This window comes from Coregonus lavaretus, assembly GCF_964263955.1.
Source record: "Coregonus lavaretus genome assembly, contig: HAP1_SCAFFOLD_281, whole genome shotgun sequence".
Classification (NCBI taxonomy): Eukaryota; Metazoa; Chordata; class Actinopteri; order Salmoniformes; family Salmonidae; genus Coregonus; species Coregonus lavaretus.
Genome location: NW_028167081.1, coordinates 494,184 through 566,272, shown reverse-complemented (window position 1 = coordinate 566,272; position 72,089 = coordinate 494,184). Strand labels below are relative to the sequence as shown.

At 42.8% G+C, this 72,089-nt stretch overlaps 1 protein-coding gene and 1 pseudogene across 2 annotated transcripts; both read right to left on the bottom strand.

Moving 5' to 3' along the window:
- Positions 1-35,859: 35,859 nt before the first annotated feature.
- On the bottom strand, positions 35,860-36,682 carry LOC311113900 (annotated as a pseudogene). The gene is made up of 2 exons: positions 36,667-36,682; positions 35,860-36,491 (listed from the first exon to the last, which is right to left on the bottom strand). The product of its transcript is annotated as an uncharacterized misc_RNA (transcript).
- A 3,088-nt stretch (positions 36,683-39,770) lies between these two features.
- LOC311113902 (uncharacterized protein) lies at positions 39,771-55,109 on the bottom strand (the record flags this gene model as incomplete). The annotated part of the gene is made up of 4 exons (XM_084189182.1): positions 39,771-40,777; positions 40,919-41,188; positions 49,310-49,496; positions 54,885-55,109. The coding sequence occupies 4 exons, from the start codon at positions 55,107-55,109 to the stop codon at positions 40,248-40,250; spliced, it is 1,212 nt and encodes a 403-aa protein (XP_084045308.1). The 3' UTR covers positions 39,771-40,247.
- Between the last annotated feature and the right edge of the window lie 16,980 nt (positions 55,110-72,089).

Genomic DNA, 72,089 nt, shown 5'->3' with positions numbered 1-72,089 from the left:
CTTTTGGCAAACTCCAAGCGGGCTGAGGAGTGGCTTTTACTGAGGAGGGGCTTCCGTCTGGCCACTCTACCATAAAGGCCTGATTGGTGGAGTGCTGCAGAGATGGGAGAACCTTCCAGAAGGACAACCAACTCCACAGAGTTTGGCCTGGAAGAGTCTCTAAGAAGAGTCTTGGTGGTTCCAAACACTCTCTATAACTCTATACGGTGTCTTCAGAAAGTATTCATACCCATTGACTTATTCCACATTTTGCTGTGTCACAGCCTGAATTCAAAATGGATTGAAAAAAATTATAATATTCACCCATCTACACACAAGGAAAGCCAAGTTAACAAACAGATCACCGACCATTTCGAATCACACCGTACCTTCTCCGCTATGCAATCCGGTTTGCGAGCTGGTCATGGGTGCACCTCAGCCACGCTCAAGGTCCTAAACGATATTATAACCGCGATCGATAATAGACAGTACTGTGCAGCCGTCTTCATCGACCTGGCCAAGGCTTTCGACTCTGTCAACCACCGCATTCTTATTGGCAGACTAAATAGCCTTGGTTTCTCAAATGACTGCCTTGCCTGGTTCACCAACTACTTCTCAGATAGAGTTCAATGTGTCAAATCGGAGGGCCTGTTGTCTGGACCTATGGCAGTCTCTATGGGGGTGCCACAGGGTTCAATTCTTGGGCCGACTCTTTTCTCTGTGTATATCAATGATGTCGCTCTTGCTGCTGGTGACTCTCAGATCCACCTCTACGCAGACGACACCATTTTGTATACATCTGGCCCTTCATTGGACACTGTGTTAACAAACCTCCAAACGAGCTTCAATGCCATACAACACTCCTTCTGTAGCCTCCAACTGCTCTTAAACACTCGTAAAACTAAATGCATGCTCTTCAACCGAACGCTGCTTGCACCCACCCACCCGACTAGAATCACTACTCTCGACGGGTCTGACCTAGAGTATGTGGACAACTACAAATACCTAGGTGTCTGGTTAGACTGTAAACTCTCCTTCCAGACTCACATTAAGAATCTCCAATCAAAAGTTAAATCAAGAATCGGTTTCCTAGTTCGCAAAAAAGCCTCCTTCACTCATGCTGCCAAACGTGCCCTCGTAAAACGGACTATCCTACCGATCCTTGAATTCGGCGATGTCATTTACAAAATAGCCTCCAACACTCTACTCAGCAAATTGGATGTAGTCTATCACAGTGCCATCCGTTTTGTCTCCAAAGCCCCATATACTACCCACCACTGTGACCTGTACGCTCTTGTTGGCTGGTCCTCACTACATATTCGTCGCCAAACCCACTGGCTCCAGGCCATCTATAAATCACTGCTAGGCAAATCCCCGCCTTATCTTAGCTCATTGGTCACAATAGCAGCACCCACCCGTAGTATGCGCTCCAGCAGGTATATCTCTCTGGTCATCCCCAAAGCCAACACCTCCTTTGGCCGCCATTCCTTCCAGTTCTCTGCTGCCAATGACTGGAATGAAATGCAAAAATCTCTGAAGCTGGAGACTCTTATCTCCCTCACTAACTTTAAGCATCAGTTGTCAGAGCACCTTACCGATCACTGCACCTGTACACAGCCCATCTGAAATTAGCCCGCCCAACTACCTCATCCCTATGTTGTTATTTATTTTGCTCATTTGTACCCCAGTATCTCTATTTGCACATCATCTCTTGCACATCTATCATTCCAGTGTTAATACTAATTGTAATTATTTTGCACTATAGCCTATTTATTGCCTTACCTCCATAACTTGCTACATTTGCACACACTGTATATATATTTTCTGTTGTATTTTTGACGTTATGTTTTGTTTTACCCATTACATTTACATTTACATTTTAGTCATTTAGCAGACGCTCTTATCCAGAGCGACTTACAGGAGTAATTAGGGTTAAGTGCCTTGCTCAAGGGCACATTAACGTCATTTAGCAGACGCTCTTAGCCAGAGCGACTCACAAATTGGTGCGTTCACCCTATAGCCAGTGGGATAACCACTTTACAATTGGGGGGGGGGGGGGGGGGGTAGAAGGATTCCTTTATCTTACCCCATATGTAACTCTGTGTTGTTGTTTTTATCGCACTGCTTTGCTTTATCTTGGCCAGGTCGCAGTTGTAAATGAGAACTTGTTCTCAACTGGTTTACCTGGTTAAATGAAGGTGAAATAAATAAATAAAAAATAAAATAAAAAAAGGACAAAGTGAAAACATGTTTTTAGACATTTTTGAAATATCTCATTTACAAATGTTAAGTATATATTAATATACTTAAATTAAATATTTACTTAGTATATTAGTTAATAATTTTTATTTAAGTATTCACACCACGCTGAGTCAATATATGGTAGAATCACCTTTGGCAGAGATTACAGCTGTGAGTCTCTTTGGGTGAGTCTCTAAAAGCTTTGCACACTTGGATTGTGCAACATTTACCCATTATTATTTTCAGAATTCTTCAAGTTCTATCAAATTGGATGTTGATCGTTGCTAGACAACCATTTTCAAGTCTTGCCATAGATTTACAAGCAGATTTAAGTCCAAACTGTAACTCTGCCACTCAGGAACATTCCCTGTCTTGTTGATAAGCAACTCCAGTGGAGATTTGTCCGTGTGTGTTTTAGATTATTGTCCTGCTGAAAGGTGAATTCAAATCAAATCAAATTGTATTGGTCACGTACACATATTTAGCAGATGCTATTGCGGGTGTAGCGAAACGCTTGCGTTCCTAGCTCCAACAGTGCAGTAGTATCTAACAATTCACAACAATACACACACATCTAAAAGTAAAAGAATGGAATTAAGAAATATATAAATATTAGGATGAGCAATGTAGGAGTGGCATTGACTAAAATACAGTAGAGGTGAAAAATCTGTTGATGTGCCCTTGAGCAAGACACTTAACCCTAATTGCTCCTGTAAGTCGCTCTGGATAAGAGCGTCTGCTAAATAACAATATATATACAGTGGGGAGAAATAACATAGCTAGTTGGCTAAATAGCTAACGTTAGCTGGCTGGCTAAGATAACTGCATATACAGTGGGGAGAACAAGTATTTGATACTATTTGGCTGGAGTAATGGAGAGGACAGTGTTTCGCTACTTACAGGTGGTAATCTATCACAGGTGGTAATCTATCACATATCACAGGTGGTAATCTATCACAGGTGGTAATCTATCACAGGTGGTAATCTATCACAGGTGGTCATCTATCACAGGTGGTAATCTTTCAACTTCACCGCATCAAAGGGACGATGGACGGGGCCATGTACCGTCAAATCTTGGGTGAGAACCTCCTTCCCTCAGCCAGGGCATTGAAAATGGGTCGTGGATGGGTATTCCAGCATGACAATGACCCAAAACACACAGCCAAGGCAACAAAGGAGTGGCTCAAGAAGAAGCACATTAAGGTCCTGGAGTGGCCTAGCCAGTCTCCAGACCTTAATCCCATAGAAAATCTGTGGTGGGAGCTGAAGGTTCGAGTTGCCAAACGTCAGCCTCGAAACCTTTAATGACTTGGAGAAGATCTGCAAAGAGGAGTGGGACAAAATCCCTCCTGAGATGTGTGCAAACCTGGTGGCCAACTACAAGAAACGTCTGACCTCTGTGATTGCCAACAAGGGTTTTGCCACCAAGTACTAAGTAATGTTTTGCAAAGGGGTCAAATACTTATTTCCCTCATTAAAAATGCAAATCAATTTACAACATTTTTCTCATTTTTCATCTCTGGATAAGAGCGTCTGCTAAATAACAATATATATGTCTCAATATAATAGTATTATATAATTATATACATTTAAAATAAACTTTGAAAATAAAATATTTTCCTCAACTGCGATACCCACTCCAGTCGGCAGATGGCGATGTGGGTCTTTCAGGCGATGCTGAAAGCGTGACGTATAATCTAGTGGACGGGAGGCAACAGTCAACCACCTCCGTAGCTGGTTAGACAACAGCCGAAAGATTCAAGCTCTAGACGCTTTCGGTGTATATTAGCTACTGTGTTTTACACACACTTCGGACGTATCTACTTGTTAACCTATTTAATTTAATATTAAGTTGTTTTTATTAGTCAGCTACAGTAGCTGGCTGGTTAAGTTAGCACTAGCCTAGCTAGCTAACATCCCCGACCATGAGCTCACTAAGCTACTCTCCTCCTGCTAAAGAAGAGGAGGTCTGCTGGACGGAGAAAGAAGCTCTAGTGAAAGAGGAGGAGGAAGAGGAGGATGTTACAATACAAAAACAAGTAGAGGGTGAGGCTGTTACCGTGAAAGAAGAAGAGAAAGACGTTACAGTGAAAGAAGAGGAAGACGCGTTCAGAGTGAAAGAGGATGAGGATGTTACAGTGAAAGAAGAGGAAGACGCGTTCAGAGTGAAAGGGGAGGAGGATGTTACAGTGAAAGAAGAGGAGGAAGAGATAGAGGAGGATGCCGTTTTTGGAGTGAAGAAGGAGGGAGAGATTACTGTCACGTTGGAAGATGAAGAGGAGGAGATAGGAGATCTGATTAACACCAGTAAGTACCGCCTTAAATGTGTTTTTCACTTTGGATATTTGGAGTTCGCTCGTCAATTCAATGGAGAGAGATGCTACTAGCATTATGTTATGAATTTCCAAAGCCATCTCCTATAGTGTTTTTTCTCTAAGTCATAGGAAGATATTGAGACCTAGGTGTCTTTTACACATGTATATACAGTGGGGAGAACAAGTATTTGCTACACTGCCGATTTTGCAGGTTTTCCTACTTACAAAGCATGTAGAGGTCTGTAATTTTTATCATATGTACACTTCAACTGTGAGAGACGGAATCTAAAACAAAAATCCAGAAAATCACATTGTATGATTTTTAAGTAATTCATTTGCATTTTATTGCATGACATAGGTATTTGATAGATCAGAAAAGCAGAACTTAATATTTGGTACAGAAACCTTTCTTTGCAATTACAGAGATCATACGTTTCCTGTAGGTCTTGACCAGGTTTGCACACACTGCAGCAGGGATTTTGGCCCATTCCTCCATACAGACCTTCTCCAGATCCTTCAGGTTTCGGGGTTGTCGCTGAGCAATACGGACTTTCAGCTCCCTCCAAAGATTTTCTATTGGGTTCAGGTCTGGAGACTGGCTAGGCCACTCCAGGACCTTGAGATGCTTCTTACGGAGCCACTCCTTAGTTGCCCTGGCTGTGTGTTTCGGGTCTTTCAACTGATCCATTGTGGAGGCCTGTCTGAGTGGACTGATCCATTGTGGAGGCCTGTCTGAGTGGACTGATCCATTGTGGAGGCCTGTCCGAGTGGACTGATCCATTGTGGAGGTCGTGGGGATGGCACAGTCCATCACTCTAAGACATTGTATATGGTTAGAACAATGGTGCAAAACTAATAAAAATTATATTATTTCATAACAAATGCGCTTTCTCCCTCGTTGGATAGCAGTCGCTGTCCACGGTTCTGAAACAGTCTTCAGTGCGACGTTGAACAGGCGCCTTTCCCTAGACCATGTTGCATGTGCATAATAGGGCATCCAATGGTGGAAAACCAACGTTTTGGAAATACATAACGCCATCTAACCAAAATATCATAGAACGTTATCTTTATGCAGTTATCTTAGCCAGCCAGCTAACGTTAGCTATTTAGCCAACTAGCTATGTTATCTATATGCAATTATCTTAGCCAGCCAGCTAACGTTAGCTATTTAGCCAACTAGCTATGTTATCTATATGCAGTTATCTTAGCCAGCCAGCTAACGTTAGCTATTTAGCCAACTAGCTATGTTATCTATATGCAGTTATCTTAGCCAGCCAGCTAACGTTAGCTATTTAGCCAACTAGCTATGGTCTGTATCAAATCATGTTATCTATATGCAGTTATCTTAGCCAGCCAGCTAACGTTAGCTATTTAGCCAACTAGCTATGGTCTACGAGCTGGATACCAACTTCCGGAGACCCAGTTAGAACCCAACTAACAAAACCCAACTGAAACATAACTGCAGATCAAAAGAGCAGAGACATACAGAATGATGGCAGGGGAAAATCCCCAACATCCAAAATAGATAGATTCCAGATGTCAGTCAGCTAGCGCGCTAGCAGTAAAGCCAAAAGTGGGAAAAAGTTACAAAAACTCCCGTAGTCTACTTCCCAGAGAACATGCTGAGAAGTAGTGATGAGGGGGGAAACGAAGCTTCCTGTAGCATCGACGCTTTCCAGCCAAATGGGTCAAAAATAGGTTCATTACTCAAGGCTTTGAGCAACACAGAATTTAGAACAGCCACATTTTTATAGATGACATCCCACACGCCCTACTGACTGTGCAGCGTAGCCTTTATGTCTTCTACTAAACCACTGGCTGTGTTGGAGAGCATCAAATCCATGCTGCATTGTGGGTAAATGTTGACTGATTTATAAATAATATAATGAGTAGTTATTTATGATGCAAGGTGATTTGTAGATCAGTCAATCGGCAGTCGCCTGCATTTTTTCGGCTGCATTGTCGAACAAGCCTATTACTAAACCAATCAGGTGGTTGTTTGACGAAATGAAGCTTCAGACGTTATTGATCACCTGCTGCTGATAAAGTGATACAGGAATCGGCACACTGCTTTGAAGTATACTGCTTAGGGATTTCAACGCATTCCTTGTAGCTCCGGTATCAAACCTAAGATCCCTACTGAAAAGTTAACAAAACAAAAAGGAACAAGCAGGTCTGATTTTCTCTTTTCTTTTGAGCCCACCGCAAGAAGGTACCAGAGCCGAACCGTGTTAACGGGTTCCCACTAGATAACACAACCACACAGTGCATGAAAAACATGAGGCGTGGCTAACGTTAGCCAGCTTGAGCTAGCTTCCGAGCTAGCATACAAACTCGGTAGCACAGAGTAGATCCCCCATATGACGTTGAGAAATAGTGCATTGTGGGTAGTTTAGAAGATATCCCGAAATAAGTTAATAAATATGTAATAAAGCAAAAACATAACTGTTTGAACTTAATAGATAACCAGATCGTGACTACAACTAAGTTCCTAAGTCTTTAACCACACTGTGTTGTTACATTGGTGAGTAAAAACTCATGCTTCCTACCCTTTAACCTTTTGTCTGAAAATTAAATCTACATTTTACTCAACTTCGTTACCCACTCCAGTCAGCAGATGGCGATGTGGGACTTTAAGGCTATGCTGCTAGTGTGACGTATAATCTAGTGGACGGGACGCTTCTTTCAACAGCAGCAACAGTTAGTCAGACACCTCGGTAGCTTGCTAGACAAAATAGCCGAACCAATAAAGCTCTTTAGACGCTTTCGTGTATATTAGCCACTGTGTTTTAAACCCACTCCTGTCGTCTAGTTAGTTATCCCATTTAATTTCATATTTACGGTGTTGTTGTTATTGGTCAGCTAGTTGGCTGGTTAAGTTAGCACTAGCCTAGCTAGCTAACATCCCCGACCATGAGGTCACTAAGCTACTCTCCTCCTGCTAAAGAAGAGGAGGTCTGCTGGACGGAGAAAGAAGCTCTAGTGAAAGAGGAGGAGGATGTTACAATACAAAAACAAGTAGAGGGTGAAGCTGTTACCGTGAAAGAAGAAGAGAAAGACGTTACAGTGAAAGAAGAGGAAGACGCGTTCAGAGTGAAAGAAGAGGAGGATGTTACAGTGAAAGAAGAGGAAGACGCGTTCAGAGTGAAAGAGGAGGAGGATGTTACAGTGAAAGAAGAGGAGGCTCCCGTGTTTGGAGTGAAAGAGGAGAAGGAGGAGATGACTGTCACATCGAAAAAGGAGGAGGAAGAAGAGGAGGAAACTGGATATCTGGTTCCGGTTTCCCAAAGGCATCTTAAGGCATCCAATGATTCTAATGATGAACTTAGCAGTAAGATGCTTTTGAGAAACCGGGCCCTGATTAACACTAGTAAGTACTGTCTTAAAAACAGAGGCACAAACTCTGCAGTTGTTGAACTGATGTGTGGTGTTAAAGGGGAAATCTGCAGTTGCTACATCCATATTTGGACTTTTAAATTATTTATATATAGCCATTGATTCTTGAAGAATACAACACATGCCTCATGAGCTTAGTTCAACTGTCGTACCCCATCAGATCCCAAAATAAGCTTTTTCTACTCCAATGTTTAGAAACAATGTAAATGTAAACCAACACTGTATCGCCTCAACATGGTTAAAACTATAATATTGATGTCATGGATGGTCAGTCCTTGCATCCATAGGTCTGTCTATGATTTTGAGAGTAGTTACATTTCTCCAGTCCCATCCTCATCTTATTACCAAAACAGTGGTGGAATGACAGCTTTGTTATTGTTTGAACTGCAGATTGGTTGATTGATTGATGTGTGGCTTTTTTTTAAAGGGGCAACCTAGGTTTTAAACAGCAGCAAAATTGGGGGCTGGAGAAATGTAACCACTCTCAAATTCATAGAGAAAGTTATTGTAGCAACCTTAACCCAAAACCTAGCGACCTCATCAAGAAGTTCAGACATCTTGGTATAACAGTTATAAGGTGTTGGCTTGACAGTCTCTGGACCCAGGTTTGAGTCCAGCTCAGGGCTACCCCTGGAATTCACTACACTATGAATACAAGGACTGGCCATCCATGAGGTCAAAATCATAGTTTTAACCTGTTTTTGAAGATATACAGTGTTTGTTTACAACCAGTGGCATAGGGCGGCGGGTAGCTTAGTGGGTAAGAGCGATGTGCCAGTAACCGAAAGCCGACTAGGTGAAAAATCTGTCGATGTGCCCTTGAGCAAGGCACTTAACCCTAATTGCTCCTGTAAGTCGCTCTGGATAAGAGCGTCTGCTAAATGACCAAAAATAAATAATAAAATAATACAGTGGGGAAAAAGTATTTAGTCAGCCACCAATTGTGCACGTTCTCCCACTTAAAAAGATGAGAAAGGCCTGTAATTTTCATCATAGGTACACGTCAACTATGACAGACAAAATGAGAGAGAAAAAATCCAGAAAATCACATTGTAGGATTTTTTATGAATTTATTTGCAAATTATTGTTGGAAAATAAGTATTTGGTCAATAACAAAAGTTTCTCAATACTTTGTTATATACACTTTGTTGGCAATGACACAGATCAAACGTTTTCTGTAAGTCTTCACAAGGTTTTCACACACTGTTGCTGGTATTTTGGCCCATTCCTCCATGCAGATCTCCTCTAGAGCAGTGATGTTTTGGGGCTGTCGCTGGGCAACACAGACTTTCAACTCCCTCCAAAGATTTTCTATGGGATTGAGATCTGGAGACTGGCTAGGCCACTCCAGGACCTTGAAATGCTTCTTACGAAGCCACTCCTTCGTTGCCCGGGCGGTGTGTTTGGGATCATTGTCATGCTGAAAGACCCAGCCACGTTTCATCTTCAATGCCCTTGCTGATGGAAGGAGGTTTTCACTCAAAATCTCACGATACATGGCCCCATTCATTCTTTCCTTTACACGGATCAGTCGTCCTGGTCCCTTTGCAGACAAACAGCCCCAAAGCATGATGTTTCCACCCCCATGCTTCACAGTAGGTATGGTGTTCTTTGGATGCAACTCAGCATTCTTTGTCCTCCAAAAACGACGAGTTGAGTTTTTACCAAAAAGTTATATTTTGGTTTCATCTGACCATATGACATTCTCCCAATCCTCTTCTGGATCATCCAAATGCACTCTAGCAAACTTCAGATGGGCCTGGACATGTACTGGCTTAAGCAGGGGGACACATCTTGCACTGCAGGATTTGAGTCCCTGGCGGCGTAGTGTGTTACTGATGGTAGGCTTTGTTACTTTGGTCCCAGCTCTCTGCAGGTTATTCACTAGGTCCCCCCGTGTGGTTCTGGGATTTTTGCTCACCATTCTTGTGATCATTTTGACCCCACGGGGTGAGATCTTGCGTGGAGCCCCAGATCGAGGGAGATTATCAGTGGTCTTGTATGTCTTCCATTTCCTAATAATTGCTCCCACAGTTGATTTCTTCAAACCAAGCTGCTTACCTATTGCAGATTCAGTCTTCCCAGCCTGGTGCAGGTCTACAATTTTGTTTCTGGTGTCCTTTGACAGCTCTTTGGGCTTGGCCATAGTGGAGTTTGGAGTGTGACTGTTTGAGGTTGTGGACAGGTGTCTTTTATACTGATAACAAGTTCAAACAGGTGCCATTAATACAGGTAACGAGTGGAGGACAGAGGAGCCTCTTAAAGAATAAGTTACAGGTCTGTGAGAGCCAGAAATCTTGCTTGTTTGTAGGTGACCAAATACTTATTTTCCACCATAATTTGCAAATAAATTCATAAAAAATCCTACAATGTGATTTTCTGGAATTTTTTTCCTCAATTAGTCTGTCATAGTTGACGTGTACCTATGATGAAAAGTACAGGCCTTTCTCATCTTTTTAAGTGGGAGAACTTGCACACTGTACAAGCTTATGTTTTGGTTTTTGATGGGGAAATACATTTGAGGCATTTATAAGTTATATTCTTCAAGAATCAATGGCTATACAGTATATGGGTCTTTCTATAACTGCCAGTGAGGATTTCCTTGCATTTATGGCAGTGTAGTTCCCTTAAGGGTCAGTCAACTTTGGTACAACATACTATGGGGAGTCACACTCTCGCGACTTCGAGGCTATATACAGGGGGTACCGGTACCGAGGTAATGTGCCGGGGTACAGGTTAGTCCAGGTAATAATGAGGCTATATACAGGGGGTACCGGTACCAAGGTAATGGGCTGGGGGCTATATACAGGGGGTACCGGTACCGAGGTAATGGGCTGGGGTACAGGTTAGTTCAGGTAATTTGTACATGTCGGTAGGGGTAAAGTGACTGTGCTTAGATGATAAACAGCGAGTAGCAGCAGTGTAAAAACAAAGGAGGGAGGGGATTAATTGTTCAGCAGTCTTATGGCTTGGGGGTAGAAGCTGTTAAGGAGCCTTTTGGTCCTAGACTTGGCGCTCCGGTACCGCTTGCTGTGCGGTAGCAGAGAGAACAGTCTATGACTTGGGTGACTGGAGTCTTTGACGATTTTCCTCTGACATGCCTAGTATCTAGGTCCTGGATGGCAGGAAGCTTGACCCCAGTGATGTAAAAAAACAAACAAAATATAACTATTGTAAAATAGATTGTGTCCATAAAATGTTGGAAATAGAAGCCTAAGTGTTGTTGTTCATTAGTTTGCTGCAATTAGGGGAGAGGTGGTAGGGTTAGTGGAAAATAATACATTTACATTTAAGTCATTTAGCAGACGCTCTTATCCAGAGCGACTTACATGAGCAATTAGGGTTAAGTGCCTTGCTCAAGGGCACATTGACAGATTTTTCACGTAGTCGGCTCGGGGATTAGAACCAGCGACCTTTCGGTTACTGGCACACCGCTCTTAACCACTAAGTTACCTGCCGCCATAATAAAGGAAAATATATTTTTAAAAGATATATATATATATATATATATATATATATATATTTACATTTGAGTCATTTAGCAGACGCTCTTATCCAGAGCGACTTACAGGAGCAATTAGGGTTAAGTGCCTTGCTTAAGGGCACATCGACAGATTTTTCACGTAGTCGGCTCGGGGATTAGAACCAGCGACCTTTCGGTTACTGGCACACCGCTCTTAACCACTATATGTCTGTGTATATTTACATTTGAGTCATTTAGCAGACGCGCTTATCCAGAGTGACTTACAGTTAGTGTACACTATGTACACTACCAGTCAAAAGTTTGGAAACACCTACTCATTCAAGGGTTTTTCTTTATTTTTTTACTATTTTCTACATTGTAGAATAATAGTGAAGACATCAAAACTATGAAATAACACATATGGAATCATGTAGTAACAAAAAAAGTGTTAAACAAAGAGATTATGTAAAGTAGCCACCCTTTGCCTTGATGGCAGCTTTGCACTCTTGGCATTCTCTCAACCAGCTTCATGAGGTAGTCACCTGGAATGCATTTCAATTAACAGGTGTGCCTTAAGTTAATTTGTGGAATTTATTTCCTTCTTAATGCATTTGAGCCAATCAGTTGTGTTGCTAAATGACGTTAATGTGCCCTTGAGCAAGGCACTTAACCCCAATTGCTCCTGTAAGTCGCTCTGGATAAGAGCGTCTGCTAAATGACTAAAATGTAATGTAAATGTTGTGACAAGGTAGGGTTGGTATACAGAAGATAGCCCTATTTGGTGAAAGACCAAGTCCATATTATGGCAAGAACAGCTCAAATAAGCAAAGAGAAACGACAGTCCATCATAACTTTAAGACATGAAGGTCAGTCAATCCGGAAAATTTCAAGAACTTTGAAAGTTTCTTTAAGTGCAGTCACAAAAACCATCAAGCGCTATGATGAAACTGGCTCTCATGAGGACCGCCACAGGAATGGAAGACCCAGAGCTACCTCTGCTGCAGAGGATAAGTTCATTAGAGTTACCAGCCTCAGAAATTGCAGCCCAAATAAAGACTTCACAAATTTCAAGTCACAGACGTATCTCAACATCAACTGTTCAGAGGGGACTGGGTAAATCAGGCCTTCATGGTTGAATTGCTACAAAGAAACCACTACTGAAGGACACCAATAAGAAGAAGAGATCTGCTAGGGCCAAGAAACACGAGCAATGGACATTAGACCGGTGGAAATTGAGATTTTTGGTTCCAACCGCCGTGTCTTTGTGCGACGCGATGTGGGTGAACGGATGATCTCCGCGTGTGTAGTTCCCACCGTGAAGCATGGAGGAGGAGGTGTGGTGATGTGGGGGTGCTTTGATGGTGACACTGTCTGTGATTTATTTAGAATTCAAGGCACACTTAACCAGCATGGCTACCACAGCATTCTGCAGTGATACGCCATCCCATCTGGTTTGGGCTTAGTGGGACTATCATTTTGCTTTTCAACAGGACAATGACCCAACACTCCTCCAGGCTGTGTAAGGGCTATTTTACCAAGAAGGAGAGTGATGGAGTGCTGCATCAGATGACCTGGCCTCCACAATCCCTCGACCTCACCCCAATTGAGATGGTTTGGGATGAGTTGAACCGCAGAGTGAAGGAAAAGCAGCCAACAAGTGCTCAGCATATGTGGGAACTCCTTCAAGACTGTTGGAAAAGCATTCCAGATGAAGCTGCTTGAGAGAATGCCAAGAGTGTGCAAAGTTGTCTTCAAGGCAAACGGTGGCTACTTTGAAGAATCTAAAATCTAAAATATTTTGATTAGTTTAACACTATTTTGGTTACTACATGATTCCATATGTGTTATTTCATAGTTTTGATGTCTTCACTATTGTTCTACAATGTAGAAAATAGTAAAAATAAAGAACAACCCTTGAATGAGTAGTTGTGTCCAAACTTTTGACTGGTACTGTATGTTATTGTTAGATGAAGTTATGGGCCAATTTGGCATACACTTAGTGTGTAAAGGTAGCCAAAGAGCATTTTGGTGAATTAGTGAATAGCGACACAGATCTTAATGTGAGTTTCCTTGAGTAACACTCCCGATCTTGCTCTGATAATATGTGGTAATGTTCAGAATACATTGTGAAATCTTCGCTCACCATTATTCCTCCATGCAGATATACTACATCCATAACTAGAGGTTATTAGCATGGAGGAGTTCAGATATACTACATCCATAACTAGAGGTTATTAGCATGGAGGAGTTCAGATATACTACATCCATAACTAGCGGTTATTAGCATGGAGGAGTTCAGATATACTACATCCATAACTAGCGGTTATTAGCATGGAGGAGTTCAGATATACTACATCCATAACTAGAGGTTATTAGCATGGAGGAGTTCAGATATACTACATCCATAACTAGAGGTTATTAGCATGGAGGAGTTCAGATATACTACATCCATAACTAGAGGTTATTAGCATGGAGGAGTTCAGATATACTACATCCATAACTAGAGGTTATTAGCATGGAGGAGTTCAGATATACTACATCCATAACTAGAGGTTATTAGCATGGAGGAGTTCAGATATACTACATCCATAACTAGAGGTTATTAGCATGGAGGAGTTCAGATATACTACATCCATAACTAGAGGTTATTAGCATGGAGGAGTTCAGATATACTACATCCATAACTAGAGGTTATTAGCATGGAGGAGTTTCTGCAGCCAAATTGTGTTGCATAGCAACAAACAGCAAACACAGAAAGGGTCCTATATTGGAGAGTAAAAGTCGTCTGGCACTCTGCTTAGGATTTCAACAACTTTAAACTTTAACTTATTTCTAGCCTACAGTCATCGATGTTACTACTAATGTGAAAACAAGACAAAATATGACTATTGTTGCTCACTTGACTATAAAAGACAATTGTCAAATAATTTAAGGCATCAATTGTTGTAAAATTTAATGGGTACGCTCTGGGTATCACCTTTTACCTCAAATAAACAGTGTATTTCTGCTGTTGTGGTTCTTTAACCATCTGTCTGACTGTCGTTCACACAGGAGAGAGACATGGCTATCGTGGATCCTCTGGGGAGCCTCAACAACATGATGCTGACGAGGCAGAAAGGTCTCTCTCCAGATCAGAACACCTTAAGAAAAACCATCTGATACCCACTGGGAAGAAATCTCACTGCTGCTCTGACTGTGGGAAACGTTGCAAGTTTTCATCAGAACTTAAAATACACCAGCGAGTACACACAGGAGAGAAACCTTATAGCTGTGATCAATGTGGGAAGAGTTTTACTCGGTCAAGCTAACTGATAGTACATCTGAGAAGACACACAGGAGAGAAACCTTACGACTGCTCTGACTGCGGAAAGACTTTTGTTAATTTAATAGATTTAAAATCACACCAGAGAACACACACAGGAGAGAAATCACCATATAGTTGTACTCAATGTGGGAAGAGTTTTACTCGGTCAAGCTACCTGATAGTACATCTGAGAAGACACACAGGAGAGAAACCTTACGACTGCTCTGACTGCGGAAAGACTTTTGTTAATTTAATAGATTTAAAATCACACCAGAGAACACACACAGGAGAGAAATCACCATATAGTTGTACTCAATGTGGGAAGAGTTTTACTCGGCCAAACGCCCTGATAGTGCACCAGAGAACACACACAGGAGAGAAATCTTATAGCTGTACTCAATGTGGGAGGAGTTTTACTCGGTCAAGCTCCCTGATATTGCACCAGAGAACACACACAGGAGAGAAACCTTACAACTGCTCTGACTGCGGAAAGACTTTTGTTAGTTTAAGAGATTTAAAATCACACCAGAGAACACACACAGGAGAGAAATCACCATATAGCTGTACTCAATGTGGGAAGAGTTTTACTCGGTCAAGCTCCCTGATAGTGCACCAGAGAACACACACAGGAGAGAAACTTTATAGCTGTGATCAATGTGGGAAGAGTTTTACTCAGTCAAGCTCCCTGATAGTGCACCAGAGAACACACACAGGAGAAAAACCTTATAGCGGTACTCAATGTGGGAAGAGTTTTGTTGCATCTTGCGATCTGACGATACACCAGAGAACACACACAGGAGAAAAACTTTATTGCTGTGATCAATGTGGGAAGATTTTTACTCGGTCAAGCACCCTGATAGTGCACCAGAGAACACACACAGGAGAAAAACCTTATAGCTGTACTCAATGTGGGAAGAGTTTTGTTGCATCTTGCTATCTGATGATACACCAGAGAACACACACAGGAGAGAAACCTTATAGCTGTGATCAATGTGGGAAGAGTTTTACTCAGTCAAACTCCCTGATAGTGCACCAGAGAACACACACAGGAGAGAAACCTTATAGCTGTACTCAATGTGGGAAGAGTTTTGTTAGATCTAGCCATCTGAGGAGACACCAGAGAACACACACAGGAGAGAAACTCTATAGCAGGAGATAAATAATAAAGCTGTGATCATGTGACAAGAGATACTTTGATAAAAGATCTCTGATCAAACATCAGAAAATACATACATGAGTTGTTTCATGATATCAATGAAATAATGTCACAATGTAGAATGTTTTAACATTGTAGGAGTACTTTAATTAATAATGTCACAATGTAGAACCCTAAACATTTCCCCCTGTTCAATTTATTTCAGCGTGATATGGATATTAGCCTCTGGGAAAAATCCAGGCTCTGAATTGAAAGAGTATTTATGTGATTTAACAAAAAGTAAAAAAAATAAAAAAAATAAGTTGTGTTACACCTTAATCAAAATGTATCTAGCTGTTTTCTACCAATTGTCCTCTGACCAGTGATGTACACATTATTCCCAGATTCCATGTGGTGTTTGAGCTATTCGTTTTAACAGGACGTGCAACCTCATCTCCCCCCTTCTTGCGCAATTGATTTCAACATGATATCGATGAAATAAGTGTTGCGTTCCTTTGTTTAGCGACCCATGTAAATACATCACTCCAAAATGTAGCTGACTGTCTTCTGCAGGTTGTCCTCTAACCAGTGAGGTAAAAGATATCTCCCATTTCCATGTGTTTTTTTAGTTGTGTTAGTTTCAACAGCAGGTACAACCTGATCTCCCCCATAATCGATATCAGTGACTTATTGTTGGTGCTTGTGCAGTTTATAAGGTGCTTGTTTTAATATGATTATTGTGGCACATTTGTGTAGATAGTACAGTTTCGGTTTCGGTTTTCAATATATCACAAACTGTTTTTGCATATTGGTTATTGATTTGGACATGTTAAAACTGTGTTTTGACATTGAGGTTTCCCACGTAGCAAAATGTCATTGAAAAGTCATTGAAAAGAAGACTATGCCTGATGTCCAATATAAACTCAGCAAAAAAAGAAACATCCATTTTTCAGGACCCTGTCTTTCAAAGATAATTTGTAAAAATCCAAAATCAATAACCCATGCCATCAAGTTTCCCATGCTTGTTCAATGAACCATAAATAATTAATGAACATGCACCTGTGGAACGGTCGTTAAGACTTACAGATGGTAGGCAATTAAGGTCACAGTTATGAAAACTTAGGACACAAAAGAGGCCTTTCTATTGACTCTGGAAAACACCAAAAGAAATATGCCCAGGATCCCTGCTCATCTGCGTGAACGTGCCTTATTCATGCTGCAAGGAGGCATCCTCCCTCATGTGGTACCCTTCCTGCAGGCTCATCCTGACATGACAATGCCACCAGCCATACTGCTCATTCTGTGCGTGATTTCCTGCAAGACAGGAATGTCAGTGTTCTGTCATGGCCAGTGAAGAACCCGGATCTCAATCCCATTGAGCACGTCTGGGACCTGTTGGATCGGAGGGTGAGGGCTAGGGCAATTCCCCCCAGAAATGTCCGGGAACTTGTATGTGCCTTGGTGGAAGAGTGGGGTAACATCTCACAGCAAGAACTGGCAAATCTGGTGCAGTCCATGAGGAGGAGATGCACTGCAGTACTTAATGCAGCTGGTGGCCACACCAGATACTGACTGTTACTTTTGATTTTGACCCCTCTTGTTCAGTTTATGTCTCAGTTGTTGAATCTTGTTATGTTCATACAAATATTTACACATGTTAAGTTTGCTGAAAATAAACGCAGTTGACAGTGAGAGGACTTTTTTTGTTGCTGAGTTTACATTCGGTTTTAGTTGAAAATATGTATTTTCAGGTCGTTTTTTCAACGACTTGAAAACAACTTAATTTCAACGTACTTGCAGCTTACACATGGACGCAGTATAATAAATTGGTCTATAATCAGTTTTATTAACAATCTTACATCACTCCAGTATTTCTTTACAACGTTCAAGTGCTACTTGTCTTTATTCCACTACTGAAGAAGCATGACTCAAATCACCTACTCATATTTCAAACATCCAGCCTGACAAAATATACATTTTTAATTATTCAATGCCTCACCTTTAAGTGAATTATTGCCAATACATATTAACAAAGGGGTGATCATTTGGTTTTGATATTTTATATTTACAATTCATGCAACATTTAGTAATCATAATTTATGCAACGAACTGACCATTTTGGGGTACAATTATATTGACATTGTTGCCTTGCTTGTAGAATATCAGGGTTCATTCTCAGATGTGCCAACCCAAATGTACTAGAGCATGACATTGGGGACTCGGCCCCGATCCAACAACATGCCTATCGAGTGAACCCTGAAAAGAGAGAGAAGCTCTGCAGTGAGGTGTAAAGTTACTGAGGATATTGCAGGAGTTTCCTCTTGAAATCAGACATGTCCGTGGTATGGACAACTTGGTTGCTGATTGTCTCAAGGGTGGACAGTCAAAAGGATTTGTGTTTTGCATTTAGCCAGTGAATTGTCATGGATCACAATTTATTTTGACTGCACGTTTTTCTGTATTGGAGATGAGTTTTGTTTGGGCTCGTTCCACGGAGACGAGAGTTCTAGAAGCTAATGAGTTTTAGGACGACCAGAGTTCTAGAAGCTAATGAGTTTTAGGAAGACCAGAGTTCTAGAAGCCAGTGAGTTTTAGGAAGACCAGAGTTCTAGAAGCTAATGAGTTTTAGGAAGACCAGAGTTCTAGAAGCTAGTGAGTTTTAGGAAGACCAGAGTTCTAGAAGCTAGTGAGTTTTAGGAAGACCAGAGTTCTAGAAGCTAGTGAGTTTTAGGAAGACCAGAGTTCTAGAAGCTAATGAGTTTTAGGAAGACCAGAGTTCTAGAAGCTAGTGAGTTTTAGGAAGACCAGAGTTCTAGAAGCTAGTGAGTTTTAGGAAGACCAGAGTTCTAGAAGCTAGTGAGTTTTAGGAAGACCAGAGTTCTAGAAGCTAGTGAGTTTTAGGAAGACCAGAGTTCTAGAAGCTAGTGAGTTTTAGCAAGACGAGAGTTATAGAAACTAGTGAGTTTTAGGTCAGTAACTTATAACCACGGAACCACCCCAGACCTTTCATGCATGACTTAAAGCACCTAAGTATTAGATTTACAGCCAGGGTCTAAAATGTCACTGCCAGGTCTGATTTTCTCTTTGGTTTTGAGCCCACGGCAAGAAGGCACCAGAGCCTATTGTGTTAACAGGTTCACACTAGATAACACAACCACACAGTGCATGAAAAACATGAGGTGTGGCTAACGTTTGCAAGCTTGAGCTAGCTACCGAACTAGCATACAAACTCGGTAGCACAGAGTAGATCCTCCATATGACGTTGAGAAATAGTGCATTGTGGGTAGTTTAGAAGATATCCGGAAATAAGTTAATAAATATGAAATAACGCAAAAACATAACTGTTTGAATTTAAAAGGTAACCAGATCGTGACTACAGCTAAGTTCCTAAGTCTTTAACCACACTATGTTGTTACATTGGTGAGTAAAAACACATGCTTCCTACCCTTTAACTTTTTGTCTAAAAATAAAATCTACATTTTACTCAACTTCGTTACCCACTCCAGTCAGCAGATGGCGATGTGGGACTTTAAGGCTATGCTGCTAGTGTGACGTATAATCTAGTGGACGGGACGCTTCTTTCAACAGCAGCAACAGTTAGTCAGACACCTCGGTAGCTTGCTAGACAAAATAGCCCAACCAATAAAGCTCTTTAGACGCTTTCGTGTATATTAGCCACTGTGTTTTCAAACCACTTCTGTCGTCTAGTTAGTTATCCCATTTAATTTCATATTTACGGTGTTGTTGTTATTGGTCAGCTAGCTGGCTGGTTAAGTTAGCACTAGCCTAGCTAGCTAACACCCCCGACCATGAGGTCACTAAGCTACTCTCCTCCTGCTAAAGAAGAGGAGGTCTGTTGGATGGAGAAAGAAGCTCTAGTGAAAGAGGAGGAGGAAGAGGAGGATGTTACAATACAAAAACAAGTAGAGGGTGAAGCTGTTACCGTGAAAGAAGAAGAGAAAGACGTGTTCAGAGTGAAAGAGGAGGAGGATGTTACAGTGAAAGAAGAGGAGGCTCCCGTTTTTGGAGTGAAAGAGGAGGAGGAGGAGGAGATGACTGTCACATCGAAAAAGGAGGAGGAAGAAGAGGAGGAAACTGGATATCTGGTTCCGGTTTCCCAAAGGCACCTTAAGGCATCCAATGGTTCTAATGATGAACTTAGCAGTAAGATGCTTTTGAGAAACCAGGCCCTGATTAACACTAGTAAGTACTGTCTTAAAAACAGAGGCACAAACTCTGCAGTTGTTGAACTGATGTGTGGTGTTAAAGGTGAAATCTGTAGTTGCTACATCCATATTTGGACTTTTATATTATTTATATATATCCATTGATTCTTGAAGAATATAACACATGCCTCATGAGCTTAGTTCAACTGTCTTACCCCATCAGATCCCAAAATAAGCTTTTTTTACTCCAATGTTTAGAAACAATGTAAATGTAAACCAACACTGTATAGCCTCAACATGGTTAAAACTATAATGTTGATATCATGGATGGTCAGTCCTTGGATCCATAGGTCTGTCTATGATTTTGAGAGTAGTTACATTTCTCCAGTCCCATCCTCATCTTATTACCAAAACAGTGGTGGAATGACAGCTTTGTAATTGTTTGAACTGCAGATTGGTTGATTGATTGATGTGGCTTTTTAAAGGAACAACCTAGGATTTAAACAGCAACAAAATGGCTGCCCTTAGACTTGGTTTGGTAAACAGCTGAGGGATGGGGGCTGGAGAAATGTAACCACTCTCAAATTCATAGAGAAAGCTATTGTAGCAACCTTAACCCAAAACCTAGCGATCTCATCAAGAAGTTCAGACATCTTGGTATAACAGTTCTATATCGTGGAGCTCCGCCCCATAGGGGAGCTCTGCTCCTAGTGGTTTACCCTCTGCCCTAAGGCAGCAGCAGCCTGAGACAAAATTATGCACACACCTACAGCCAATAGGAGTACAGGTGTCCCTATAAGAGGGGATGCCTCCCCTCAATCAGCCTCCCTTTTTCTTCAGCGACTGGACTAGACGGAAGAAGCCAAGAAGAGACGAAGAGAAGACTCAGGACGAAGAAAACGCCGTCGATTTTCCAGATCATCGACGTCGTCCTACAATGAGCACACCAAGCTTATCCATAGGGTAAGTATTTAACAAAAGCTATTTTCAGAGCTCAATGTCGCTGTTCCCCTTGGCGGCTGTCGACCCCCCCGACATATGTTTCGTGGGTTGAGGGACACAGCACGCCAGGGACAGCTTCATTAATCCCCCACTATGCGCCAGCTGCGCCCTCCTTTTTGAAGGAGTGGAAGCAGCGTTGGGCATTTTTAGGGAGGATATTCCTCTTGAGGACGTGCTATCAGTGTTAGTCTCAGCTTCTGAGGCATCATCTGAAGGCGCTGACTCAGGAAATGACAGGGCTATTGGGGAAGAAATGAATATTCTATTGGAACAATTCATTACACTGACCCAGATGTTTAACACCCCTTTTCCTTCGGGAAATTGTGAGGTCATTACATCCCTGGATGATGACGCCACAGCCTCTCTGTGCCTGAATTCTCAGGTCTCATTGAGTGGGCTGCTAAACAGCGGGAGATTAAGCTGCCCCCCATTCCCTCCAACCCGGAAGTGGATATGAGGAAGGGCGGCCGTTACTCTCGCTACAGCTTGGCGTCAGACGGCGGCCTCCAGCAGCAAGGGAGCGGGCCTCGCCCCCCCCCTGCAGCGCCAGAGGTGCCGGCGAGAGAGGTCATTAAAGCGTCATCCTGGCATCACCCGAAGGGCGGCCAGAAGAGACGCCGTTTATGACAGGCGAGGGGGAGAGAACGGAAGACGGCACAGCGCCTGCTGTGACCGAGCCCACTGTCCCCCCCCCCACTCTACCGTTGAGTGTATGGAGGAGAATGTTTTTTGTTGATGTGTGTAATAAAGAGTTGGCTCTACTTGACACTGTCAAAAAAGAGCCCCTTTTCCATAATACATCCGAGAGCGTTCGACCTTCCTCACTCTCGCTGTCTCTCTTACCACTATGAGTGCAGCTCAGCCCACCATGGTGCGTTGCTGAATGCACACATAAGGCAGGTATATAAAAGGTATTAAGTGTACCTTATAAAGACCTCACTTTACAGACTCCTAGGAGTGCTGTAGTGAGTGTCTCACATAGCAGGCTGCAGTCTCAGCTAGATAATGGCATGATGACGCGACCGCTATTCGGGGCGGCGCTCTGTCTCAGGCTAACGCCTCAGTCAGTGCAGTTCAGACCCGTGCTGCGTTCACGGAGGGCCTGATTACTACGGTTACGGGCGTAACCAACGTATCGGCGCCCCCGTTTCTCTCAGAACGTGCTGATAATAACCACATTGGGGATGGCGCACTATCACAGACTAAGGTCTCTGTTAGTACGACCCAGACCCGTGCTGCGTTCAAGAAGGGCCCGATTACCACGGTCACGAAGGTGCCCAGTGTATTGGCGCCCCCACCTTTTTCTGAACGCGCCCAGTCTCACCACACTCGCTTGCTGGGGATGGCGCCCTGCTAGCCCTAAGGAAGTGTCGTCCGAATCACACGGTGACGGCGCTGTCGATCATGTCACTTTTGGGTCTCATGTCGTCAGCCCACTCTGTGGTTCCGCTGGGACTCCTGCACATGCGCAGGACGCAGCGATGGATCGCCCAACTAAGACTAGACCCATTGCGTCAATGTCATCGGTTGGTGGTGGTTCCCCTCTCGCTCAGTGCAGACCTAAACTATTGGAGAAACTCGCGCGTTCTCACGAACGGAGTCCCGATGGGAAAGGTGTCCTCTCACATCCCATTATTCACCATTATTCATTCCCTGACGGGATGGAGAGGGACATGTCAGACACAAGCGATAGGAGGTGTGTGGCCTCAATCAGGTCGTCACATCAACCTCCTGGAGTTGGAAACGGTTCGACTGGTTCTGACCCACTTCGCGTCTACCCTTCGGGGTCGCGATGTGCTGGTCTGGTCAGACAACCGGACCACAGTAGCCCACATAAATCGCCAGGAAGGAGTCAGGTCTCCTGCTCTCCATCGGGCGGCAGAGGAATTGTGGCTATGGGCTCACGAGCACCTTCGCTCATTGAGAGCAGCACACATTCCGGGCTACTTGAACGTAGGAGCAGACCTCATGTCAAGAGGGGGTCCTCGAGACGACGAGTGGTGTCTGCATCCAGACATTGTTCTCCAGATTTGGGAACAATTCGGGAGAGCCGAGGTGGGCCTATTCGCGTCACGCGTGAACGCGCAATGTCCTCTGTGGTTCTCTCTGAGGGAACAGGACGAACCGCCACTGGGAAGGGACGCCTTTGCGCACCAACCGTGGCCGAGAGTTCTCCTGTATGCATTCCCTCCGCTGTCCTGCATTCTCCCACTGCTAGCCAGGGTGAGGTCAGGGGGGCTGTCAGTGATACTGATAGCGCCCGATCGCCCGGGGGCTCCGTGGTTTGCGGAGATGAGTCAGATGTTGACGGCGCCACCTTGGCCAATTCCACATCTACGGGACGCGTTGTCTCAGGCAGCTGGCACGATAGGGAAATTGCCCATAATCGGCCAACCACTGAAGGCCTGGCTGCTGAGAGGGACAGGCTAGAGCGCCGTGGGTTATCTGATGCAGTGATCAGGACCATACAGGTTTCACGTGCCAGTTCCACTTCTAAGATGTATGCCAGTAGATGGAACGTGTTTTCACGATGGTGTGTCACACAAGGTGTGGACCCCATGAGCTGTCAGGTGGAGAGTATTCTCTCTTTTCTACAGCTCATGTTTGATAAGCAAAAATCGCCTGCCACGATTAGAGTGTTTGCAGCAGCGATTTCAGCTTGTCATGAGGGGTTTGGCAGAGACAATGTCTTTAGCCACCCTCTAGTGAAACGCTTCCTATTAGGAACGCGGCGACTTAGGCCAACACCTAGAGTCACGCTTCCTCAGTGGGATTTGGCTTTGGTACTCGAAGCGCTATGTAAGTCGCCGTTCGAGCCATTGAATCAAATACCCCTCAAGATGCTGTCTATAAAGACAGCACTGTTGCTCGCTTTGACTACAGCTAAGCGGGTCAGTGATTTGTGTGCTCTTTCAACGGGACCTGACTGCTTGGCCATCAATGGTGACCTGAGCAGAGCAGTGTTACGTCCTAACCCGGTATTTATGCCGAAGGTTATTAAGAGTTCATATAGGTCACAGACTGTGGAGCTGTGGGATTTTTCTCCTCCTCCTCATAGAGAGAGGAGTGAGGAAAAGCTCCATCGCCTGTGCCCGGTACGCGCTTTGGCGTGTTACGTCGAGCGCACAGCAGCGATTAGGTCATCGCCTCAGTTGTTTGTGTGTCACGGTGCGGCTGCACTAGGTAGACCACTTTCAAAACAGAGGTTGTCTCACTGGCTTTGTGAAGGCATTGAGACAGCTTATGAGGTAGCAGGGCGGCAATTGCCTCAGGGTATCAGAGGTCACTCCACTCGTGGAGTAGCGGCTTCTACTGCCCTTTTCAGAGGAACAGGAGTAGAGGATATCTGTAGAGCAGCATCCTGGTCGACGCCGTCTCCATTTATCAGTTTCTATCTCTTAGATATGTCTTCTAATTCTCTGGCTCGATCTGTAAGCGTGGCTGAAGGGAGATTTTGAGCAAGAAAGAGAGGAGAAGCAGGACTGTGGACACAGGTTTCCATCAGGTCCGCTTTGGTTAGGAAGACGTGTTTTTGACAGATGTGTTTTCTAACTCTTTGGCTCGGTCTGTACTCAGCATAGCTGAAGGGAGATCTTGAGCTAGGAAGAGAGGGAAAAGCAGGACTATGGACAGGGTTTCCATCAGGTCCGCTTTGGATAAGAAAACATATTTTGTGGCATGAATCCTGACTGACAGGGTCAGTACAGTAGAGGCATGCGTTGATTACAGAATGTGAGGTCATCTATCTGCTTGTTCAGTTAGTATGACTCATGTTTTTGTTCCTGCCCACTAATCTCTGGGATTCCATTGAGTGAGTGGGGCGGTCTACCGTGTTCACAATGTAGAGTGACACTTGATGTCATTCCATTAGTGGTCGGTAGTGTTTTCACAGGATATTGAGGCACATCTATCTGCTAGTACAGATTAGTATGGCTTCTATTCTGGTGATCTGCCCACTAGTTATTGGCATTGCCATTGGACTAGGTGGGGCGGGTCTTTTAACCGATGACGCGGTATATTGTGACGCCTGTAGGTTTTTTTTAGTTGCAGTACTGCGGGACTCGGTTGCAGCCATTGCTGGGCCTGACATTCTCGTTTCGATGGGAAGTGTTAGGCTCGGCAGGGAGTACATTTTGGAGCGCTACGCTCCGCCTTAAACCACTAGGAGCAGAGCTCCCCTATGGGGCGGAGCTCCACGATATAGAACGATTAGTTACCGGAGTGTAACTCCAGTTCTATGAGTGGAGCGGAGCCCCATAGGACTTAAGGCTCTGCCGACCCTCTCTAGTCTCGCTGAAGAAAAATATATCGGGAGGCTGATTGAGGGGAGGCATCCCCTCTTATAGGGACACCTGTACTCCTATTGGCTGTAGGTGTGTGCATAATTTTGTCTCAGGCTGCTGCTGCCTTAGGGCAGAGGGTAAACCACTAGGAGCAGAGCTCCCCTATGGGGCTCCGCTCCACTCATAGAACTGGAGTTACACTCCGGTAACTAATCGTTATAAGGTGTTGGCTTGACAGTCTCTGGACCCAGGTTTGAGTCCAGCTCAGGGCTACCCCTGGAATTCACTACACTATGAATACAAGGACTGGCCATCCATAAGGTCAAAATCACAGTTTTAACCAAATTGAGACTAAACAGTGTTTGTTTACAAACAGTGGCGTTTTATGAGCTTATGTTTTGGTTTCTGATGGGGTAAGACAGTTGAAACATTTGAGGCATTTAAAAGTTATATTCTTCAGGAATCAATGGCTATCCAGTTTATGGGTCTTTCTATATCTGCCAGTGAGGCTTTCCTGTGGGGGTCAAATTGTTGGAGCTGTTGATAAGTCATTGTATAATATTCTGCAAATGTATTTTCATTATTATTAGGGCTGACCCTAGTCGACTGGTCGATTGTTTGGTCGATAGGCTGTTTTGTCGACAGAGATGCTAGGAGCAACAACGGCTGAAGCGCGAAGTGGTAGGCCACACAAGCTCACAGAACGGGCCCGCCGAGTGCTGAAGCGCGTTCCAAACTGCCTCTGGAAGCAACGTCAGCAGAATAACTGTTAGTCAGCCGTCCCATATAGAAATAACAAAATAGTTGGGAAGAGATCTTTGACGCACCGATCCCATGGCACGTCAGTGCCCGACCTAACTAAAGCTCTTGTGGCTGAATGGAAGCAAGTCCCCGCAGCAATGTTCCAACATCTAGTGGAAAGCCTTCCTAGAAGAGTGGAGGCTGTTATAGCAGCAAAGGGGGGGACCAACTCCATATTAATGCCTCTGCTTGAAACATGTAGGTATTACAGACACGGTCAGGGAGACGTTTTAAAATGTCAGTGAAGACTCTTGCCAGCTGGTCAGTGCATGCTCTGAGTACGCGTCCTGGTAATCTGTCTGTGAAGATTAACCTGTTTAACCCCTTGGAGTCAATTGACGCAAATTTGCTTCAATCTAAGTAATTTAAGTAATCCATAGTACGACCATCTTAAAACAATTCCATATGTCCGTTTAGCCCCCCTCCCCCAACGGCTTAGATTTACAGGGGTTAAAGGTCTTACTCACATCGGCTAAGGAGAGAGTGATCATACAGTCGTCCGGAACAGCTGGTGCACAAGACTTTGTGGAGGCCACGGAGATGGCACAGTCCATCGCTCTAAGACATGTGATACATAAATTGTATATGGTTATATTATGTACAAAAAAATTATGCAACACTAATAAATCTAATATTATTTTATAACAAATGTACTTTCTCCCGCTTTGGATACTGTCGCTGTCCGCGGTTCTGAATGTAATTATATGCACAAGCACAAAACACCACATCTGTAATTTTAGTCCCGTCTGAATCTGCCATGGCAGTCATTTTTACATGGCAGGAGAGTAACAATTCAAGCCAGAATAACCTACTGTTTTTTGGCGAACTCCAAGGTCCTCTGGTAATACTAGTCCCGTGGGAATCGACATCCCTGTGTTTTGAGAGAAATTAGTTTGACAGGTGTTGCTCACGGTTTGATCAAGAAAACAATAACTGATTTTATCAATTTAACGGTGCTGCTCATAGCCTACATATGAAGGGCCTGCAAGTATCAACTTTCACAGTGGATGATTTTGTTCATATGTTTTGTGTGTATTTATATTTCTAGCCTACAATCATCGATGTTACTACTAATGTGAAAACAAGACAAGATATTACTATTATTGCTCCCTTGACTGTCTTAAGACAATTGTCAAATAATTTAACAGATGTCAATTGTTGTACAGCTTCATGGGTACGCTCTGGGCATAACCTTTTATCTCAAATAAACAGTATTTCTGCTGTTGTGGCCCTTTAACCATCTGTCTGACTTTGTCGTTCACACAGAAGAGAGACGTGACTATCGTGGATCCTCTGGGGAGCCTCAACAACATCATGAAGCTAAGGAGGCAGAGAAGAGTCCCTCCAGATCAGAACACCTCAAGAAACACCAGCGGAAACCCACAGGGAAGAAATCTCACTGCTGCTCTGACTGTGGGAGGAGATTCACCTCTTCAGCAGACCTTAAAAGACATCAGAGAATCCATACAGGAGAGAAACCTTATATCTGTAGTCAATGTGGGAAGAGTTTTACTCACTCAAGCTGCCTAAAAGAACATTTGAAAACGCACACAGGAGAGAAACCTTATAGCTGTGATCAATGTGGGAAGAGTTTTAGTGCATCAAGCAACCTGATGGTACATATGAGAACGCACACTGGAGAGAAACCTTATAGCTGTGATCAATGTGGGAAGAATTTTAGTGCATCAAGCAACCTGATGGTACATATGAGAACGCACACTGGAGAGAAACCTTATAGCTGTGATCAATGTGGGAAGAGTTTTAGTGAATCAAGCAGCCTGAGAGTACATTTGAGAACGCACACTGGAGAGAGACCTTATAGCTGTAATCAATGTTTAAAGAGTTTTTTAAACGCTAGCCATCTTAAAATACATCAGAGAAGACACACCGGAGAGAAACCTTTCCACTGCTCTGACTGTGGAAAGAGTTTTGTTTCATCAGGGTGTTTAAAATCACACCAGAGAACACACACAGGAGAGAAATCTCACTGCTGCTCTGACTGTGGGAAGAGATTCACCTCTTCAGCAGAACTTAAAAGACATCAGAGAATCCATACAGGAGAAAAACCTTATAGCTGTGATCAATGTGGGAAGAGATACGCTGATAAAAGAACTCTGATTAAACATCAGAAAGTACATACATGAAGGAGTTGTTTCATGATATAAATTAAATAATGTCACAATGTTTTAACATTGTTGTATGAGTATTTTAATGAATTTCACAATGTAGAACCATTTACATTTTACATTTTTAGTCATTTAGCAGACGCTCTTATCCAGAGGATGAAAGATAGATACAGCTAGCCAGTTGATAGTAAAATAGGATGAATGATGCAGCTAGCCAGTTGATAGTAAAGTAGGATGAATGATACAGCTGGCCAGTTGATATTAAAGTAGGATGAATGATGCAGCTGGCCAGTTGATAGTAAAGTAGGATGAATGATAGATACAGCTGGCCAGTTGATAGTAAAGTAGGATGAATGATGCAGCTGGCCAGTTGATAGTAAAGTAGGATGAATGATAGATGCAGCTAGCCGGTTGATAGTAAAGTAGGATGAATGATGCAGCTGGACAGTTGATAGTAAAGTAGAATGAAAGATAGATACAGCTTGCCAGTTGATAGTAAAGTAGTATGAATGATGCAGATAGCCAGTTGATAGTAAAGTAGGATGAATGATGCAGCTGGCCAGTTGATAGTAAAGTAGGATGAATGATATATACATGCTGGCCGGTTGATAGTAAAGTAGGATGAATGATGCAGCTAGCCAGTTGATAGTAAAGTAGGATGAATGATGCAGCTGGCCAGTTGATAGTAAAGTAGGATGAATGATGCAGCTGGCCAGTTGATAGCGAAGTAGGATGAATGATAGATGCATCTAGCCAGTTGATAGTAAAGTAGGATGAATGATAGATACAGCTAGCCAGTTGATAGTAAAGTAGAATGAATGATGCAGCTAGCCAGTTGATAGTAAAGTAGGATGAATGATGCAGCTGGCCAGTTGATAGTAAAGTAGGATGAATGATACAGCTGGCCAGTTGATAGCGAAGTAGGATGAATGATAGATGCAGCTGGCCAGTTGATAGTGAAGTAGGATGAATGATAGATGCAGCTAGCCAGTTGATAGTAAAGTAGGATGAGTGATACAGCTGGCCAGTTGATAGTAAAGTAGAATGAATGATAGATACAGCTGGCCAGTTGATAGTAAAGTAGAATGAATGATACAGCTGGCCAGTTGATAGTAAAGTAGAATGAATGATACAGCTGGCCAGTTGATAGTAAAGTAGGATCAATGATGCAGCTAGCCAGTTGATAGTAAAGTAGAATGAATGATGCAGCTGGCTAGTTGATAGTAAAGTAGGATGAATGATAGATACAGCTGGCCAGTTGATAGTAAAGTAGGATGAATGATGCAGCTAGCCAGTTGATAGTAAAGTATGATGAAATGCAGCTGGCCAGTTGATAGTAAAGTAGGATGAATGATACAGCTGGCCAGTTGATAGTAAAGTAGGATGAATGATGCAGCTGGCCAGTTGATAGTAAAGTAGGATGAATGATAGATGCAGCTGGCCAGTTGATAGTAAAGTAGGATGAATGATGCAGCTAGCCAGTTGATAGTAAAGTATGATGAAATGCAGCTGGCCAGTTGATAGTAAAGTAGGATGAATGATACAGCTGGCCAGTTGATAGTAAAGTAGGATGAATGATGCAGCTGGCCAGTTGATAGTAAAGTAGGATGAATGATAGATGCAGCTGGCCAGTTGATAGTGAAGTAGGATGAATGATACAGCTAGCTAGCGGCAATAGCTAGCCAGGAGTTCATCTGAACATGTAGACTGAAATATAGACTAACCGGTGAACAACAGTGTGCACTTCGTCCACTGCCAGTCCAATCAACCGCTCGCTGAAAAAGGTTGCTTGAATAACTTTTCTACATACATCGCTTCATATATACGGTCCAGAGGAGCCTATGAGTTCTGGGAGAGGTACGGTACAGAGGAGCCTATGGGTTCTGGGAGAGGTACGGTCCAGAGGAGCCTTTGGGTTCTGGGAGAGGTACGGTACAGAGGAGCCTATGGGTTCTGGGAGAGGTACGGTACAGAGGAGCCTATGGGTTCTGGGAGAGATATGGTCCAGAGGAGCCTATGGGTTCTGGGAGAGGTACGGTCCAGAGGAGCCTATGGGTTCTGGGAGAGGTATGGTCCAGAGGAGCCTATGGGTTCTGGGAGAGGTACGGTCCAGAGGAGCCTATGGGTTCTGGGAGAGGTACGGTCCAGAGGAGCCTATGGGTTCTGGGAGAGGTACGGTCCAGTGGAGCCTATGGGTTCTGGGAGAGGTACGGTCCAGAGGAGCCTATGGGTTCTGGGAGAGGTACGGTCCAGAGGAGCCTATGGGTTCTGGGAGAGGTACGGTCCAGAGGAGCCTATGGGTTCTGGGAGAGGTACGATCCAGAGGAGCCTATGGGCTCTGGGAGAGGTACGGTCCAGAGGAGCCTATGGGTTCTGGGAGAGGTACAGTCCAGAGGAGCCTATGGGGTTCTTGGCACACAAATGCTCCTAGAGAGAAGGGAGAATACTGAAGCATGTTGATGACAGTTCTACAATCTCCATCAGAGGCCCAGGCTTTTGGCAGAGAAGGTAAAGCTCTCTTTTCTGGACTGCAACATTGTAATATTGTGCCCTCCACGGCACTTCATATACAGTGCAGTCGGAAAGTAGTCAGACCCCTTCACTTTTCCACATTGTTACGTTACAGCCTTGTTCTAAAATGGATTAAATTGTTTTTATCCCTCATCAATAAACACACACACACACACACACACACACACACACAATACCCCATAACGACAAAGCAAATACTGGTTTTTAGAATTTTTGGCAAATGTATAAAAAATACAAACTGAAATATGAAATGTACATAAGCATTCAGACCCTTTACTCAGTACTTTGTTGAAGCACCTTTGGCAGCGATTACAGCCTCAATTCTTCTTGGGTATGACGCTACATGCTTGGCACACCTGTATTTGGGGAGTTTCTCCCATTCTTCTCTGCAGATCCTCTCAAGCTCTGTCAGGTTGGATGGGGAGCGTCACTGCACAGCTATTTACAGGTCTCTCCAGAGATGTTTGATCGGATTCAAGTCCGGACTCTGGCTGGGCTACTCAAGGACATTCAGAGACTTGTCCCAAAGCCGCTCCTGCGTTGTCTTGGCTGTGTGCTTAGGGTCGTTGTCCGGTTGGAAGGTGAACCTTCGCCCCAGTCTGAGGTCCTGAGCGCTCTAGAGAAGGTTTTCATCAAGGATCTCTCTGTACTTTGCTCAGTTCATCTTTCCTTCGATCCTGACTAGTCTCCCAGTCCCTGTTGCTGAAAAATATCCCCACAGCATGATGCTGCCACCACCATGCATCACTGTAGGGATGATGCCTGGTTTCCCCCAGACGTGACATTTCGCATTCAGGCCAAAGAGTTAAATCTTGGTTTCATCAGACCAGATAATCTTGTTTCTCATGATCTGAGAGTCCTTTAGGTACCATTTGGCAAACTCCAAGTGGGCTGTCATGTGCATTTTACTGAGGATTGGCTTCCGTCTGGCCACTCTACCATAAAGGCCTGATTGGTGGAGTACTGCAGAGATGGTTGTCCTTCTGGAAGGTTCTCCCATCTCCACAGAGGAACTCTGGAGCTCTGTCAGAGTGACCATTGTTTTCTTGGTCACCTCCCTGACCAAGGCCCTTCTCCCCCGACTTCGTTTAACACTTTTTTGGTTACTACATGATTCCATATGTGTTATTTCATAGTTTTGACATCTTCACTATTATTCTACAATGTAAATAAAATAGTAAAAATAAAGGAAAACCCTTGAATGAATAGGTGTCCAAACTTTAGACTGGTACTGTACATTATGGAAAACATGTCTCACACTCAGTCATAGTTAGTAGAATAATGAATGCATTGGCAAGATTTTGGCACCGTCAACTTTTAGAAGGTTAGCAGGAAAGTTAATAATTTAAACCACCTAAATATACTCACATTCACTGTATCACGTTTCAGGAGAAGACCCAGATGTTGACATTGTCGAAGTAACAAAAGGTTATTACAAAATCAGGGGGCAGGTAAACAACAGGTCAAGGGCAGGCAGAGATCAGTAATCCAGATCAGAGTCCAAAAAGTACAGAACGGCAGGCTGTCTCAGGGCAGGCAGAGATCAGTAATCCAGATCAGAGTCCAAAAAGTACAGAACGGCAGGCAGTGTTAGGGCAGGCAGAGGTCAATAATCCAGATCAGAGTCCAAAAAGTACAGAAGGGCAGGCAATTCGCCCTTTTTTTTTTTTTTTTTTACAGTGGCAAAGGGTAAAGTCTACAAAACCTAGACCACTGTGTTTATTATAGATTCAAGTTTTGGAAACATAAAAAACTGTATTGAGATTACGGTAAATGTTTAATCGAGGAGAAAATGTGCAGAATGTCTCACTCGATCTCCATCTTCTCCCGCCACTGGGCTTCCTCTCATCACCATATTTGGTAGTGAGTGGAAACGTCAACCGGATGCTTCACATTTATACATCAGGTGAAATATCTGGCTCATTGTTCTATCTGTGGTGTGGTTGTGTTATTAAATGGTGGGCAGAAGCTGAAAAGAGTGAAGTTAATCGAGGAGGAGCAGATTTGTTTGTATTATTACAGCAAAATACTCTTATGATGACTATAACATTTGTTGGCACCTTCAATTCTTGCACATTTTCTCATAAAAAGTATACTGAACAAAAATATAAATGCAACATGCAACAATTTCAAAGATTTTACTGAGTTACAGTTAATATATATATAAGGAAATCAGTCAATGTAAATAAATGAATAAGGCCCTAATCTATGGATTTCACATGACTGGGGAGGGGTGCAGCTATGGGTGGGCCTGGGAGGGCATAGGTCCACCCACTGGGGAGGGGTGCAGCTATGGGTGGGCCTGGGAGGGCATAGGTCCACCCACTGGGGAGGGGTGCAGCTATGGGTGGGCCTGGGAGGGCATAGGTCCACCCACTGGGGAGGGGTGCAGCTATGGGTGGGCCTGGGAGGGCATAGGTCCACCCACTGGGGAGGGGTGCAGCTATGGGTGGGCCTGGGAGGGCATAGGTCCACCCACTGGGGAGGGGTGCAGCTATGGGTGGGCCTGGGAGGGCATAGGTCCACCCACTGGGGAGGGGTGCAGCTATGGGTGGGCCTGGGAGGGCATAGGTCCACCCACTGGGGAGGGGTGCAGCTATGGGTGGGCCTGGGAGGGCATAGGTCCACCCACTGGGGAGGGGTGCAGCTATGGGTGGGCCTGGGAGGGCATAGGTCCACCCACTGGGGAGGGGTGCAGCTATGGGTGGGCCTGGGAGGGCATAGGTCCACCCACTGGGGAGGGGTGCAGCTATGGGTGGGCCTGGGAGGGCATAGGTCCACCCACTGGGGAGGGGTGCAGCTATGGGTGGGCCTGGGAGGGCATAGGTCCACCCACTGGGGAGGGGTGCAGCTATGGGTGGGCCTGGGAGGGCATAGGTCCACCCACTGGGGAGGGGTGCAGCTATGGGTGGGCCTGGGAGGGCATAGGTCCACCCACTGGGGAGGGGTGCAGCTATGGGTGGGCCTGGGAGGGCATAGGTCCACCCACTGGGGAGGGGTGCAGCTATGGGTGGGCCTGGGAGGGCATAGGTCCACCCACTGGGGAGGGGTGCAGCTATGGGTGGGCCTGGGAGGGCATAGGTCCACCCACTGGGGAGGGGTGCAGCTATGGGTGGGCCTGGGAGGGCATAGGTCCACCCACTGGGGAGCCAGGTCCAGCCAATCAGAATGAGTTTTTTCCACACAAAAGGACTTTATTACAGACAGAAATACTCCTCAGTTTCATCAGCTGTTCGGGCGGCTGATCTCAGACGATCCCTTAAGTGAACAAGCCGGATGTGGATGTCCTGGGCTGGTGTGGTTACACGTGGTCTGTGGGATCGGCTTATGGTAGAGAAATTGACATTAAATTCTCTGGCAACAGCTCTGGTGGACATTCCTGCAGTCAGCATGCCAATTGCACACTCCCTCAAGTAAGTACTGTTTCCTTCTCCTCTTCCAACATGACAGTTATCTCCCCCTCCTCCTTCACTCCAAGAACGGCATCCTCCTCTCTCTCTTCTTCTTCTTCTTTCACTGTAACTTCCTCCTCTTCTTTTTTTACTGTGACATCCTCCTCTTCCTTCTCCTCTTTCACAACAATGTTCAGCCACAGACCCTCTTTCTCCATCCAGCAGACCTCCTCTTCTTTAGCAGGAGGAGAGTATCTTAGTGAGCTCATGGTCGGGGATGTTAGCTAACTAGTTAGCATTAGCCTAGTGTTACTTAGCCAGATAGGAGGATGTTCGCTAGCTAGTTAGCATTAGCCTAGTGTTACTTAGCCAGATAGGAGGATGTTAGCTAGCTTGTTAGCATTAGCCTAGTGTTACTTAGCCAGTTAGGAGGATGTTAGCTAGCTTGTTAGCATTAGCCTAGTGTTACTTAGCCAGATAGGAGGATGTTAGCTAGCTTGTTAGCATTAGCCTAGTGTTACTTAGCCAGATAGGAGGATGTTAGCTAGCTTGTTAGCATTAGCCTAGTGTTACTTAGCCAGATAGGAGGATGTTAGCTAGCTTGTTAGCATTAGCCTAGTGTTACTTAGCCAGATAGGAGGATGTTAGCTAGCTTGTTAGCATTAGCCTAGTGTTACTTAGCCAGATAGGAGGATGTTAGCTAGCTAGTTAGCATTAGCCTAGTGTTACTTAGCCAGATAGGAGGATGTTAGCTAGCTTGTTAGCATTAGCCTAGTGTTACTTAGCCAGATAGGAGGATGTTAGCTAGCTAGTTAGCATTAGCCTAGTGTTACTTAGCCAGATAGGAGGATGTTAGCTAGCTTGTTAGCATTAGCCTAGTGTTCCTTAGCCAGATAGGAGGATGTTAGCTAGCTTGTTAGCATTAGCCTAGTGTTACTTAGCCAGATAGGAGGATGTTAGCTAGCTTGTTAGCATTAGCCTAGTGTTACTTAGCCAGATAGGAGGATGTTAGCTAGCTTGTTAGCATTAGCCTAGTGTTACTTAGCCAGATAGGAGGATGTTAGCTAGCTTGTTAGCATTAGCCTAGTGTTACTTAGCCAGATAGGAGGATGTTAGCTAGCTTGTTAGCATTAGCCTAGTGTTACTTAGCCAGATAGGAGGATGTTAGCTATCTTGTTAGCATTAGCCTAGTGTTCCTTAGCCAGATAGGAGGATGTTAGCTAGCTAGTTAGCATTAGCCTAGTGTTACTTAGCCAGATAGGAGGATGTTAGCTAGCTTGTTAGCATTAGCCTAGTGTTCCTTAGCCAGATAGGAGGATGTTAGCTAGCTTGTTAGCATTAGCCTAGTGTTCCTTAGCCAGATAGGAGGATGTTAGCTAGCTTGTTAGCATTAGCCTAGTGTTCCTTAGCCAGATAGGAGGATGTTAGCTAGCTTGTTAGCATTAGCCTAGTGTTCCTTAGCCAGATAGGAGGATGTTAGCTAGTTAAGATGAGCTACTAGCCTAGTGGTAGGCTATTCTAGCTATTCAGCCAGCTGATTAGTAACTTACATATGAAATAAATGGGGTAACTATCTATACAACATATCTTTTCTTAAACACAGTGACTAATATACACCGAAATAATCTCAAGAGCTATAATGTTTCGGCTATGTTGTCGAGCAAGCTACCAAAGTGGCTGACTAGCTGTTGTTGTTGTTGACGAAACTAGCTAGCAATTTTTTATCAAAAACATAAGTCAGAACACAGCCTCTCTATTCTCTCATGGGATTTCAGGTCCTCTGACTGGGAAAATGTCTTTCCACAATGAGAGCAGTGGTATGTCTTGTCCTCCTGTGTTTTAGTATGTTGGTAAGGCTTTTCTCCTGTGTGTGTTCTCTCATGCTTTTTCAGGTCCCATGATCTGGTAAAACTCTTTTCACACTGGGAACATTGGTAGGGCTTTTCTCCTGTGTGTATTCTTTCATGCACTTTCAGGCTCCCTTGATGGGTAAAACTATTTTAACACTGGGAACATTGGTAGGGCTTTTCTCCTGTGTGTATTCTTTCATGCACCTTCAGGCTCCCTAAATGAGTAAAACTCTTTCCACAGTGGGAACAGTGATAAGGCTTCTCTCCTGTGTGTGTTCTCTCATGCCCAACCAGGGCCCCTAACTGAGTAATACTATTTCCACAGTGGGAGCAGTGGTAAGGCCTTTCTCCTGTATGTATTCTCTCGTGCATTTTCAGACTCCCTAAATGAGTAAAACTCTTTTCACAGTGGGAGCACTGATGTCGTCTCTCTGGTTTGGCCGTCTCTGGGTCTGGTTCCCCTGAAGGACTCTTCCCGCTGTCAGAGTGAGAGTCTGGTCTCTCTCCTGCCAAAGACAGACATATAATTTAGCTAAACAGCGACCTGAATGAAACCTCCACATGCTAAAACCGTCTTCCTATGAGGTTTAATCCAGACTATATCCCACAATAGCCTGAGGTCAGTCTTCACAACATAATACAAAATAAACTTGAGATGTAGAGCTTCAAATCTAATCTTGCTCTCATGGAATGTCATGTTTATAGGCTGATCAGAGCTCTATAATAATAGATAATGTCATGTTTATAGGCTGATCAGAGCTCTATAATAATAGATAATGTTTATAGGCTGATCAGAGCTCTATAATAATAGATAATGTCATGTTTATAGGCTGATCAGAGCTCTATAATAATAGATAATGTCATGTTTATAGGCTGATCAGAGCTCTATAATAATAGATAATGTCATGTTTATAGGCTGAGCAGAGCTCTATAATAATAGATAATGTCATGTTTATAGGCTGATCAGAGCTCTATAATAATAGATAATGTCATGTTTATAGGCTGAGCAGAGCCATGACGCGGCGCACAATTGGCCCAGTGTCGTCCGGATTAGGCCGGCCGGGATGTCCTTGTCCCATCGCGCTCTAGCGACTCCTGTGGCGGGCCAGGCGCATGCATGCTGACATGGTCGCCAGTTGTATGAGTTTCCTCTGAAACATTGGTGCGGCTGGCTTCCGGGTTCCGGCTTCCAGTGTGTCAAGAAGCAGTGCGGCTTGGCGGGGGTCGTGTTTCAGAGGACGCATGGCTCTCGACCTTCGCCTCTCCCGAGTCCGTATGGGAGTTGCAGCGATGGGACAATACTGTTTTGTTTTTTTCTCCATTTAACTAAGTAGCTAACAATATTATATTGAGATGTATAAAGAGAAGCATGTGTTGATAAATGAACATTTTTAATGAGTGAGAATTTAAAACAAACTTAACATCTACTACACATCTGTATTTAGGCAATTTCTGATTCATTCAGTCAAACAGACAGATAATAAGCATTTAGGTCTAACACGTACAGTGCCTTGCAAAATTATTCATCCCGTTGGAGTTTTTCCTATTTTGTTGAATTACAACCTGTAATTTAAATGGATTTTTATTTGGATTTCATGTAATGGACATACACAAAATAGTCCAAATTGGTAAAGTGGAATGAAAAATATAACTTGTTTCAAATAATTCTAACAAATAAATAACGGAAAAGTGGTGCGTGCATATGTATTCACCCCCTTTGCTATGAAGCCCCTAAATAAGATCTGGTGCAACCAATTACCTTCATAAGTCACATCATTAGTTAAATAAAGTCCACCTGTGTGCAATCTAAGTGTAACATGATCTGTCACATGATCTCAGTATATATACACCTGTTCTGAAAGGCCCCAGAGTCTGCAACACCACTAAGCAAGGGGCACCACCTAGCAAGCGGCACCATGAAGACCAAGGAGCTCTCCAAACAGGTCAGGGACAAAGTTGTGGAGAAGTACAGATCAGGGTAAAGAATATGGCACCACAACAAACCTGCCAAGAGAGGGCCGCCCACCAAAACTCACGGACCAGGCAAGGAGGGCATTAATCAGAGAGGCAACAAAGAGACCAAAGATAACCCTGAAGGAGCTGCAAAGCTCCACAGTGGAGATTGAAGTATTTGTCCATAGGACCTCTTTAAGCCGTACACTCCAAGAGCTGGGCTTTACGGAAGAGTGGCCAGAAAAAAAACATTGCTTAAAGAAAAAAATAAGCAAACACGTTTGGTATTCGCCAAAAGACATGTGGGAGACTCCCCAAACATATGGAAGAAGGTACTCTGGTCAGATGACTAAAATGACTAAAATTGAGGTTTTTGTCCATCAAGGAAAACGCTATGTCTGGCGCAAACCCAACACCTCTCATCACCCCGAGAACACCATCCATTCATGTTTTTCATTGGCAGGGACTGGGAAACTGGTCAGAATTGAAGGAATGATGAATGGCGCTAAATACAGGGACATTCTTGAGGGAAACCTGTTTCAGTCTTCTAGAGATTTGAGACTGGGACGGAGGTTCAACTTCCAGCAGGACAATGACCCTAAGCATACTGCTAAAGCAACACTCGAGTGGTTTAAGGGGAAACATTTAAATGTCTTGGAATGGCCTAGTCAAAGCCCAGACCTCAATCCAATCGAGAATCTTTTGTCTTATTTCTTGTTTGTTTCACCCCAAAACTTATTTTGCATCTTCAAAGTGGTAGGCATGTTGTGTAAGTCAAATGATACAACCCCCCAAAAAATCTATTTGTATTCCAGGTTGTAAGGCAAAAAAAATTGGAAAAATGCCAATACTTTCGCTAGCCACTGTAACAATACATAGATGTATATAATATATATATATATATATAATGAACATTCACTAATGGCGTTCCACATGCTATTTATTTTCAGATTTATATTAAAAAATAAGTTGCATTAATAAAATGCTTTATACAATCCGCACCTCTTACATGATGGAATAATACTTTTGGGAACATTCATGAGGTAGTGAGTGTTCTTCATGTGAAAAAATTGTCAACGTTATCAGAACAACGTAATCAAATTTTCATACACCTTTAGCTTGAAGAGAAGACTACACAAATTAACTCAATGAAACACAACAACTACATTCATGAGATTAAGGTTAAAATCAAGAAATACACATTCCACTAATCTATTTTATTATTTAAATTTTTAAATATCAAAATCATATAATGACCATCTGACGGTTCATACAGTACTTGTATTCTATCAATCCAAATTATTAATAAAAATAGTAAATTGATTTTAGACATTCTTGAGAGGAAACTAAAACAAAAGTAAAAGCCTATTTTTCATATAAACATGATTTCATTACTAAAAATAAAAAACATAAGTCAGAACACAGTAGTTTCCATCCATCTTTAGCTTGAAAACTAGAACACAAATGAAGTCAACGAAACACAATAACTAACTTAAAGAGGTTTCAAGGTTAAAATCAAGAAATACACATTGGATTCATCAATTTAATCATTTACATGTTTTAAATATCCAAATCATATAATGAACATCTGAGGGTTCATACAGTACTTGCATTCCATCAATCCAAATTAAACTTTTTCAAATTGTAATTTGATTTTAGACGTGATCATGTCTCGAGAGGAAAAAATCCAAACAAAAGTAAGCCTATTTCTGAGTAAGATTTCAAATTTTTTACATTTTAGTCATTTTAGCAGATGCTCTTATCCAGAGCCTTACAGTTAGTGAGTCAATACATTTTCATACTGGCCCCCCCGTGGGAAAAGAACCCACAACCCTGGCGTTGCAAGCGCCATAATCTACCAACTGAGCTACAGGGGACAATATCATAAACAATGTGATTTCATTTAAAAATAAATAAATAAGTCAGAACACAGCCTCTCTATTCTGTCATGTGATTTAAGGTCCTCTGTCCAGGAAAGTATGTTAAGATTTCTCTCCAGAGTGTATTCTCTTCTTATGTTTGTTCAGGCTTCCTAACTGGGTAAAACTCTTTTCACAATGGGAGCAGTGGTGCGGTTTCTCCCCTGTGTGCGTCCTCTCATGTGATTTTAGGTGCTGTAAACCTGAAAATCTTTTTCCACACTGGGAACATTGGAAAGGCTTTTCGCCTGTGTGTTTCATCTCATGCTTTTTTAGGTTCCCTAACTGGGTAAAATCCTTTCCACATAGGGCACAATGGTGTGGTTTCTCCCCTGTGTGCGTCCTCTCATGTGATTTTAGGTGCTGTAAACCTGAAAATCTCTTTCCACACTAGGAACATTGGAAAGGCTTTTCTCCTGTGTGTATTCCTTTATGCTTTTTCAGGCTCCCTAACTGGGTAAATCTCTTTCCACACTGGGAGCAGTGGTGTGGTTTCTCTCCAGTGTGTGTCCTACCATGTGATTTTAGGTGCTCTGATCGTGAAAATCTCTTACCACACTGGGAACATTGGAAAGGCTTTTCTCCTGTGTGTATTCCTTTATGCTTTTTCAGGTTCCCTAACAGGGTAAATCTCTTTCCACACTGGGAACATTGGAAAGGCTTTTCTTCTGTGTGTATTATTTTATGGTTGTTCAGGTTCCCTAACTGGGTAAAACGCTTTCCACACTGGGCGCAGTGGTAAGGCTTTTCTCCAGAGTGTATTCTCTTATGTTTGTTCAGGTTCCCTAATTGGGCAAAACCCTTTCCACAATGGGAGCAGTGGTGTGGTTTATCCCCCGTGTGTGTCCTCTCATGTGATTTTAGTTCCTGTGATCGTGAAAATCTTTTTCCACACTGGGAACATTGGAAAGGCTTTTCGCCTGTGTGTTTCATCTCATGCGTTTTTAGGTTCCCTAACTGGGTAAAATCCTTTCCACACAGGGCACAATGGTGTGGTTTCTCCCCTGTGTGCGTCCTCTCATGTGATTTTAGGTGCTGTAAACCTGAAAATCTCTTTCCACACTGGGAACATTGGAAAGGCTTTTCTCCTGTGTGTATTCCTTTATGCTTTTTCAGGTTCCCTAACAGGGTAAATCTCTTTCCACACTGGGAGCAGGGGTGTGGTTTCTCCCATGTGTGTGTCCCCTCATGCTGTATAAGCTTCCATAACCACTTAAAACTCAAACTACACTGGGAGCAGTGGTGTCGTCTCACTGGTTTGGCCGTCTCTGGGTCTGGTTCCCCCGAAGAACTCTTCTTGCGTCTGTCAGAATGAGAGTCTGGTCTCTCTCCTGCCAAAGACAGAGTATTTAGTTAAACAGAGAGATATCTAAATGAAATCTCCTGCTCTTCTTCCTATGAAGTTTAATCCAGACTAGATCCCTCATTATAAAACCGTAAATGTGGATCCTGGATGCTGATTTGTTGATAGTCATGATTCATGGGTAATCCCTGTAAAATGGGTCTAGAATGGTACATAAGGGGTTAAGTTAAGATGGGTCTAGAATGGTACATAAGGGGTTAAGTTAAGATGGAGCTAGAATGGTACATAAGGGGTTAAGTTAAGATGGGGCTAGAATTGTACATAAGGGGGTTAGTATAAGATGGGTCTAGAATGGTACATAAGGGGGTTAATTTAAGATGGGTCTAGAATGGTACATAAGGGGTTAAGTTAAGATGGGGCTAGAATGGTACATAAGGGGTTAAGTTAAGATGGGGCTAGAATGGTACATACAGTGGGGAAAAAAAGTATTTAGTCAGCCACCAATTGTGCAAGTTCTCCCACTTAAAAAGATGAGAGAGGCCTGTCATTTTCATCATAGGTACACGTCAACTATGACACACAAATTGAGAAAACAAATTCCAGAAAATCACATTGTAGGATTTTTAATGAATTTATCTGCAAATTATGGTGGAAAATAAGTATTTGATCACCTACAAACAAGCAAGATTTCTGGCTCTCACAGACCTGTAACTTCTTATTTAAGAAGCTCCTCTGTCCTCCACTCGTTACCTGTATTAATGGCACCTGTTTGAACTTGTTATCAGTATAAAAGACACCTGTCCACAACCTCAAACAGTCACACTCCAAACTCCACTATGGCCAAGACCAAAGAGCTGTCAAAGGACACCAGAAACAAAATTGTAGACCTGCACCAGGCTGGGAAGACTGAATCTGCAATGGGTAAGCAGCTTGGTTTGAAGAAATCAACTGTGAGAGCAATTATTAGGAAATGGAAGACAAACAAGACCACTGATAATCTCCCTCGATCTGGGGCTCCACGCAAGATCTCACCCCGTGGGGTCAAAATGATCACAAGAACGGTGAGCAAAAATCCCAGAACCACACGGGGGGACCTAGTGAATGACCTGCAGAGAGCTGGGACCAAAGTAACAAAGCCTACCATCAGTAACACACTACGCCGCCAGGGACTCAAATCCTGCAGTGCTAGACGTGTCCCCCTGCTTAAGCCAGTACATGTCCAGGCCCGTCTGAAGTTTGCTAGAGTGCATCCAGAAGAGGATTGGGAGAATGTCATATGGTCAGATGAAACCAAAATATAACTTTTTGGTAAAAACTCAACTCGTCGTGTTTGGAGGACAAAGAATGCTGAGTTGCATCCAAAGAACACCATACCTACTGTGAAGCATGGGAGTGAAAACATCATACTTTGGGGCTGTTTTTCTGCAAAGGGACCAGGACGACTGATCCGTGTAAAGGAAAGAATGAATGGGGCCATGTATCGTGAGATTTTGAGTGAAAACCTCCTTCCATCAGCAAGGGCATTGAAGATGAAACGTGGCTGGGTCTTTCAGCATGACAATGATCCCAAACACACCGCCCGGGCAATGAAGGAGTGGCTTCGTAAGAAGCATTTCAAGGTCCTGGAGTCTCCAGATCTCAACCCCATAGAAAATCTTTGGAGGGAGTTGAAAGTCTGTGTTGCCCAGCGACAGCCCCAAAACATCACTGCTCTAGAGGAGATCTGCATGGAGGAATGGGCCAAAATACCAGCAACAGTGTGTGAAAACCTTGTGAAGACTTACAGAAAACGTTTGACCTGTGTCATTGCCAACAAAGGGTATATAACAAAGTATTGAGAAACTTTTGTTATTGACCAAATACTTATTTTCCACCATAATTTGCAAATAAATTCATAAAAAATCCTACAATGTGATTTTCTGGATTTTTTTTTCTCATTTTGTCTGTCATAGTTGACGTGTACCTATGATGAAAATTACAGGCCTCTCTCATCTTTTTAAGTGGGAGAACTTGCACAATTGGTGACTGACTAAATACTTTTTTTCCCCACTGTAATGGGATAAGTTAAGATGGGGCTAGAATGGTACATAAGGGGATAAGTTAAGATGGGTCTAGAATGGTACATAAGGGGTTAAGTTAAGATGGGGCTAGAATGGTACATAAGGGGTTAAGTTAAGATGGTGCTAGAATGGTACATAAGGGGTTAAGTTAAGATGGGGCTAGAATGGTACATAAGGGGTTAAGTTAAGATGGGGCTAGAATGGTACATAATGGGATAAGTTAAGATGGGGCTAGAATGGTACATAAGGGGATAAGTTAAGATGGGTCTAGAATGGTACATAAGGGGTTAAGTTAAGATGGGGCTAGAATGGTACATAAGGGGTTAAGGTAAGATGGGTCTAGAATGGTACATAAGGGGTTAAGTTAAGATGGGGCTAGAATGGTACATAAGGGGTTAAGTTAAGATGGGGCTAGAATGGTACATAAGGGGTTTAGATGGGGCTAGAATGGTACATAAGGGGTTAAGTTAAGATGGGTCTAGAATGGTACATAAGGGGTTAAGTTAAGATGGGTCTAGAATGGTACATAAGGGGTTAAGTTAAGATGGGGCTAGAATGGTACATAAGGGGTTAAGTTAAGATGGGGCTAGAATGGTACATAAGGGGTTAAGTTAAGATGGGGCTAGAATGGTACATAAGGGGTTAAGTTAAGATGGGTCTAGAATGGTACATAAGGGGTTAAGTTAAGATGGGTCTAGAATGGTACATAAGGGGTTAATTTAAGATGGGTCTAGAATGGTACATAAGGGGTTAGGTTAAGATGGGTCTAGAATGGTACATAAGGGGTTAAGTTAAGATGGGGCTAGAATGGTACATAAGGGGTTAAGTTAAGATGGGGCTAGAATGGTACATAAGGGGTTAAGTTAAGATGGGTCTTTAGTTGAACAGTGATTAGAACAGGTGATAGATCCAGTGATGTATTTGATCATGTGATCCAGCACCAGCCAAGCGAGCCTCCCTGTTTAGCGTGAATGAAGTGAGTTGGGAACAACAATGTAAATTGTCTTAGAAGTCAATTTCACATAAAAACGTTATTTACATTGTAGTCACTGGCCCCCCGTGGGAATCGAACCCACAACCCTGGCGTTGCAAACGCCATGCTCTACCAACTGAGCTATGTCTGAACTCAGAATAAAATATGCTTCACAAAAATAACATGCTCGCTGTGGTAGAGGTTTTATTTTGAAAAGGCAATTTTCTGCATTTATCAGAATCAGCCATCAGTCCGTAAACAGGATTACTAGAAACATTTTATATAAATGCTTATTGTGTATAACGTTGGACGGAAACTGTTTATTTGTATACGGAATGTCCCTTTATTTGTCATGACTGATTTCAAGATTTTTATAATTTTCATAATATTTGTACCTTTATACCATCAATATCAATGGCGGAGACGCATAGAGATGGCAGCCCTCTGCACTTACCACTAATTCCTTTTTTTGCTAAGTTGGCCGTATTGTACATTCCTCCACGTTACTCCTTTTTTAGTGTCGTCATTAACTATTTTAGCTTCAAGACGCCCCAAAAATAAAGAAGTAAAAAAAGTTTATTGTGCTGATTTATTGGCACATTGAATTGTAGTTTACAAACTCAGTGGAAAAAAACAATGACGTCATATCTGAATTCTGCCATCTTTATGTTTGCCATTGGAATCTGTCAATGCTTACCTGGATAAATGCTTGCTTTACCATTAAACAGTTAAGGAACTGTGTGACAAACCCTTGACATTTTTAGTATAATAAATTGAAATGTTTGTTTTTTTGGAGACTTCAGAAATAAGTTGAAACAGTCCACGTGTTGAATTTCATTTGATATAATTCCCCAGAATCTAAATAGTTCCAGAATCTGTATAGCTCCAGAATCTGTATAGTTCCAGAATCTGTATAGTTCCAGAATCTGTATAGTTCCAGAATCTGTATAGGTCCAGAATCTGTATAGTTCCAGAATCTGAATAGTTCCAGAATCTGTATAGTTCCAGAATCTGTATAGTTCCAGAATCTAAATAGTTCCAGAATCTGAATAGTTCCAGAATCTGAATAGTTCCAGAATCTGTATAGTTCCAGAATCTGTATAGTTCCAGAATCTGAATAGTTCCAGAATCTGTATAGGTCCAGAATCTGTATAGTTCCAGAATCTGTATAGATCCAGAATCTGAATAGTTCCAGAATCTGTATAGTTCCAGAATCTGAATAGTTCCAGAATCTGAATAGTTCCAGAATCTGAATAGTTCCAGAATCTGAATAGTTCCAGAATCTGTATAGTTCCAGAATCTGTATAGTTCCAGAATCTGAATAGTTCCAGAATCTGTATAGGTCCAGAATCTGTATAGTTCCAGAATCTGAATAGTTCCAGAATCTGTATAGATCCAGAATCTGTATAGTTCCAGAATCTGTATAGTTCCAGAATCTGTATAGATCCAGAATCTGAATAGATCCAGAATCTGAATAGTTCCAGAATCTGTATAGTTCCAGAATCTGAATAGTTCCAGAATCTGTATAGTTCCAGAATCTGTATAGTTCCAGAATCTGAATAGTTCCAGAATCTGTATAGTTCCAGAATCTGTATAGTTCCAGAATCTGTATAGATCCAGAATCTGAATAGTTCCAGAATCTGTATAGTTCCAGAATCTAAATAGTTCCAGAATCTGAATAGTTCCAGAATCTGAATAGTTCCAGAATCTGTATAGTTCCAGAATCTGTATTGTTCCAGAATCTGAATAGTTCCAGAATCTGTATAGGTCCAGAATCTGAATAGTTCCAGAATCTGTATAGTTCCAGAATCTAAATAGTTCCAGAATCTGAATAGTTCCAGAATCTGAATAGTTCCAGAATCTGAATAGTTCCAGAATCTGTATAGTTCCAGAATCTGTATAGTTCCAGAATCTGAATAGTTCCAGAATCTGTATAGGTCCAGAATCTGTATAGTTCCAGAATCTGTATAGTTCCAGAATCTGAATAGTTCCAGAATCTGAAAAGTTCCAGAATCTGAATAGTTCCAGAATCTGAATAGTTCCAGAATCTGTATAGTTCCAGAATCTGTATAGTTCCAGAATCTGAATAGTTCCAGAATCTGTATAGGTCCAGAATCTGTATAGTTCCAGAATCTAAATAGTTCCAGAATCTGAATAGATCCAGAATCTGAATAGTTCCAGAATCTGTATAGTTCCAGAATCTGTATAGTTCCAGAATCTAAATAGTTCCAGAATCTAAATAGTTCCAGAATCTAAATAGTTCCAGAATCTGTATAGTTCCAGAATCTGTATAGTTCCAGAATCTGTATAGATCCAGAATCTGAATAGTTCCAGAATCTGTATAGTTCCAGAATCTAAATAGTTCCAGAATCTGAATAGTTCCAGAATCTGAATAGTTCCAGAATCTGAATAGTTCCAGAATCTGTATAGTTCCAGAATCTGTATAGTTCCAGAATCTGAATAGTTCCAGAATCTGTATAGGTCCAGAATCTGAATAGTTCCAGAATCTGTATAGTTCCAGAATCTAAATAGTTCCAGAATCTGAATAGTTCCAGAATCTGTATAGTTCCAGAATCTGTAGATTTCCAGAATCTAAATAGTTCCAGAATCTGTATAGTTCCAGAATCTGTATAGTTCCAGAATCTGAATAGTTCCAGAATCTAAATAATTCCAGAATCTAAATAGTTCCAGAATCTGTATAGTTCCAGAATCTAAATAGTTCCAGAATCTGAATAGTTCCAGAATCTGTATAGTTCCAGAATCTGTATAGTTCCAGAATCTGTATAGTTCCAGAATCTGAATAGTTCCAGAATCTGTATAGTTCCAGAATCTGAATAGTTCCAGAATCTAAATAATTCCAGAATCTAAATAGTTCCAGAATCTGTATAGTTCCAGAATCTAAATAGTTCCAGAATCTAAATAGTTCCAGAATCTGAATAGTTCCATTCCTGATATTACTACCAGTGTTTTATAATGGTTTCCCACCATGATATTGTGATATGTATTCCTGTCAGTCATTAACTTTGTATCTGTTGATTTGTGAATGCTGTACATGCTAGCTAGTGGCTGTACTTTTCTCTGCACACGTCGTCATTGGGCTAGCATGGCTATTCATGTCCCCTTTTATTGTTCATTTGTACTTTACAGAGGAGTTGGTGCTAGAGGTCTGCATAGGTCTAACAGACCCGGAATTCCTAGATCCGACCCGGGATCCGGGTCCTAAATTCTGACTTTTGTCTTGGATCTGATATAATTGCCACGAGTCTGGGGTATGTGCAATTAAAATGTATTTACCGACTGGACCCCTCCTGATGACCGCGTGGAGCTTGTTATCTGTGTCAGACCATTGCAACACAATAAAACGTACAGCTTATGTCCAGCTGAAACTGGTTCCGGCTGCTCACGTCACGTGCGCCTGCTCCTGAGGAGAGAGAGGGAGCGAGTGAACGGAGCCTTGGCCTAGGTTACTGTTCATTGCGAAGATGGAGGCCTTTTTCATTTAACTAAACGACAGTTAGAGGAGGAGTGAAAAGAAGTCTACAAGGGGAATGTTTTATTTTTTGTATTATTATTTTTTTAGTCATTTAGCAGACGCTCTTATCCAGAGCGACTTACAGGAGCAATTAGGGTTAAGTGCCTTGCTCAAGGGCAGTCATGCGTGCATACACAAAAATGTATGCACGCATGACTGTAAGTCGCTTTGGATAAAAGCGTCTGCTAAATGGCATATTATATTATATTATTATCAAGGGCACATCGACAGATTTTTCAATTCTTAGAAAACGTTTTAGCTGATTATAGATGAGAAAACTTTGTTCAACTCGCTATTCAGATTTGATGCAATTTCTCAAATTCGTATGATTTATTTTCGTATTTATGATTCGTTTTATTATTATTATTGTTATTGTAGGTCTATTTAAGAATCTAAACCAGTTCTTTATGTATGTTTTGTTTCATTTTGTAGAAATTCTTTCGTTGGCTAAATTAATTTCGAACTGTCTTTTGGACCCGTGAATATCTCTCTATTTTTTTAAAATATATACTGTTTGTTTTTGAAAGATTGTCTTTTTCTTACTACAATGACATACTTAGACAAAGACAATTGACAACTAAACATTTACTACAAACATTGCCATTCCACCTGCTCAGACCCACATGTTCCCACCATATCCACCCATCCTGTTTGTCTGAATCTGATTCTCTCCTTCCTCATCCTTTGAATATCTCCAGTGCTTGTAATATTTTATGCCATATGGCTTCAAATTGAACAATTCTTTTTCTCTCTGTAGCCCACATTTTGTTCAATATTTAGATAATAATGCATTTGATTCATCCACTGTCTTAACGATGGAGGGTCATTTGATTCATCCACTGTCTTAACGATGGAGGGTCATTTGATTCATCCACTGTCTTAACGATGGAGGGTCATTTGATTCATCCACTGTCTTAACGATGGAGGGTCATTTGATTCATCCACTGTCTTAACGATGGAGGGTCATTTTGATTCATCCACTGTCTTAACGATGGAGGGTCATTTGATTCATCCACTGTCTTAACGATGGAGATATAAGAAAACTCAGGAAATATTTTTGGACATATTTAACCCCTTACTTCCAACATAGGCAGATGTGGTGGATTAAGACTCAGCCCATGCTACGTCTCAATATCTCTAGCTTCAACTGACGGATTTTGATGGAGTTTATTTTTCATTATGTTACTTAGATTGACGCACGGGTGGGTCAATAAACTCTTAAGGATTTTAAATAACCTGTAGTAATTATTTTTTTAATAAATTTAATCCAGATCAAAATGATCCTTCTTTGTCTTGACACGAGTCACACACGAGTTGTTTTATGCTTTTATGTGATGTCAAGCACAGACACTGAGTAAAGCACTACAGAAAGAGATATTCAGATGTTTACAAAGGTAGTGAAATATATAATGTGAAGCATTTGATCCATTAACGTTTTGTTGGCCGCCCCCACTCTTTGTAGATTTAACAATTCCTACAGAACAACATATTAAAGTGTAGACCTTCATTAGAATGGCCCTTTAAAACCACACATCGGTTCAACAACTGCAGAGTTTGTGCTCCTGTTTTTAATATATTACTCACTGTTGTTAATCAGATCTCCAGTCTCTTCTTCTTCTTCCAATGTGACAGTAATCTCCCCCTCTTCCTTTATTCCAAAAATGTCTTCCTCTTCTTTCACTGCGACAGTCATCTCCTCATCCTCCTCCTCTTTCACTCTGAACGCGTCTTCCTCTTCTTTCACTGTAACGTCTTTCTCTTCTTCTTTCACGGTAACAGCTTCACCCTCTACTTGTTTTGTTACTGTAACATCCTCCTCTTCTTCCTCCTCTTTCACTAGAGCTTCTTTCTCCGTCCAGCAGACCTCCTCTTCTTTAGCAGGAGGAGAGTAGCTTAGTGAGCTCATGGTTGGGATGTTAGCTAGATAGCCAGTTAGCATTAGTGACTAGGCTGGTGCTAATTTACCCAGCCAGCTAGCTAGCTGACTAACAACAACGTAAATATTAAATAGGGTAACTAGCAAGTAGATACGAAGTGTGTTTAAAACACAGTGGCTAATATACACCGAAAGAGTTTAAAGAGCTTCAATGTTTTTTTTGGCTATGAAGCTACGGAGGTGATTGACGAGCTGTTGTTGTTGAAGAAGCGTTCCGTCCACTAGAATATACGTCACACTGGCAGCATCGCCTGAAACAGGCACATCGCCATCTGCTGGGTGGGAAGGGTAACACAGTCAAGGGAAATGTTCATTTTATTTTAAGACAAAAAAGTTGATTTTTCATTTATTTCATTAAATAATATTATATTGAGACGTACAAAGAGAAGCATGTGTTGATTAATGAATATCTTTAATGAGTGAGAATTTAAAACAACCAACCATACTAAGGCAGCTAGGTCCAAACTGCTCCTACATGGTGTACCAGTACTGAGTAGGTCCAAACTGCTCCTACACGGTGTACCAGTACTGAGTAGGTCCAAACTGCTCCTACATGGTGTAACAGTACTGAATAGGTCCAAACTGCTCCTACATGGTGTACCAGTACTGAGTAGGTCCAAACTGCTCCTACATGGTGTACCAGTACTGAGTAGGTCCAAACTGCTCCTACACGGTGTACCAGTACTGAGTAGGTCCAAACTGCTCCTACATGGTGTACCAGTACTGAGTAGGTCCAACCTGCTCCTACATGGTGTACCAGTACTGAGTAGGTCCAAACTGCTCCTACATGGTGTACCAGTACTGAGTAGGTCCAACCTGCTCCTACATGGTGTAACAGTACTGAGCTGCGTTTGGTATGAAAAAAGTAGTGGAACTTCAGTTCATCAACGATCTTAATTGGCTGATACACATTTTGTGCTGGAGAACCTGTTTAAATGTAAAATGGTTGCTTATAGATCCATTATTCATCCAATTAATAATTTCCATTTTAAAATATCCAAACCATATAATGGGCATGAAGGGTTTATAGTTGAATTCAATCAATCCCAAATCCATCATTACAAATGTTTTAATTATAATTTGATTTTAGACATGATCATGTCTCCAGAGGAAAAAAACTAAAACAAAAGTAAGCCTATTTTTGAGTTAAGATTTCATCTAAACAATATGATTTAATGTGGCATAAAATAAGAGTCAACCATCAGTCAGAACACAGCCTCTCTATTCTGTCATGTGATTTCAGGTCCTCTGTCCGGGAAAATGTCTTTCCACAATTAGGTTCCCTGACTAAAATTCTTTCCAAACCGTGAGCTTATCCTCCCCTGTGTGTGTATGTTCTCATGCCTTTTCAAGTTCCCAAGCTTGGTAAAACTATTTCCACACTGGGAACAATGGTAAGGTTTCTCTTTAGAGTGTATTATCTTATGTATGTTCAGGCTATCTAAGTCAGCAAAACTCTTTCCACACTGAGAGCAGTGGTAAGGCTTTTCTCCTGTGTGTTTCCTCTCGTGTTCTTTGAGGTTCCCTAACTTGGTAAAATCCTTTCCACACAGGGAGCAATGGTAAGGTTTCTCTCCTGTGTGTGTCCTCTCGTGCTCCTTCAGATTATCTGACAACCTAAAGTTCTTTCCACAATGGGAACAAGGGTAAGGCTTCTCTCCAGAGTGTATTCTCTTATGTTTGTTCAGGTTCCCTAACTGGGTAAAAGTCTTTCCACACTGAGAGCAGTGGTAAGGCTTTTCTCCTAAGTGCATTCCTTTATGCCTTTTCAGGCTCACTAACTGGGTATAACTTTTTCCACACTGGGAGCATTGGAAGGGCTTTTCTCCTGTGTGTGTTCTCTCATGCTCTTTCAGCTTCCATAACCACTTAAAACTCTTATTACACTGGGAGCAGTGGTGTTGTCTCGCTGGTTTAGACGTCGCTGGGTCTGGTTTCCCTGCATGACTCTTCCCGCTGTCTGTGTGAGAGACTGGTCTCTCTCCTGCCAAAGACAAACAGAGCATTTAGTTAAACAGAGAGACCTGAATGAAACCTCCACAAGATAAAACTGTCTTCCTATGAGGTTTAATCTAGACTAGATCGCTCATTATAAAACAGTACATTTGGATCCCGGATACTGATTGGTTGATCGCCGTTAGTTATTCATGATTATCCCTGGGTTCCATTTGAATTATTCCTACTAGTCGAGGCTCCTCAGAGGAGGACCATCCTCAGTGAATTTCAGAAAAATAAAAAAGTGAAATATTTTTTTAAAAGTTATCATTTTTAGATAAAACTATACTAAATATAATCACGTCACCAAATAGCTGATTAAAAACACACTGTTTTGCAATGAAGGTTCTCCAGTAGCCTCAGCAGCACTCTGTAGGGTAGCACCATGGTGTAGCCGGAGGACAGCTAGCTGAAGGACAAACAAGAGAGGCTAGGAGGCTGATGATTCTCACCCCCGTCCATGAACTGACATGTTGTCCACCCAATCAAAGGATCAGAGAATGAATCTAGTACTGAAAGCACAAGGCTACGGCTATCCAACACTGGAACTCTGCCAAGTCAAGGTCAGCTTTTGGTTTTATTAATGTATTGCCACCGGGGCCCACCGGTGTAACTGCCAAACTGTTTGCTGTACACTGTACTGCATGATTGTAGCGGGTTTATTAACGCGTTAGTTCTAGTAGCCAGTTATGTTGACTCTGACGTTACTTTAGCTAATATGGTGACAACAATGTAGGCTGTGTGTAGCAGTTAGCGGTTATGGTATTTGTATTTTGTATTTATTAGGGATCCCCATTAGCTGCTGCCAAGGCAGCAGCTACTCTTCCTGAGGTCCAAACATATTAAAGCACTTACATCACATATAAAACAAAATATAAAACAGTACATCATATGACATTATTACACCACTACCTACAGTGGGGAAAAAAAAGTATTTAGTCAGCCACCAATTGTGCAAGTTCTCCCTCTTAAAAAGATGAGAGAGGCCTGTAATTTTCATCATAGGTACACTTCAACTATGACAGACAAAATGAGAAAAAAAATCCAGAAAATCACATTGTAGGATTTTTAATGAATTTATTTGCAAATTATGGTGGAAAATAAGTATTTGGTCAATAACAAAAGTTTCTCAATACTTTGTTATATACCCTTTGTTGGCAATGACACAGGTCAAACGTTTTCTGTAAGTCTTCACAAGGTTTTCACACACTGTTGCTGGTATTTTGGCCCATTCCTCCATGCAGATCTCCTCTTGAGCAGTGATGTTTTGGGGCTGTCGCTGGGCAACACAGACTTTCAACTCCCTCCAAAGATTTTCTATGGGGTTGAGATCTGGAGACTGGCTAGGCCACTCCGGGACCTTGAAATGCTTCTTACGAAGCCACTCCTTCGTTGCCCGGGCGGTGTGTTTGGGATCATTGTCATGCTGAAAGACCCAGCCACGTTTCATCTTCAATGCCCTTGCTGATGGAAGGAGGTTTTCACTCAAAATCTCACGATACATGGCCCCATTCATTCTTTCCTTTACACGGATCAGTCGTCCTGGTCCCTTTGCAGAAAAACAGCCCCAAAGCATGATGTTTCCACCCCCATGCTTCACAGTAGGTATGGTGTTCTTTGGATGCAACTCAGCATTCTTTGTCCTCCAAACACGACGAGTCTAGCAAGCTATTTTAGGCTAGCTTTTCCTGCGTGGGACTCCAAGAGCTAAAGATAGTTTTTTACGGAGAGGCCAGCGGAGCACAGGTGCTTGAGTATTGCGCAAGAGACAGAGGCCAGAAGCTTATTATGCATAAACCAATCATTAATGAGCTAAATATAAGGATAATACTGCATTGAATGTATTACCTGAAAGAGGTCGGCTAGGACATCTATATACAGGAAGTGAGGGAACATGGGTAATATGATATATACAGTGCATTCGGAAAGTATTCAGACCCTCCTTCCCTTTTTCCACATTTTGTTACGTTACAGCCTTATTCTAAAATTGATTAAATACATTTTTCTCCTCATCGATCTACACACAATACCCCATAATGACAAAGAGAACAGGGTTATTTTTTTTGTTGGGGAAAATGTATTAAAAATAAACTGAAATACCTTATTTACATAAGTATTCAGACCCTTTGATACGATACTCTTAATTGAGCTCAGGTGCATCCTGTTTCCATTGATCATCTTTGAGAAGTTTCTAAAACTTGATTGGAGTCCACCTGTGGTAAATTCAATTGATTGGACATGATTTGGAAAGGCACACACCTGTCTATTTAAGGTCCCACAGTTGACAGTGCATGTCATAGCAAAAACCAAGGCATGAGGTCGAAGGAATTGTCCGTAGAGCTCCGAGACAGGATTGTGTCGAGGCACAGATCTGGAGAAGGGTACCAACACATTTTTGCAGCATTGAAGGTCCCCAAGAACACAGTGGCCTCCATCATTCTTAAATGGAAGAAGTTTGAACCAAGACTCTTCCTAGATCTGGCTGCCGGAAATTGCCAAACTGAGCAATCGGGGGAGAAGGGCCTCGAGTTACATGTTAAAATATGCTTATTTGGGGGGAATTTAAACCATTTACTTGTGTTACAAAACGTTAATAAAATATGAAGTGTTACTGTTTGACAGAAAGTGTCATTTTGTCAACATTGGTGCTTTTAGACTATATCCTCTGGATATATACAGAAAACATGTTGTCAATCTTATTAATCATGTTTGATAAAAGCTCTCAGAAGAAAAATTACTCAACCCATGGATTATTGTGAATAACACTCTAAGAACAGCCTTTAGTCATGTGTTACAATAATCCACGGTACAATAATCCACAGGTTTTCATGCTTTATTGGTTAAATAACCTGATCAGTTTATTTTAAATACATTTAATCCAGATCAAAATGATCCTTCTTTGTCTTGATTCTGTCCACTTCATCATTTTAAGTCACACACAAGTAGTTTTTTGCTTTTATGTGATGTCAAGCATTGACACAGAGCAAAGCACTACAGAAAGAGATATTCAGATGTTTACAAAGGTAGTGTAGATTTAACAACCTATTAAAGTGTAGACCTTCATTAGAATGGCCCTTTAAAACCACACATCGGTTCAACAACTGCAGAATTTGCGCCCCTGTTTTTAAGATATTACTCACTGTTGTTAATCAGATCTCCTGTCTCTTCTTCCTCCAATGTGACAGTAATCTCTCCCAATCCAAAAACTGCATCCTCCTCTTCTTTCACTCTGAACGCGTCCTCCTCTTCTTTCACTGTAACATCCTCCTCCTCTTTCACTCTGAACACGTCTTCCTCTTCTTTCACGGTAACAGCCTCACCCTCTACTTGTTTTTGCATTGTAACATCCTCCTCTTCCTTCTCCTCTTTCACGACAATGTTCAGCCCCAGAGCTTCTTTCTCCGTCCAGCAGACCCCCTCTTTAGAAGCGGGGGAGTAGTTTAGTGAGCTCATGGTTTAAAACACAGTGGCTAATATATACAGAAAGTGTCTAAAGAGCTTGAATGTTTCGGCTATATTGTCTAGAAAGCAACGGAGATGACTGACGAGCTGTTGTGGCTGAAGAAACGTGCCGTCCACTAGATTATACGTCACACTGGTAACATCGCCTGAAAGATGCACACATCGCCATCTGCTGACTGGAGTGGGTAACGCAGTCGAGGGAAACGTTTATTTTATTTTTCAGACAAAAAGTAGATTTATTTATTTAATTATATAATGTTATTATATTGAGACGTGCAAAAAGAAGCCACACCCACCAACCGGATGATACCAAAAATTCTGTTCAAGAACTTAGTGCTGAGTGAATAATCAAAATGTTGGTTATTTTTCGTTTTTTGAAACAACTGACCGATGTTGTTTCAATTATTTCAATTCCATTTTGTTCCTTTTTTTTCTGTGACTTCAATGTGCACATTGCACAGTTTCTCTATAAATAAATTAGATCCAGCCTGAACTGTGTGATGTGGTAGGGAATTGTAGTTTCCAACAGGCCAATATTCTACATAGTTAAGCGCATAAAACACGATAATTAACTACAATGACCATAATCCATTGCGCATCTACTTGTCCGTCTGTGTTTCTTTTACGACGGCCATGGAAGAGAGAAGGAAGAGTGTGCGATCCTGAGGTGATATGATCTAAATCAGGGTTCCCAAACTCCGTCCTGGGGCACCCATGCGTTTTAGTTTTTGCCCTAGCATCAGATGGCTGATTCAAATAACCAACTCATCATCAAGCTTTGATTATTTGAAATCAGCTGTGTAGTGCTAGGACAAAAACCAAAACATGCACCCAGGTTGGGCCCCATGACCGAGTTTGGGAAACCCTGATCTAAGTGACTGTTATTCAGGATGACACGTTGTGTTATCAACCTTCCAGCCATCCACTCACCCAATCAGAAGACCTCTCCTGATGTTCTGACTGACACGTTGTGTTATCAACCTTCCAGCCATCCATTCACCCAATCAGAAGACCTCTCCTGATGTTCTGACTGACACGTTGTGTTATCAACCTTCCAGCCATCCATTCACCCAATCAGAAGACCTCTCCTGATGTTCTGACTGACACGTTGTGTTATCAACCTTCCAGCCATCCATTCACCCAATCAGAAGAGCTCATTTCTTTAAGTACGTAGATGTATATTAATGAATGAATGTCCACTAGTGGCTAACAGAGTTAAATATTAATTTAATTGTTTTAAATATTATAATTATTTTTACAATCAGCGCCTGTTTTTTCTCAGAAAAAGGGGAAATAATAATAATAATAAATATATAGTACTGATGGGAACATTTATCAGGTAGTGAATGTTTTTAATTTCAACAACTTATCAGAACAACGTCATCACATTAACATCCACCTTTAGCTTGAAGACTAAGGGCTCTATTCAATCCGCACCGCAGTAGTTCAGCTTTACAGCGTGATTTAAATTTAAAGGCAATGTTACTGCTTTAGCCAAGACTGCATTCAAGGTAAACCCTGCATGTGTCGGCTCAATCTGAAATGACCTTTACATTTCTAAATCGGGGTTCACAGACTGAACGGAGCCCAAGTTCACAAATTAATTCAATGAAAATGACTAAATTAATGAGGTTAGAATCAAGAAATACACATATGGTCCATAGTTGAGAACATAAGCAATAATTTAAATTTAAAACAGGTTCACCGGCACAAAATGCATATCAGCCAATTAAAATAGTTGATTTACTTACAGTTGACAGACCGCTAAATTGTAGCTGGTCCCATCAGATAACATGGCACACGATAGGCCTGTGCTCACCAGAACAGATTCTTCATCAGCCTATTAAAGACCTTGGACTTTTTATCCACCAACCAATAGCATTTCTTAAAACAGGTCAACCCCGGCCACTAAACAGGTCAACCCCCGGCCACTAAACAGGTCAACCCCGGCCACTAAACAGGTCAACCCCGGCCACTAGACAGGTCAACCCCGGCCACTAAACAGGTCAACCCCCGGCCACTAAACAGGTCAACCCCCGGCCACTAAACAGGTCAACCCCGGCCACTAAACAGGTCAACCCTGGCCACTAAACAGGTCAACCCCGGCCACTAAACAGGTCAACCCCGGCCACTAAACAGGTCAACCCCAGCCACTAGAGGGATATTTTAAACCTACAAATTCAAGGTTTTCTTTTGTTCCATTGGTATGTAAAAAAATGTTGTGTTCCAATATTGCATTGATGCATCCTTGACTAGTCTACTAGCTACTACTAACGTTGACTAGACTACTAGATACTACTAACGTTGACTAGACTACCAGCTACTACTAACGTTGACTAGACTACTAGATACTACTAACGTTGACTAGACTACTAGCTACTACTAACGTTGACTAGTCTACCAGCTACTACTAACGTTGACTACACTACTAGCTACTACTAACGTTGACTAGACTACTAGCTACTACTAACGTTGACTAGTCTACCAGCTACTACTAACGTTGACTACACTACTAGCTACTACTAACGTTGACTAGACTACTAGATACTACTAACGTTGACTAGTCTACCAGCTACTACTAACGTTGACTAGACTACTAGATACTACTAACGTTGACTAGACTACTAGATACTACTAACGTTGACTAGTCTACCAGCTACTACTAACGTTGACTAGACTACTAGCTACTACTAACGTTGACTAGTCTACCAGCTACTACTAACGTTGACTAGACTACTAGATACTACTAACGTTGACTAGTCTACCAGCTACTACTAACATTGACTAGACTACCAGCTACTACTAACGTTGACTAGACTATTAGCTACTACTAACGTTGACTAGACTACCAGCTACTACTAACGTTGACTAGACTACCAGCTACTACTAACGTTGACTAGTCTACCAGCTACTACTAACGTTGACTAGACTACCAGCTACTACTAACGTTGACTAGACTACTAGCTACTACTAACGTTGACTAGACTACTAGCTACTACTAACGTTGACTAGACTACCAGCTACTACTAACGTTGACTAGTCTACCAGCTACTACTAACGTTGACTAGTCTACCAGCTACTACTAACGTTGACTAGACTACCAGCTACTACTAACGTTGACTAGACTACTAGCTACTACTAACGTTGACTAGACTACCAGCTACTACTTACGTTGACTAGACTACCAGCTACTACTAACGTTGACTAGACTACTAGCTACTACTAACGTTGACTAGACTACCAGCTACTACTAACGTTGACTAGAGTACTATATACTAACATTAGACACCATTTTCACGTTTTTGCTGGAGAACCTGCTTACATTTAAAATGGTTGCTTATAGACCCATTATTCATCCATTTAATAATTTTATTTTAAAATATCCAAATCATAGAATGATTTAATAATAATAATAGTTGAATTCAATCAATCCAAATCCATAATCAAAACAAACTACACATTATAAAACCTTATTTTAGACATTTCATATAAACAATATGATTTAATGTGGCATAAAATAAGAGTCAACCATCAGTCAGAACACAGCCTCTCTATTCTGTCATGTGAATTCAGGTCCTCTGTCTGGGAAAATGTCTTTCTACAATTAGGTTCCCTGACTAAAACTCTTTCCAAACTGTGAGCTTATCCTCCCCTGTGTGTTTTCTCATGCCTTTTCAGGCTCCCTAACTGAGTAAAACTCTTTCCACACAGGGAACAATGACAAGGCTTTTCTCCAGAGTGTATTCTCTTATGTTTGTTCAGGTTCCCTAAATTAGAAAAACTCTTTCCACACTGGGAGCAGTGGCAAGTTTTCTCCCCTGTGTGTGTCCTCTCATGCGCCTTCAGGTTATCGGACAACCTAAAATTCTTTCCGCAATGGGAACAGCGGTAAGGCTTCTCTCCGGAGTGTATTCTCTTATGTTTGTTGAGGTTCCCTATATGGGAAAAACTCTTTCCACACTGGGAGCATTGGTAAGGCTTTTCACCTGTGTGTTTCCTCTCATGCTCTTTTAGGTTCCTTAACTTGGTAAAACCCTTTCCACACATGGCGCAATGGTAAGGTATCTCTCCTGCGTGTGTCCTCTCATGCTCCTTCCGATTATATGACAACCTAAAGTTCTTTCCACAATGGGAACAAGGGTAAGGCTTCTCTCCAGAGTGTATTCTCTTATGTTTGTTCAGGTTCCCTAACTGGGTAAAACTCTTTCCACACTGAGGGCAGTGGTAAGGCTTTTCTCCTGAGTGTATTCCATTATGCCTTTTCAGGCTCACTAACTGGGTATAACTTTTTCCACACTGGGAGCATTGGAAGGGCTTTTCTCCTGTGTGTGTTCTCTCATGCTCTTTCAGCTTCCATAACCATTTAAAACTCTTATTACACTGGGAGCAGTGGTGTTGTCTCGCTGGTTTGGGCATCTCTGGGTCGGGGTCCCCTGAAGGACTCTTCCGTCTGTCAGAGTGAGAGTCTGGTCTCTCTCCTGCTAAAGACAAACAGAGCATTTAGTTTAACAGAGCGACAGTGATTAGAACAGGTGATAGGAGTCCGCTATTGGAAGATGGCTAAAGATACAGTTTTCAACTGTTCTTTATACAGTGTATTTAGAAAGTATTCAGACCCCCTTCCCTTTTTCCACAGTTTGTTACGTTACAGCTTTATTCTAAAATGGATTAAATACATTTTCCCCCTCAATCTACACACAATACCCCATAATGACAAGCGAAAACAGGTTTTTAGACATTTTTGGCAAATGTATTAAAAATAAAAAACATGAATACCTTATTTATATAAGTACTCAGAACCTTTGCTATGAGACTTGAAATTGAGCTCAGGTGCATCCTGTTTCCATTGATCATCCTTGAGATGGTTCTACAACTTGATTGGAGTCCACATGTGGTAAGTTCAATTGATTGGACATGATTTGGAAAGGCTATATAAGTCTATATAAGGTCCCACAGTTGACAGTGCATGTCAGAGCAAAAACAAAGCCATGGAGGTCGAAGGAATTGTCCGTAGAGCTCCGAGACAGGATTGTGTCGAGGCACAGATCTGGGGAAGGGTACCAAAACATTTCTGTAGCATTGAAGGTCCCCAAGAACACAGTGGCCTCCATCATTCTTAAATGGAAGAAGTTTGGAACTACCAAGACTCTTCCTAGAGCTGGCCACCTGGCCAAACTGAGCAATCAGGGGGAGAATGGCCTTGGTCAGGGAGGTGACCAAGAACCCGATGGTCACTCGTACAGAGCTCCAGAGTTCCTCTGTGGAGATGGGAGAACCTTCCAGAAGGACAGGTCTGAATTCTTTCTGAATGCACTGTATATAGGGTGTTGACTTTCTGTAGACCTTCTATAGGCTTCTACAGCGCTGAGAGAAAGTTTGTGAACCCTGTTCCTGGAGAGCTACTGTCCTATGATCTAGCACTTCCTGATTCTACTTCCTGATTGTAATAATTAGCTGGTTGATAAGATGAACCAGGTTAATTAAAACCTACAGGCGGTTAGCGCTCCAGGAACAGGGTTGTAATCTAGCGCTTCCTGATTGTAATAATTAGCTGGTTGATAAGATGAACCAGGTTAGTTAAAACCTACAGGCGGGTAGCGCTCCAGGAACAGGGTTGGAGACCCCTGCTTTAGCATTTTCTGTATTTCTGCATGTATTTGACCTCAAATGTGATCAGATCTTCATCTAAGTCCTAATAATAGATTTGAAATAATAATAACACAAAAGCAATTGTACTTTTTAATTTCTGCACTGAGCCAACATTCAATTTCTTTGTGGGGAAAAGTGTGTGAACCTCTAGATTAATGAGCACAATAAAGTAAACATTTTAATTTGATTAAAGCAGTCAAAAGTTTAGTATTTGGTCCCATATTCCTTGCACAAAATGACTACATCAAGCTTGTAACTACAAACTCCTTGGATGCATTTGTAGTTTTGTTTTTCCAACCAGAACTGAATGGTGAATAATGTCTTGTGCCATTTTCTATTCAAGTAGGATTAGAAAATGTTTCTGAACACGTCAACATTAATCCTGATAATACCATGATTAAGAAAAACCATGAATGAATAATGACGAGTGAGAAGCTTACAGAGGCTACAACAAAACATGCTAACATGCTAATATGCTCTCCATTGGGTCACCATTACCTACAACAAAACATGCTAACATGCTAACATGCTCTCCATTGGGTCACCATTACCTACAACAAAACATGCTAACATGCTAACATGCTCTCCATAGGTCACCATTACCTACAACAAAACATGCTAACATGCTAACATGCTCTCCATTGGGTCACCATTACCTACAACAAAACATGCTAACATGCTAATATGCTCTCCATTGGGTCACCATTACCTACAACAAAACATGCTAACATGCTAACATGCTCTCCATTGGGTCACCATTACCTACAACAAAACATGCTAACATGCTAACATGCTCTCCATTGGGTCACCATTACCTACAACAAAACATGCTAACATGCTCTCCATTGGGTCACCATTACCAATGACATGGGAGAGCATATTCACATGCTTTGTTATAGCCTCTAAGATTCTCACTCATCATGATTTCGTAATCATGGCATTATCAGGATTAATGTAGACGTGTTCAGATTATACATTTTTGGATTGAGCCAGGTTCTCTTTAGATTGTGGATTTTGCTCAATGGGAAAGTTTTTCTGGAGCTTTCTGCATGAGTTATGTTTTGGGAGCCACTGGCTGTCTACACTTGGGCTCTCTGTGGATGGATGGCTCGTTGGATGGTGTCTGTGGCTCTGTGTGGATGGATGGCTCGTTGGATGTGTCTGTGGCTCTCTGTGTGGATGGATGGCTCGTTGGATGGTGTCTGTGGCTCTCTGTGGATGGATGGCTCGTTGGATGGTGTCTGTGGCTCTGTGTGGATGGATGGCTCGTTGGATGGTGTCTGTGGCTCTGTGTGGATGGATGGCTCGTTGGATGTGTCTGTGGCTCTCTGTGTGGATGGATGGCTCGTTGGATGGTGTCTGTGGCTCTCTGTGGATGGATGGCTCGTTGGATGGTGTCTGTGGCTCTGTGTGGATGGATGGCTCGTTGGATGGTGTCTGTGGCTCTCTGTGTGGATGGATGGCTCGTTGGATGGTGTCTGTGGCTCTGTGTGGATGGATGGCTCGTTGGATGGTGTCTGTGGCTCTGTGTGGATGGATGGCTCGTTGGATGGTGTCTGTGGCTCTCTGTGTGGATGGATGGCTCGTTGGATGGTGTCTGTGGCTCTCTGTGTGGATGAGGGCTCGTTGGATGTGTCTGTGGCTCTCTGTGTGGATGATGGCTCGTTGGATGGTGTCTGTGGCTCTGTGTGGATGGATGGCTCGTTGGATGGTGTCTGTGGCTCTCTGTGTGGATGGATGGCTCGTTGGATGGTGTCTGTGGCTCTGTGTGGATGGATGGCTCGTTGGATGTGTCTGTGGCTCTCTGTGTGGATGGATGGCTCGTTGGATGGTGTCTGTGGCTCTGTGTGGATGGATGGCTCGTTGGATGGTGTCTGTGGCTCTCTGTGTGGATGGATGGCTCGTTGGATGGTGTCTGTGGCTCTGTGTGGATGATGGCTCGTTGGATGGTGTCTGTGGCTCTGTGTGGATGGATGGCTCGTTGGATGGTGTCTGTGGCTCTCTGTGTGGATGGATGGCTCGTTGGATGGTGTCTGTGGCTCTGTGTGGATGATGGCTCGTTGGATGGTGTCTGTGGCTCTGTGTGGATGGATGGCTCGTTGGATGGTGTCTGTGGCTCTGTGTGGATGATGGCTCGTTGGATGGTGTCTGTGGCTCTCTGTGTGGATGGATGGCTCGTTGGATGGTGTCTGTGGCTCTGTGTGGATGGATGGCTCGTTGGATGGTGTCTGTGGCTCTCTGTGTGGATGGATGGCTCGTTGGATGGTGTCTGTGGCTCTGTGTGGATGATGGCTCGTTGGATGGTGTCTGTGGCTCTGTGTGGATGGATGGCTCGTTGGATGGTGTCTGTGGCTCTGTGTGGATGGATGGCTCGTTGGATGGTGTCTGTGGCTCTCTGTGTGGATGGATGGCTCGTTGGATGGTGTCTGTGGCTCTGTGTGGATGATGGCTCGTTGGATGGTGTCTGTGGCTCTGTGTGGATGGATGGCTCGTTGGATGGTGTCTGTGGCTCTCTGTGTGGATGGATGGCTCGTTGGATGGTGTCTGTGGCTCTGTGTGGATGGATGGCTCGTTGGATGGTGTCTGTGGCTCTGTGTGGATGGATGGCTCGTTGGATGTGTCTGTGGCTCTCTGTGTGGATGGATGGCTCGTTGGATGGTGTCTGTGGCTCTGTGTGGATGGATGGCTCGTTGGATGGTGTCTGTGGCTCTCTGTGTGGATGGATGGCTCGTTGGATGGTGTCTGTGGCTCTGTGTGGATGATGGCTCGTTGGATGGTGTCTGTGGCTCTGTGTGGATGGATGGCTCGTTGGATGGTGTCTGTGGCTCTCTGTGTGGATGGATGGCTCGTTGGATGGTGTCTGTGGCTCTGTGTGGATGATGGCTCGTTGGATGGTGTCTGTGGCTCTGTGTGGATGGATGGCTCGTTGGATGGTGTCTGTGGCTCTGTGTGGATGATGGCTCGTTGGATGGTGTCTGTGGCTCTCTGTGTGGATGGATGGCTCGTTGGATGGTGTCTGTGGCTCTGTGTGGATGGATGGCTCGTTGGATGGTGTCTGTGGCTCTCTGTGTGGATGGATGGCTCGTTGGATGGTGTCTGTGGCTCTGTGTGGATGATGGCTCGTTGGATGGTGTCTGTGGCTCTGTGTGGATGGATGGCTCGTTGGATGGTGTCTGTGGCTCTGTGTGGATGGATGGCTCGTTGGATGGTGTCTGTGGCACTCTGTGTGGATGGATGGCTCGTTGGATGGTGTCTGTGGCTCTGTGTGGATGATGGCTCGTTGGATGGTGTCTGTGGCTCTGTGTGGATGGATGGCTCGTTGGATGGTGTCTGTGGCTCTCTGTGTGGATGGATGGCTTGTTGGATGGTGTCTGTGGCTCTCTGTGTGGATGGATGGCTCGTTGGATGGTGTCTGTGGCTCTCTGTGTGGATGGATGGCTCGTTGGATGGTGTCTGTGGCTCTGTGTGGATGGATGGCTCGTTGGATGGTGTCTGTGGCTCTGTGTGGATGGATGGCTCGTTGGATGGTGTCTGTGGCTCTGTGTGGATGGATGGCTCGTTGGATGGTGTCTGTGGCTCTGTGTGGATGATGGCTCGTTGGATGGTGTCTGTGGCTCTCAGTGTGGATGGATGGCTCGTTGTGTCTGTGGTGCCAGGTGAGTTATTTTATTTATTAATTTTTTCATGATATCCAATTGGTAGTTACAATCTTGTCTCATCGCTGCAACTCCCCAATGGGCTCGGGAGAGGCGAAGGACGAGACATGTATTCTCAGAAACTTCTGCTTCTTAAGACATTGCTCGCTTAACCTGGAAGCCAGCCGCACCAATGTGACGACCGAAGTCAACTTGCAGGTGCCCGGCCCGCCACAAGGAGTTCCTTGAGCGCGATGAGCCAAGGAAAGCCCCCCACCCCCCACCCCCCACCACCACCAAACCCTCCCCTAACCCGGACGACACTGGGCCCATTGTGCCCTATGGGGCTCCCGGTCACAGCCGGCTGTGACACCGCCTAGGATCCAACCCCAGGCTGTAGTGGCGCCTCAGCTCTGGGATGCAGTGCCTTAGACGCTGCGCCACTCGGGCAGCCGGGGGAGTTTTCTATAGAGCCTGCCTGTGGGCTAAATTGAAATGCAAATGCTTTGGTCATGGATCTGATCGCAGATCTGGCGTCATTTTCAAATCAAATCAAATTTTATTCGCCAAATGCACCGAATACAACAGGTGTAGACATTACAGTGAAATGCTGACTTACAAGCCCTTAACCAACAATGTAGTTTTTAATAAAAACTAAAAAAGTGTTAAGTAAAAAATTAAAGCAAATAACTAAAGAGCAGCAGTAAAATAAAATAACAGTAGCGAGGCTATATACAGGGGGGTACCGGTCAGAGTCAATGTGCGGGGGCACCGGTTAGTCAAGGTAATTGAGGTAATATGTATATGTGGGTAGAGTTAAAGTGACTATGCAGGACCTATACACCGCCTGGTATATAGGTCCTGGATGGCAGGAAGCTTGGCCCCAGTGATGTACTGGGCCGTACGCACTACCCTCTGTAGTGCCTTGCGGTCGGAGGCCGAGCAGTTGCCATACCAGGCGGTGATGCAACCAGTCACGATGCTCTCAATGGTGCAGCTGTAGAACTTTTTGAGGATCTGAGGACCCATGCCAAATCTTTTCAGTCTCCTGAGGGGGAATAGGCTTTGTCGTGCCCTCTTCACGACTGTCTTGGTGTGTTTGGACCATGATAGTTTATTGATGATGTGGACACCAAGGAACTTGAAGCTCTCAACCTGTTCCACTACAGCCCCGTCGATGAGAATGGGGGCGTGCTCGGTCCTCTTCTTTCCCCCCTGTAGTCCACAATAATCTCCTTTGTCTTGATCACGTTGAGGGAGAGGTTGTTTGCAGTACGGTTATGGAAGCATAAGGGCCTTATTTTTCATATCAGCAAGAAATAATCACATTTTTAAAATATGTTTTCATACGAAATGGCTGATGGACATCCACAAATTAATCCACACCGTACGAAACGGAACATATGATACTAAATGGAGCGTCTCGGATTCATATACAGAATAGTACGAACGGCTCTGAGACCAGGTTGTAACACAGCTTCCAGATTGTAGTTCACATGAGCCAGTCGCGGGCTAAAATCAGATCTCCAGTGTTCTGTTCTGCTTCTTCCTCCTCCAATGTGACAGTACTCTCCCCCTCTTCCTCCTCCACTCCAAAAACGTCTTCCTCTTCTTTCACTGTGACAGTAACCTCCTCATCCCCCTCCTCTTTCACTCTGAACGCTTCTTCCTCTTTTTTCACATTAACATCATCCTCCTCTTTCACATTGAACGCTTCTTCCTCTTCTTTCACATTAACATCCTCCTCCTCTATCATTGTAACAACCTCGTCCTTAACTTCTTTTTTGACGGTAACAGCCTCCTCTTCCCTCTCGTCTTTCACGATAGTTCCTTTCTTCGTCCAGCAGACCTCTTCTTTAGCAGGCGAGTAGCTTAGTAAACTCATGGTCAGGGATGTTAGCTAAACTACTGCTAACTTAACCAGCCAGCTAGCTGACAACAACGTCAATATGAAATTAAATGGGGTAACTGGTTGTTTCCACAGAAGTGCGTTTAAAACATAGTGGCAAATAAACAACGAAATTGTCTAAAGAGCTTGAACGTTTCAACTATGTTGGCTAGCAAGCTACCGAGGAGGCTGCAGTTGTTGAAGAAGCGTTCCGTCCACTAGATTATACGTCACACTAGCAGCGTCGCCTGAAAGACACACATCGCCATCTGCTGACTGGAGTGAGTAACGAAGTTCGGGGAACTTATAATTTGTGTCTATTAAATATTATATTAACAATTTCCAAAGAAAAGCATGTGTTGATTGATTAGTTCTGATTTGAATGTAAAACAAACTTTCAGGTTTCAAGGTTATAATTAATAAATGGCCATTATATTCATCCATTTAATAATGTACATTTCACAATATCCAAATCATAAATCCAACCACATTTTTGTTGTTGTTGAAAAATCCAAATCATATATCCAATCAAATGTATTTATCAGTATCCAAATCACACATCAAATCAAATTCAAAAGGTTTCAAGGTTAGAATCAAGAAAGGGAAAATTCCATCCATCTACAGTGCATTAGGAAAGTATTCAGACCCCTTGACTTTCCACATTTTGTTACGTTACAGCCTTATTCTAAAATTGATTAAAATTGTTGTTTTTTCTCATCAATCTACACACAATAACCCATAATGACAAAGCAAAACCAGGATTTATACATTTTAGCAAATTTATTTGAAACATAATAACTGAAATATCACATTTACATTAGTATAAAGACCCTTTAGCCGCAAAACACCAGTCTCAACGTCAACAGTGAAGAGGAGACTCCAAGATGCTGACTGGCAGAGTTGCAAAGAACACCTGTACAGTCGTGGTCAAAAGTTTTGAGAATGACACAAATATAAATTTTCACAAAGTCTGCCTCAGTTTGTATGATGGCAATTTGCATATACTCCAAAATGTTATGAAGAGTGATCAGATGAATTGCAATTAATTGCAAAGTCCCTCTTTGCCATGAAAATGAACTTAATCCCCCCCAAAACATTTCCACTGCATTTCAGCCCTGCCACAAAAGGACCAGCTGACATCATGTCAGTGATTCTCTCGTTAACACAGGTGAGAGTGTTGACGAGGACAAGGCTGGAGATCACTCTGTCATGCTGATTGAGTTAGAATAACAGACTGGAAGCTTTAAAAGGAGGCTGGTGCTTGAAATCATTGTTCTTCCTCTTTTAACCATGGTTACCTGCAAGGAAACAGGTGCCGTCATCATTGCTTTGCACAAAAAAGTCTTCACAGGCAAGGATATTGCTGCTAGTAAGATTGCACCTAACTCAACCATTTATCGGATCATCAAGGACTTCAAGGAGAGAGGTTCAATTGTTGTGATGAAGGCTTCAGGGTGCCCAAGAAAGTCCAGCAAGCGCCAGGACCATCTCCTAAAGTTGATTCATCTGCGGGATCGGGGCACCACCAGCGCAGAGCTTGCTCAGGAATAGCAGCAGGCAGGTGTGAGGCATTCTGCACGCACAGTGAGGTGAAGACTTTTCGAGGATGGCCTGTTGTCAAGAAGGGCAGCGAGGAAGCCACTTCTCTCCAGGAAAAACATCAGGGACAGACTGATATCCTGCAAAAGGTACAGGGATTGGACTGCTGAGGACTGCGGTAAAGTCATTTTCTCTGATGAATCCCCTTTCCGATTGTTTGAGGCATCTGTAAAAAAAGCTTGTCCGGAGAAGACAAGGTGAGCGCTACCATCAGTCCTGTGTCATGCCAACAGTAAAGCATCCTGAGACCATTCATGTGTGGGGTTGCTTCTCAGCCAAGGGAGTGGGCTCACCCACAACTTTGCCTAAGAACACAGCCATGAATAAAGAATGGTACCAACACATCCTCCGAGAGCAACTTCTCCCAACCATCCAAGAACAGTTTGTTGACGAACAATGCCTTTTCCAGCATGATGGAGCACCTTGCCATAAGGCAAAAGTGATAACTAAGTGGCTCGGGGAACAAAACATCAATATTTTGGGTCCATGGCCAGGAAACTCCCCAGACCTTAATCCTTAATCCCATTGAGAACTTGTGGTCAATCCTCAAGAGGCGGGTGGACAAACAAAAACCCACAAATTCTGACAAACTCCAAGCATTGATTATGCAAGCATGGGCTGCCATCAGTCAGGATGTGGCCCAGAAGTTAATTGACAGCATGCCAGGGCGGATTGCAGAGTTCTTGAAAAAGAAGGGTCAACACTGCAAATATTGACTCTTTGCATAAACTTAATGTAATTGTCAATAAAAGCCTTTAAAACTTATGGAATGCTTGTAATTATACTTCAGTATCCCATAGTAACATCTGAGAAAAAGATCTAAAAACACTGAAGCAGCGAACTTTGTGAAGACCAATACCACGACTGTACAGTATGTATTCACCCCCTTTGCTATGAAGCCCCTAAATAAGATCTGGTGCAACCAATTACCTTCAGAAGTCACATAATTAGTTATATAAAGTCCACCTGTGTGCAATCTTAGTGTCACATGATCTGTTAAATGATCTCAGTATATATACACCTGTTCTGAAAGGCCCCAGAGTCTGCAACACCACCAAGCAGATCAGGGACAAAGTTGTGGAGAAGTACAGATCAGGGTGGAGTTATAAAAAAATATCCAGAACTTTGAACATTCCACGGAGCACCATTAAATCCAGTATTAAAAAATTTAATGAATATGGCACCACAACAAACCTGCCAAGAGATGGCCGCCCACCAAAACTCACAGACCAGGCAAAGAGGGCATTAATCGACAAAGAGACCAAAGATAACCCTGATGGAGCTGCAAAGCTCCACAGCAGAGATTGGATAATCTGTCCATAGCAGATTGAAATAACAGATGTCCACAATATGATTTCATGTGGCATAAACAAAAACACTAATTCTCAGTCAAAAACATAAGTCAGAACACAGCCTCTCTATTCTCTCATGTGATTTCAGGTCCTCTGACTGGGAAAATGTATTTCCGCAATGAGAACAGTGGTATGTCTTCTCCTCCTGTGTATGTATTCTTTCATGCTTATTCAGATGTCTTAACCGGTTAAATCCCTTTCCATACAGAGAGCCGTGGTAGATTATCCTGTGTGTGTCCTGTCATGTGATTTTAGATACTGTAACTGGGTGAAAAGCTTCACACTGGGAGCAGTGGTAGGGCTTTTCTCCTGTGTCCTCTCGTGTCATTTTAAAATGGTCTAAACTGGTTAAAACTCTTTCCACATTAGGAGCAATGGTAAGGCTTCTCACCAGAGCAATGTTCCCTCAAAAAAAATGTAGGCACTGAGCAAATTTTAGGTCTGCTGAGTGCAAACTTTAATGTTGTGAGAATTCTGTGCAACTTCCGGCGCGCGTTTACTGTGAACACTGAGGCTGTATCCACTTTAAGTTACAGTTTTAACAGTGGCCAAGTAGGCTACTGTGGCTATTGGATCATAATGTAGGCCAACCAGAGTGGCCTACCATCAAAACAATGGAGAAAATGCATCCCATAACATTTTAACATGGAAATAGCTGTTCTATCATTCAGCCTACAGTAGCAGCCAATGTGTGGTGTTCAATGTAGGCCTACATTCCATGAGACTTTTGAAAACATGCAGGGCTTGGCATTAACCCTTTTAGCCTTCAGACAAGTAGGTGACTGAAAATGTTGTTGGAATGTATGACACAAGAAACCACTTTATAAAATAAAACTCATTATTATTCCCATACCCATATATTACAGTCAAAAAAAAAAAAAAAAAAAGCCTCCCTTTAAGATATAAAAAAGCTATTTTATCTTACTTGCATTTCAAAGATGGCTAGAAATGTACACGTAGGAAGCCATCACTCGCCATGGCTGATCCAGAAATGAGCTAGCACTGGGCTAATAACTCAATAACTAGCAAAGAATATGAACAAATGTGCGGCTACATGCTTTGATCTCAAAATAAGTACATCTACTCACGGCCGCTCCTGTCTTTTCAGTGCAACTGAATCCTCCTCCGATGCTCTCTGCCTAAAACAAAATCACAGACTAAGTCTTGCATAGTTCGATTGTTCTGGTATGTTGCATTGAAAGGGGCTAATAATCACAATCCCCACAGTAGAGGGAAACGTTGGGCTAACGGGCCAAAGTAAAAAGTTCAGTGTGAAGTTCAATCTCGTGCATCTCTACGTGGGCTGGTATTTCTTGGGAAAGCTGCACAGCTCAGAGAGAACAGAGTGTATTCTGTTATGTAGGCTTTCTAAATGGGACACAGCTCAGAGAGAACGGAGTGTAATTTCTTTATGGATTTTGATGTTTGCTTGGAGTTATTGTCTTGCTGGAAGATCCACTTGAGGCCAAGTTTCAGCCTCCTGGCAGAGGCAAACAGGTGTGTTGGCTAAAATATTCTGGTACTTGGTGCAGTTGATGATGCCATTGACCTTAACAAGGGCCCCAGGACCAGTGGAAGCAGAATAGCCCCATAACATCAGAGATCTACCACCATTATTTGACAGTAGGTTTGGGGTTCTTTTCTGCTCCTGCATCCTTATTTTGATGCCAAAACGCACTACCGTCATCCAACAAATGTAAACGAATGGAGTTTGCTAAACGGCATTGGCACTTGGATTAGAATCGGTGGCGTGGTCTGATGACATGAAAATAGAGCTCTTTGGCCACGCCCATGAGAGGTTAAGCTTAGAATAAAGGAAATACACATTCTACATTTTACATTTACGTCATTTAGCAGACGCTCTTATCCAGAGCGACTTACAGTTAGTGCATACATTATTCTTTTTTAAAATTTATTTTCATACTGCCCCCCCGTGGGAATCGAACCCACAACCCTGGCGTTGCAAACGCCATGCTCTACCAACTGAGCTACCTCCCTGCCGGCCATTCCCTCCCCTACCCTGGACGACGCTGGGCCAATTGTGCGCCGCCCCATTGGTCTCCCGGTTGCGGCCGGCTACAGCAGAGCCTGGATACGAACCAGGATCTCTAGTGGTACAGCTAGCACTGCGATGCAGTGCCTTAGACCACTGCGCCACTCGGGAGATACTTCTACTCATCCATTTATAATTAACATTTGAAAATATCCAAATCATATTAAAAGGAACACCTAAGGGTTCATAATTGTGTTCCATCAATATATGATTTCATTTAAACAATATGATTTCATGTGGCATAAATAAAACACACATTTCCCAACACAGCCTCTATTCTGTCATGTGATTTCAGGTCCTCTGACTGGGAAAATGTCTTTCCACAACTGGAGCAGTCTTAAGGTTTCTCTGCTGTATGTGTTTTTTATGCTCTTTCAGGTTCCCTAACTGACCTATACTGTTTCCACACTGGGAGCAGTGGACGGTCTTATCCTCACCTGAGTGTGTGTATTCTCTCATGTTTTTTCAGGTTCCCTAACAGGGTAAATGTCTTTTGACACTGAGAACAGTGGTAGGTATCTTTTGTGTGTGTGTGTCCTCTTCTGATATTTCAGGCCTCCTAATTGGGTAAAAGTATTTCCACACAGGGAGCATTGGTAAGGCTTTTCTCCTGTGTGTTACTTCTTATGCTCTTTTAGGTTTCCTAACTTTGTAAAATCCTTTCCGCACAAGGAGCAATGTTAAGATTTCTCCCGTGTGTGTCCTCTCATGCTCCTTCAGGTCCCATGACCACCTAAATTGATTTCCACAATGTGAACAGAGGTAAGGCTTCTCTCCAGAGTGTATTCTCTTATG